The following is a 71620-nucleotide window of genomic DNA, read 5'->3' on the forward strand; positions in this document are numbered from 1 at the left end:
TATTTTACAGTATATCAAAATCAATTTCTTTTTAAAACTATACAAGGTGATAAAATATAAGTAATATCAAATTTAAAAAAAAAATTAAAAATACTAACTTGAAACAACACTCATAACTATGTAACGAACCTAATAATATCTTTTAACAGAGTAGTGGACACGCCAACCATAGATAATAAAAAGATAAAGAAAGATAATGTTTATGTTTTTTACTCAACAAGACGCGAGACATTATTATTGATTGTATGTATAACCTATGGTCTATTGCCTCTTGGGTTATATCGTTATTTTCCCATAGAAAACAAGGAATAGGTTTTTCCATATAAATGGTCAAGATAATCTCAAGCAAACATACATATAAGACTATAAAAGCATTTACAATTTTCAGCAATATCAAATGAAATGACAAATTGATTTGGCCGTTATGGGATAAAGATGCTACCCTATGAAGCTGCAAAATCTTTCATTGGACATGGTTGTAGTTGGCAATGGATCAACAATAGCTAGGGTCATGACTCAGACAGTATAGTGAAAGTACTATCGTTAAAAAAAGGTTGAAATTCTTATAAACACTTACTGACACATCCTATCTTATCCTATAGCAATACAACCACGTGCTATGCTTTGTTTTAATTTTCTAACTATTATTTATCATAATATTTCTCATCACATTTAGTTGACTCTTCTATTTTAACTAAATTCCAATGTAATTTTTGTAGGGTGTTATTAATTTAGATTCTAAAATATTAAATTCCAACAGTTTAATCATAAATAATTGATTAAACTATAATTGTGAAATATATTTTTAAAATAAATGAAAAGTCGTGTTCAAGTGTTATATTTTTCACAAATCTAAAATTTATTATTGAAGGATTGTATCTTCTTAAAAGTATTATTTTTTTCTTAAATTTAGTCATAGAATATGTGTCTATAAATAAAATAATCTGAATGATAAGAATCTACCATAATTTTTAGATTTTTTATTTTCTCTATTTCAAGTTTTTCAACACTTATTTTATGTGCAAAATAAAAGATTAGAAAATATTATTTTGTAATATTTGGTATAAATCTTTTTTGAATGAGTATTAAAAAAAAAACTATTTTTATTTTATCTTATAAGAAACTCGTCGGTAACGTATTTGTACACTTTAATTTGGATTGGTGGGTGATGAGTTAAGTTAAAAAAAAAATGTATATATAACACACCTTTATAGGTTGTGCTATTTTCTTTCCCAAATAATCTTCCTTTCGCAGGTTCTATATCTTTATCCCAAATATTCACAATCAAGTTCTCACCATGTTTAGGCTTAAAAACATCAAGGAAAAAACAGCTTCCGCAACAATTAAGGATATATATAACTTTAGAACTTTGTCAAATTGAAAAGATTTGATGATAGAAATTTTATGAGATTAACAAAAAAAAAAAAAACTTTAATTTCTTTTCACAATATAAAAAGTCGCATATGTATTTACTATACTAAAGCCTTAAAGGGAAGACCACTGGATTTAAGGATGACGAAGTAGAATAATGATAACTATATATACACCGGACATATTTTCAATGGCATGGTTGGCAGCACAAAAAAATTATGAGACAAATTGAAGGAAAAATACATGTATGGTTGAGAACGCAACATATAAATTTTTTGTTAGAATGGTTTACAATTGTTGCATAAAATTTTAGTTTGATTGAAACCAGGGACACTGACTATACATTGATCCTTTAACAAAAGGATTTGTTAGGTTATCTTAGGGAGTTTTCGAGAGATTTCGAAAAGAAATTAGGTGAGAGAATATAAGATGAGAAGATATCACATCCAATCAAAATTTTAAGATAATAAGTTACTTCTTACTCTTTCTTGCTTTTTTTAATATTCGACTAATTTCATATAATACACTCTTCACATTTGTAATATTAACAAAAGAGAGCTATTTAGATAAAAACGCTTAAAACGTTTTTTTTTAAACAAGAAATTAACAAGAAATTTGATGTTTGAAACATTAATAAGAATGTGACTAAAATTCATATATGTTAAATGATCAGCAATAATAGTAAAAAGCCAACTCATCATATCAAAGTCTTGAGTTTAATACGACCAAAAAAAAACATAATTAGAGTAACAGCAAGTACTTAAAAGATTTATCTATTCCAAGGTAAATAGTAATTCGAAAACCATAAAAAAAAAACATATGAGTTAAATGAATACAAATTAAATTTGTCTACCATTTTAATTAGAACAAGTGACCACTAATTAATGAAAGTATAAGATTTTCGGGATGATATAAAGTTGAGAAATTTTAAAAATAGTGGGCGATTGTGTGATATATGTTCAAAATGAATGAAAAGTCATATTTAAAATATTACACCTCTTTATAAGATTGTAACTTACTGAAAGATTATATCTCCTCAAAGGTTCCTTCATGAATGTACTCATGGAATATGTGCTTGTAAGTAGGATAATTAGAATGACAAACATATGCTAAGAATCCATCACAATTTTTAAATTCGAAAATGTTTGATAACCAAAGAAAATCAAACAAAAACAGTCATTACTTGTCTTATATAGCATTCATTAATTGTTGCGACAATTAATTAATGCTAAATAAGACAAGTTGTGGCTGTTTTTTTTTGTCTACCTAACATTACCCTTTCAAATTTTCTATCTTCTCATCATTTTCGATAGTTTAATTTTTAAAGATTGAGAATATTCTATAAAATATTATTGATGTAAGACGTGGTTGTATGAATACAAAACTAATAAATCAGAGTAATTTTCATTGGAAGAAGTATTGGGAGTCAATGGAGTATCTGTATAATGTATATTTTGTTTGATAAATTAGTAGTATGAGTGTATTCTGTTTAATAAATTAGTAGTATTTTATCCTAAATGTTTATTTTTAATTCATATTGGACCAAATAAACAGCCCATTATACACATTATACATTATACAGATACTCCATTGGCTATTTTTTTCATTATATCAATATATCTTATAAAAAATTTAGGGTAATCCATTTGCACACATTAAAATTAAGAAAAGTGTGTGTAGCACAAGTTTTAGAGGTTGTGTTATTCTCTTTTGTACTTTTTCTTTTGTAGGTTTTGTATCATCATTTTCATTTCTATTCCAAATATTCACAATCCAAGATCTCAAAATTAAATAATAATAATAATAATAATAATAATAATAATAATAATAATAATAAATTATAATTTATTTGACATTTAAAAAAAATAAATTAATTTTATTACCCATAATATTAATATCTTTAGAGATAATATCTAGTTTGGTCTTTAAAATTTTTAATATTCATTAAAATAGTTTTTAATTTTTTCTTCTTCTCTTTTTAAAGTTAGAGTGAAATTTAAATCTGAGACATCTAGGTAAAGATGAAAAGATTATACCATTTGAATTATAACTCATTAATAAAATAATCTCTAACTTTTGAAAATGATTAAATTAGCACTTCAATTTATAAATTGTAAATTTTTGTCGTTTCTAATTCAACTACCATTAACACAATATTAATATGAAACGTTAGCACGTATAATTTTTTTTTTAACTTCTGTATAATTAATTGTGGGTATTTTAATCCTTTAAGAAGAATGAATATGAGAGTGAATATTATTTTCTTATTGATGTCACTCATCGATCATATACTCTTAAATTATAGTCATAACGAACAACTTTTTTCATCAATATAAAAAATAAAACAATAAACAGAAAGTGTTTTAAATGTGAATTTAGGGTTACTTCTATTATAATAAACAAAGACGGTGTTGAGTTACACAGAGTGGCGTAGATGTGATCCGGTGGGTGGCTGATAGAAGTATTGATAATGTCAGGGAGTTGATTTAATTTGATTGTTGCTCTTTATGTTTCTTTTCTTTTCTACGACTGGTTCACTTTAATGTGTTGAGCTTCTTTTGTTTCAAAAAAAAATAGCAGTAGAATATAGATTTGTAAGATCGGTCTATAAAATTCTGACAAATCCTCTTAGTCTAAAATAGCATTTCAATGAAAATGAAGGGGTATCTTTAAAAAATTTCAATGTTCAAGTATAATAGTATAAGAAGTATAAGAATTAAAGATAAAAAATATAAGTTAAATATGTGTTAAGTCTTTTATTGATAGTATTTAAAAAGTAAACGTAAAAAGAATTCAAACAAATCTATGCGAGAAATATGATAAAATCTTATATGAATATAATGCAAATTATGGGACCAAGCTAGCATAGTTTTAAAACTAGTGTAGCATAAAATAATTAAAAAATTGCATATAATATGAAATTTGATGAAGGTATAGAGTATAGAGAAGAGAATGAGATGAAAGTTGTGGTAGAGCTAGGTACAAAAGATTTGATATAGCAGAAAGAAGAGTATATTGTACTAAAAGCAGAGGTGTTTGATTAATTTGTCTGAAGCTAGTATTTTGCAATTGCCACCCTTCTCAGCATATATAGGAGTAGGACCCTACATAGCCCAATCAATGGCCAAGAGGGCATAGTCCCAATCCAATTACCCACAAATAAATGAAGACATTCACGTGTCACATGGGACCAACATAAACCACAACCCCACCCAACTTGTTTCGAATATAATCCAATTCTTCTTCATTCTCTCTTCTCTTCCTCCTAGTCCTTCTCATCCAATCTCATTCTAGGATTCGCGATGTTTACCTCTTCCAAACCAATTCACTCAACTCAATTTGTACTTCACGTGAAGTTAGTTGGTTGAAAATCGTTAAATAAATTAATAGATTTAATTAAATTGTTATCTATCGATTCTTAATTATGAGCTTTTAATTGCACTTGAATTTCTACCTTAGTTGTTACGGTAAACTATTGAGACATTATTCGATCACAAATGCTTAAGTACTAAGAGAAATCAACTCAAACTAATGTAAATTACAAATCGAAATTGTAAGCAAAGAAAGGCTTAATTTTGTGATTGGAATTGAATAATGTCCTATGTATAGGGTACAGGAATGAGGAATAGTTATAAGAGTTTGTAAGAACCATGATATGCACTGTAATAAAAAGAAAGGACTGATTTCTAAATCGGGAAAAGCATATCCTTAAATGGACTAATGAACAGCAACTTGGGAACACATGTCGTTGAGATTATTATTGGAATAATATTACTATTCTATGTGGTTACTACTGTTCAACATTATTCACATCTCTCTCCTTTACTTTGCTTTTCCATATATATGAATATGATCCCTTAGCCTTAGCTTCTTAAAAAGGGTAGAAAGAAAGAAAGAATCCAGAAGCAAGTAAAAAAAAAAAACAAAAAAAGAAAAAAGAATCTCAAAACTCTTTAATTTAGTTTCCAAAGTAGACAGTCTTCATACGCATTCTCTCCAATGAGTGAATAAGAGTTGACTCAGCCACCATCACCACTTCACAAAAAACCTCTTTAAATTCACCTCCAAACCTTAACTTCAACCCTCATTCCCTCACTTTTTTTCTTCTTCTTCTTCTTCTAATCCCTTTTCCTTTGAACAACAACAACTACCAAAGTTTCTATATATTCTTTCCTTTAACTCTAACTAGTAATAAACAAACATAGAAAAGAAAATGAATATTATTGCGTTCCTTAGAAGCTTCACGATCTTGTTCCTTAGTTGTGTAACCATTATTACTAGGTTTGATTGGTGCTTTTCAAGCATCACAGCTTCTTCTTTTTCTTTGAATGCAGTTGGTGGTGGACACTTCAGTTTTGACGAAACTAGCCTCAGAAATGCAGCTAAAGACTTTGGAAACAGGTTCCAATACCAACCAATGGCAGTTATGAATCCAGAATCAGTTTCTGACATTGCCAACACCATCAAGCATGTGTGGCTCATGGGACCCACTTCTCACCTAACTGTTGCTGCAAGAGGCCATGCCCACTCTCTCCAAGGTCAGGCTCAAGCTCCCAATGGAATTGTCATCAACATGGAATCTCTTAAGCTACCTGGAATGCAGCTACATCTAGGACCAGATTCTGATTCGGATTCAGATTCCGATTCTGATTCTGATTCTCCTTATGTTGATGTTTCCGGTGGTGAGTTGTGGATAAACATCTTGCATGAGACTCTTAGGTTTGGTTTAACACCGAGATCATGGACGGACTATTTACATCTTACCGTTGGCGGCACGCTCTCCAACGCCGGCGTAAGCGGCCAGGCGTTCCGCCACGGTCCTCAGATCAGTAATGTTCAGCAGCTTGAGATTGTTACAGGTTTGTAGATTGGTTAGTTCTCGTTGCATTGTAATTAATAGTAAAGAAAAAGAAAAAAAACCGTTGAATATTGCTGCATCCGCAATACTTTTAAGTCTTGTCTTGTTAAGACAGCAGTATTGCGGCTGCAACCAAAATTCAACGGTCAAGAGAAAAGAAGAATCAAATTTTATAACCACCACAACAACTAACGTTTTTGTCTCTATAGAAACTTTCTCAGGCTTCTTTAAGATTTCTTGTTTTGCTGATTACTTGACTTTGGGGACAAGCAAGATTTTTTTATTTTAATTTTATATATTTTTTTCTGTTTTGGTGCAGGAACAGGGCAAGTGGTAAACTGCTCCAAGGATGAGAATGGTGAACTGTTTCACAGTGTGTTAGGGGGTCTTGGGCAGTTTGGCATTATAACAAGGGCAAGAATTTTACTTGAACCAGCACCTACCATGGTGAAATGGATCAGAGTGTTGTATTCAGATTTCACAGCATTCACAAGAGACCAAGAGAAACTGATATCTTCAGAGAACAATAATGCATTTGATTACATTGAAGGTTTTGTGATAATAAACAGAACTGGTCTCCTAAATAATTGGAGATCAACCTTTAATCCTCAAGATCCAATTCAAGCTAATCAGTTCAAGTCAGATGGAAGAACCCTCTTCTGCCTAGAATTAGCCAAGTATTTCAATCCACAAGATATCGATTTCGTAAACGAGGTGAGGTGACTACAAATGTAACCAAAATTTAAAACCAGTAGTTGAAATATATGAACTCACTAACACTGGTAATGTGTTTGATTTTGTTTGTTAATGTAGGAAGTTGAGAAGCATTTGTCTTATCTGCACTATATTGAATCAACACTGTTCCTAACAGAAGTAACATATGTAGAGTTCTTAGACAGAGTGCATGTATCAGAGTTGAAGCTGCGTTCAAAAGGGTTGTGGGATGTTCCACACCCATGGCTCAATCTCTTTGTACCAAGAAGCAATATACACAAGTTTGCACAAGTTGTCTTTGGGAATATCCTAACTGAAACCAGCAATGGCCCTGTCCTTATCTATCCAGTAAATAAATCAAAGTAATCAATCAATCAATCCTTCGATAATAACTTACTAGACTGCGTCTGTATTCTGCCATTCTGTAACAGAAAGGCAGAATCCAAACGCGGTCTAGTAAAAGAAAAGAATAGTAAATGAAGATATTAATAATAAAAATAATGTTGTTGTTGGTGTGTAGGTGGGACAATAGAAGCTCAGTTGTGACACCAGATGAAGAAGTGTTTTACTTAGTGGGAATTTTAGCATCTGCAGTGGGAGATTCAAGTGGAAATGATGGGATAGAGCACATAGAAGGTGAGAACAGAAGGATATTGGAGTACTGTGAAAGAAACAATCTTGGAGTGAAGCAGTACTTGCCCCACTATAACACACAGGAGGAATGGAAGGCCCACTTTGGTCCAAAGTGGGAGTCTTTTCTGCAAAGAAAATCTGTTTATGACCCTTTGGCTATTCTGGCTCCAGGCCAAAGAATATTTCAAAAAGCAATAAACTTCTCATGACCACATTATTATTATTTATCATCATAATATATATAATATAATATGAATAGGAAAAGACCTTCATCATGGCATTATGTGAACAAAATTGACTACACTGCTGCTGACTGCTGAGTGTAGCACCAAGACACCATTGTCCGGCTCAGATTTGGTCAACATATATAAGGTGTCAAATATTAATTCCAACACATCAATTGCTATAGGGCCTTCCATACAAATTACAAATATTATTTATTACTGTTATTATTATCAGAATATCAGCCACATTCAATGTACATATCAAATTTGTCAAAACTTCTTTGCTTATGACATCAATTCACCAATTTGGTCTCCAAAACTGTAACTGTCATTTACTTTAGTGTCTAAAATTACATATATTTTTAGCTCATTTCAATTAAAGCTACAAAATTTAAAGAGTTACACTCTTTACTTTTTTCAAAACATATTAGTATTTGTTAATATAATTACCGAACATGATAATAACATCTTAATATTTAATTGGCCAAAAGCTAAAAGAAGTTCTAAAATAGAATAAATTTGTGATTTTTGAAGCAAAGTAAGCCTAAAATGGAAAAAGATGTATTAAAAGCAAGGATAGCATAAAATGGAGCAATATCTTACAATTGAAGAAAAATCTATGATAATGTGTCAGAATTAGAATTAGATTAGAGAGGGACATAGGAAACTCAATAATGGGGGGCTTATAGTTGATTTCTATTACACACTAACTGAAAGACACATCAGCAAGTGAAAGCTGCATCTCAACTTCACCACTTGTGGATTTCTGAATTCTGGTTTTGACACCACCACTCACCAGACAATAACACCAAAAACACAAAGCTTTCCACGTTAGATGAGACCACAATGAATATATCATCTCATAAAGACTTCCTTCTTCTGTTGGCATCAAAGTTGAAACCACCACTCAACAAAGATGTACTCAAAATATGATCTTTTTCAGTTACAAAATAAGAAAGCAAGGAAACTACTTTCCAAGGAGCACAATGCACAAATTAAAGGACTCTTTTCATTTAATTTGATAGAGTCCCCAAAAGGTGGACCTATACCTACCCTTGATAAGAAAATAAGAAATTATGTACTTTAGGGAAAGTTGAAGATAAATGATGAATTGCATGTTGCACATGTGCCCTATGAATTGAAGATCTACCATCATCATGCATGCTAATCCTAAATCCTAATCATGGTAGTAAAAATATTTCCCATGGTAGTGATTTTCACCCATAAGCATAAAGAGAGATGGTGTCATATGGTGCATGTCTTGTTCTGTGTATTATATTGAAGAATTATGCAGATGTTAGTTTAGACATGTTAATTGTGTGAACAGAAAGATAGATACAAAAGTCCATTAAATTATGCAGATGTACTTGGAAGAGAGATTGAGATTGAGAGACACTGTTAGAGAGATTTTGTATTATATTTGGTATAAAATATACAAAATTGAGTTATATTTTAATATCATATTTAGTTTAAAATAAATATAAATATAAAATAAAAATATTTAATAAAATATCTTTAGTTATTAAAAAAATATTATTAAAATTTTAGTCTATTTTCTCATAAAATCACAATTTTTTGTGTCTTAACTTTTTAAATATACTAATTAAAGAGGCTAAAATTTTATGTCGGTATTTTAGTTTTTTAATCTCAATTTAAATCTTTTAAAACAAACACTACCTACATGTCCTCACTTAATATTTAGTAGACTCCACTTAAACTTGGTGATAATTAAATACAAATCCGTATCCGATAAAATAAAGAGTGCAATGCTCTGTAATTTATTATTAGAATAATAAATAAATTTTGTTTTTGCTTTTATAGAGAAATGCATTTTATTTTAATATTTTAATAAAATATGATTAATCTAATTGGCATGTTTTTATTCCAACTATTCATTTAAACCTACAAAAATAAAGATTTAAGATCTATTTAGTTAATAAAAAGTGTATTATTTTTTATTAGTAAAAACTCAAGTGCAGTTAGAAATTATTAATTGAGAATAGTTACATAATAATTTACTCAAACCTATCAAATTATTTAATAATTCTTAATAATCAATTTTATATAAAATTAATTATATTTGATTTTTTATTTTTTATTTTTTATTTAATAAGAATATTTAAGGATAAGAACTTTTTGTCCTGATTTTTGAACACCCGTTTTTATTTTCCCTTATTTTTGTCTAATTTTTTAGTGGGTTGCTGCTCTTTTTTTTCCGCTCGAAAGGTCTGCAGTTTCATAGTATCTATTTTTTACAAAAATATTATTTTGACTATGGGCCTGTTCTCGCCATATCGGCCCAAACAATAATCTTGTAATTAATTCAATTTTGGTTTAGTTCAACCATGGGCCGAATGTGATATTTACAAAATTATATCCATTTTCCATCAAGATTTGTTTATTTAAATTAATAAAGTATAATATTTATTAAAATGTGTAACGTGTCGATAAATTACGATTTTAAATACACATTACACATTCTGGGTATACAGACCAATAAATATTAAGTACACAATCTGAGAACTGTGTACCCGTCATATGACATAGTTAAAAAAAAAAAAATACAATTACACTTGGGATGTCTATAATATGTGTAATGTATACTTATTTAAATAATTTAAAATTTTAAAATTATAAAAGTTTTAATTTAAAATTTAGATGAATATAATTTAAATTAATTATTTAATTTAATCCAATGCAAATAAACATACTCGTATTATTATATTTATATAATGTTGTATTGGTTTGTTTTTTATTTTTTTTATTTTATCCAATTTCATTTAAATAATTTAAAATTACAAAATTTTTAAAATACGAGTATATTTATTTGTATTAGTTTAAATTAAATTATTAATTTAAATTATATCCCTCTAAATTTTAATTCAAAATTTTATAATTTTAAATTTTTTAAATAAGTATACACATATTTTAAATATACTAACTAAAATTTTTTGAATAAGTATACACATATTTTAAATATACTAACTAAAATTTTTATATGACCATATCTAAGTATTTAGCCTTCAGTTTATGTACAACTATGCAATTGAATATATCTTAGGTGCAACCGTATTTTTTAAACTGTGTCATATCTCAAAAACACAGTCTCCAGTTTTTAAAATCACCTAATTAAAAGATTGATTTTCCTTCTGTTTTGTCTTGGAGCTTCTCTCTCAATAATTTTCTAGTAATATTGTCTTCAACTCCCATAATAAACTGTCTATACGAGAGGTTCGTTAAGATAGTGTTTGTTTGCAGAGACTAGAACTGATACTGGGGGACAGGGTCTCAGTATTGTGTTTGTTGAGATAGAGACTAGCACTAAAAATTGTGTCTCTGTCTCAATAATTTGAGTATTTCAGTGCTTCAAAAATTGGGGACACTAGAGACTGGGACAGAGACAGAATTTGAACTAATTAATTTCTACCTAAAATACCCCTAACATAATTATGTAATTCCAAAATTACCCTTTCACTATATGAAATTAGGGCTTCAGTTTTTACTCAGCCCCTCGAAACACCTTCTCCTTCATGCTCGAAGGAGATCCTGGTCGGCGTCCATAGGCAGCGAAGGTTCGTCAACCGCGCCGGCGTAACCGGTTGAAGGTAAGCGCTTGGGACTTCCGACGTCCTCTCCGTAGGCCTCCGTTTCTGATGTCGTCTCCCTTGTTCACAGATCTGGCGGTCCCACGAACTTGTAGGAGAGAGCCTGCCGAGTAGGTGTGGAGTCCATCTGAAAGTTGTTGCGACCACAGTTTCTGTTATCCAGGTTAGTAATGCTCCCTTTCTGTGATCTGGGTTCCTCTGTCTTCATTTGGTGTCTGATGCAGTTCGGGTGAAGAGGTTTATGTGTAATTTATTTTGTGGAACACTAGTTGGCAATAACTTAATTGAATGATTAACTTCAAATTATTGTCATAACTGTATTTTATTTGGACATAATAGGAATGGACATATGCTGTAGTCCTCATTTGCCACATGAAACATACTTGTTGCATGCATCCCTTGCATCTGCTGAAATTGGAATCAATAGCATGAGTCACGTTATAATAATAATAATAATAATAATAATAATAATAATAATAATAATAATAATAATAATAATAAGGAATCTCAATTCAGTGTTATGTATTGCTTGCGTAGATGAGATGAACCCGATTCATGTCAATATTCAGTGTTTCGGTATTTTAGGTATTTTAGTATAGTTTTAGTTAATTGAAATAAATAACACAGTTGAAACACTAAAATAAAACATTTGAAATATTCGTGTGAAGAGGTTTGTTGTAATTTATTTGAAATATCCATCTGTCGTTGTTAAGATTGCATATGGAAGTGACATTTTGAATGAGATGCAAATCTCATGACTCACATTATCTTAAGATGTTATGTTGAATCAACAAGTTGTTATGCTTGTAGATAGTCTCTGTTGAATGTTTTCTATTTTGTCACTCTGTTTTTCGAGTGCAGTTCTAATATTTTGGTAACTGCAACTATGTGAGACCAAGTTATGTTGAATAGTTGTTTGGTTTTATTTTTCGTGGAAAATACTGTGTGTGCTTTCTAACTCAAAAGTCTTTTTCTTATAAGGCTCAAGTTCTCATTGCAACAATTGATTGAGGTTTGCAGTGACAGAGAGTGGTAGTTTACTCACATTCAAAGGGTGTAACTATAAATTCTGTTTGTTGGGTGATTAGGGCTTGCTTCTTTGCTAAGGTAAATGTTCCAAAACTATGCTAATTTATTTTATGAAATTAATCATGGAATCTTAATTTAGAGACTGACACTGCTTTGTTGTTAACGTTGGTTTTCATAAAAATTCCAAAGTCCAAACTCCATACTCCCTTTAAAGTTTTGTTTGTTTCTTTTTCTTTTAGTTAATAAAAATATATGGTAAGCATTTCCTTGGATGTAATCACGTTATTAATAAATAAATTTTAATGAAAATTTTGAAGTTGTGTAAGAGTTGTTTGGAAATTATATTTTTTTTTAATGAAACGATTTTGGTAGGAAGAAATGGAGCGGTCGGAAATTATTAAGCGATGCGTGTCTTTTTATGAAGAGATGAGATCCAACCATGAAGAAAGAATGTTGTTCTTTGTGCTTACGCTATTTGTTTACTTTAGGGATAGAACTACTGGGCAACTATCGTTAGGCGGAAGAATGAATAGTAGAATTAGACGTGAGGCGTTAGAGCGTATTGTTGGTGAGGGTGATAGGAATTGTATCTGGAAGTTGAGAATGAACACAAATGCATTTGCTAACTTGTGTGAGTTGCTCCAAGTTCAGGGAGGACTTACAGAGGATGGTCATGTAAGCCTGCCGGAGCAGGTTGCGACCTTCTTAATTATCTTAGCGCATCACAAGAAAAACCGTAGTCTACAGGTTAGATTTTGTAGGTCCGGCGAGACAGTGAGTAAGTATTTTAATAAAGTTTTGAAGTCTGTAATACGGATTCAAGGGATATTGTTCGCGAAGGCTACACCAGTTGCCGAGGACTGTGTGGACCCCACATGGAGAAGGTTTAAGGTAGATCTTATTCGATGTTCTGTATGATTCATGTTTATCTGATGGATTCTCTATCTGAATATCAAAGCTTTCTATGGATGGTAGGGTTGCTTGGGAGCATTAGACGGCACTTATATAGAGGTGACAGTCCCCGAATCTGAGAAGGCAAGGTACCGGACAAGAAAGGGTAAAATCTGCACGAATGTCTTAGGGGTGTGTAACCGGGAGATGGGTTTTGTCTACGTACTCAGCGGATGGGAGGGTTCGGCATCTGATTCACGGGTACTTCGAGATGCAATAACTCGTCGTAATAGTCTTAAGATACCCCACGGTAATTATGCCCTCTCTATAGTTAAGCTTATACAACTAGATTGAGTTCATGATAGCCGCCGTCTTACCTTATTTGCGTTACTTGAGCATAGGTAATTACTATTTAGTTGATGCTGGCTACACAAATGGTCCGGAGTTTCTTGCACCGTATAGAGGGACTCGATATCATGTAAGAGAGTGGGCCCAGGGAGCACGTGCACCGCGCAACTACCAAGAATATTTTAACCAGGTACACTCTTCTGCAAGGAATATTATTGAGCGCTGCTTTGGTTTGCTGAAGAAGAGGTGGTCCATCTTAAGAAGCCCTAGCTTTTATCCCCTAAAGACACAATTTCAGATAATTATTGCCTGTTGTTTGCTGCAAAATTTCATTAGAAAGAGTATGGAGATGGATCCGGAGGAGGAAGGTAGCATATTGGATGAATTCACGCCCGATGGAGACGAGGAACAAGATGGATTGATCGATGTGGTCGAAAACACGAACGAGTGGAGTCACTGGTGTGACAACATAGCAAATGAGATGTATGAAGAGTGGCGTGCGAGTCGTACGGAGTAGTGTTGTGTGGTTTAGGGTTGTTGTAATGGCGGAAATTTTAGTTGTATCAATAGTTGAGTGTTGAGACATTGTAACAGCACATTATTTAATTTTTGGGTACTGCGTATTTGTGATATTGTTTGGTGTTTTATTTTCATTTGTAATGGCAACGACCAGTGTTTTAATAATTGAACTACTTGTCTACTTTTTCCTTATTTCATCTCTTATGGCAAAGACCAGTTTTACTAATTTTATCTGTGGTGTAATTCTTTGCTATTCTTCATTGGTGATAAGTGATTGTAACTTACATTATTAATGCAGGGTTTTTATTATCGTAATATTGGTAGCAAGAAATGGAGAACAAGCGAATGTGGAGTGATGAAGAGACATTGGCCTTTGTTGGCTTCATGGAGGAGTTTGTCGTTGACGGTTAGCGGGCTGATTGTGGGCAGTTTAAACCGGGAACATTCGAGAAGCTGGCTTTGAAGATGTTGGAGGCTTTCCCCGGTTGTACACTGACCGCGAAGCATTGCAAGAATAAGCACAAGCGGCTGAAGGAGAAGTACTAGTACGCCGCTGATATGCTTGCTTGTAGCGGATTTGGCTGGAACAACGAGAAACAATGTGTTGAGGTTGACAGCAAAGACGTCCTTGATGCTTGGTTGAAGGTGCGTGTGTTTGAAGTATTTCATTGGGTTGTTCCCACTGTGTGCTACTTGATAAATCTGTTTGAATATCATTGGTATAAATTAATCATTCATGAATATTTGGCTGAAATTTTTCCCTGCCAGATTGCTCAGTTTAAGCACTTCGATATTTGCATTGAAATTTGACATGATAGGATCCTACTTATCATTGGATTGACAAAAAACATTTTAGTAATGCAGCAGACAATAATTCATTCAATCTTTTGTGTTACATATGTGAGATTGCTAGAGTTAATGCCCAGAATATCATGAGCTCATCACGGATTAGTAGCTCACCTACACATAAAATGTGAGCACCTAATCTATCTTAAGTTTTGGGATTGACAAATTTTCAAGACTTGGTGCAGATTATGTAGAAAAGGATTCAAACTCAAAAGATATACCCTGAAGAAAGGTGGATTTGAATATAATTAATACTAGGGTAACTGTTTGATTAAGTTTGCAGTTTCATGAGTAGAAAAAATAGTGATCTAATGATTTCTGATATAGTTATCTTGGTTATTGAGTTGTTTTTTGCTGAATTATTTTGTACTTGTCCCAATGATGCTCTGAATGGCTACTGATCAAGTTTGTTTATCTGTAATTATCATGTTTTCTGAACGTTACTAATTCCGGTGTACAAGTTTCGCAGGCACATCCGACCAAGTTCTACAGTCCTGGCAAGCTATTTCCTTTATTTCACCGGCTGGAAGGTATCTTTGGCAGGGATAGAGCCACGGGAGTGGCGCCCGTTAGTGGCTTCGATGCGGAGGAACAGGTTAACGAAGAGACAGACGACACTGCTGCTGGATTTGATCAGTCCGAGATGTCTCCACCTCCAGACCAAGACGGAGTTGCAGCAATGCAAGGACAAGCATCACATTCTGAGGTCGGTGCGAGCGCGGAAAGCACTAGGAAATGCGGGAGGAAGAGGAAACAGGTTGACGTACTCGAGAGGATGGCCAATCAGATTCAGCAATCATCGACTGACCAACGAAAGAATGCCCAACTGATAGCTGATGCCATTGTTGGTGTGAACGAGAAGTGGAAGGTTGGCGAGAAGCTCACACAGCTTGGATTCGGTGATGACGATGTGGTCAGGGCGATACTGAAGTTTGCCGAAAGTCCTAATGTGTATGCACACTTCTGGGGCTTGTCAGATTCACAAATGATTGGGCTCGTGCGTTCCATTATATGAAGTTGAATACTTGTTAAGTTTATTAGCTTTGGCTTCTGGTCTTAAGTTTGGTTTAGGGTGTTAACTTTTTGGAAGTCGGGTTTTAGGATTCCAGGACAATGTTATGTTTAGCATGGTAAAACTTTGGTACCATCTGTGTGTTGCTATGTTTCCATACCTAACTATGCAACTTCCTTTGTTTCGCTCTTATTTGGATAAATACTTTGGTGGATGATTACCAATATTAACAACTCTCTTCATTTTCCGCCTATGTTATGTAGTTTACCATATCTTTGTATTTAATTTGTATTAGGATTTAGCTTACAAATATTTCATTCTAGTAAGTCTAATAATTCTATGTTTAGTCTTCTTAGTAAAAAATAGTGTTTTCTAACAAGACAATAATGGCTCCCACAACATTTAAGTGCTAAAATAGATATGCACAAAGTCTTCTTCCTTTAACCTACTTCTGAAAATCTTATTCATAAAGAAACTTCAGATAAATTTATAAAAAAAGCTATGGCCAATCATATAAGGAAGAAGAAAAAGCCATGGCAAATCATAGCAGCAACAACCTAATCCAATTGGCAACACATATATGCTTATGCAATAACCTTGACATTCAGAACACATGGGGAAATTGGTTCAAAATTTGAATGATAAAAGGATCAAACCCTTGCAACATATTTGGAAGGACTAGCATAACACCCACTTCTGGGCCTGTTTTCTTTGATAAAGTAAAGATTTTCATTAACATGAGCAAAAGGATGATATAAAGTGGGGAATAAAGGTTTCACAAAAGCAAAAGCTAAAAAAAGGAAAAAAGATTATCCATAAAGTATAACTTTTGAATGTCTCAACATGTCCAAGATGAAAAGTGCCAAATATGTGCTACTGTTATTACAATTTCTGAAATGCCTATTTGAGTTCAAAGCCCATACTACAACTTACACAACACCACAATGATCAACACAATACAAAGACCGGAAACAACAAGCTGAACGCATGATAGAAACTTCAGATACACAACATCAGCATGAAGTTTTTCCACTCGTTCGGTCGTCTTAAAATTAAAGTTAAGCTGAGAAGATCGATCCTCTTCAACGTCAGAATGCTGGGTATTTGGACCTGCCCACCTGAACCATCCACATCTCCTTGTTGGACACGCGTAATACTTTCTACCCGGGTTGGCCACGCTATTGGAAACTTGCAACGGTGCTCTTAACCCACACTCACAAAAACGGTCTCCCGTTGTGTTCCCGCTGCCGTACGTACCACTTGTAGTTCTTCTACTTGTGGAAGCCATTGTTGACCACCCTATAAATGTAACAGTAACTCACAATAGTTTTAATGTAGTATATACTACACATAAAAGAAGAAGAGAATTCATATATGAAACAACCAATCATGATTTAACAAGTGTAAATTCAGAAATGGCAAAAAAAATTTTGGTAGGAATCAATACAATGCACCTGTTATTGTCTTTTTTTTTTTTTTTTTGCAAAAACAAAAGAAAAGTTTTAAGAAACAAACAATTTACGGATTTCAACAGACATTTTATGTTATAATTCATTTTTTGATTAGTTGACACTAACAAAGAGTACATATTCTGAAACAGATCACTCAAACCATATCTTCTACTTTTTTTTCTTTTTTTTTTCAACTATAATCACAACTGGATCTAATACATAAATTAACTAAAAAATAACAATGTGTTAGATCCCCTCCTACAAAATCAGACACCCACCACTTGCTAGTGCTAATCATAAGGTTTGATGCAATAATCCAATAAAATCACATTTAAAAAATGAGCAGTAGAGAAAGGTGCAAAGGTTCATTATTTTCCTTCAGGTAGCATGGGTGTGTACAAATTCTCGTAGCCTTTTTAGACAAGCTGCAGCCTTATTGGAAATTAATATATAAAAGGATATTGAAATTGAAATACTAATGATACTACTAGATAAAGTGCCTAACATATAAAATAAAACACGATGCTAGGTTTATATATATACTCATTTCATATCAAATTGCCATGGTTTGAATCTAATCATGTCCAATTAGTAAGTTTAATTATAAGACGTGACAGACCAACCTATCCTGAATTTGATTCCATGTAGTTAGAGTACCATGCAATGAATTGGAGCTTTATAAACAAAAAAAAGGGATATGTACAAAACAGAGAATCTTAATTATTAGTAATGTTTAACAATTATTAGGCATCAGCATTGACCAATTGTGCTAATTTATGTCCACTCTCTCAAACAAAACCCTAGATAAGATATGTATCTATCAGATGTTGATGAACTAACATGCAAAGATCATAATTTGTTTTATTTAAGAAACATTCCATGACTGATGTGTGTCACTGGGTCATTAAAAAATAGTATCATTATTCAGCATCCAACGATAACGAATCAACAAAACAACCAATGCACAACAGAGCTAATCCTATAAACCAATTCACAACAGAGCAACAGACCTAATCCAATCAAGCAGTTCACAACACAGCAACATAGCTAATCCAATCAACCAATTCACAACAGAGGTAACCCAATACGGGGAAGGAGCACCTATTAAATTTTGAAACCATACGAAACTTACCTAATCCGTGCACCCACAAACACCGGCGACCAAACACAGAAAGCCGGCACCGGGTCGACGCACAACCCCAGACGTGGATTCCGCAGCGGCGCCACAAATCACGGGGTCCGTCACGGGACGACGAACATCAACCACGGATCGCTGCCGACTCGCCTTCCTCGGTCCCACCAAAAACAGCTGACAAGCTCAGGTCCTTCCGGCGGCGGGTCGGGCTCCAGCCATCTTTGCCGGAAGAGAACAGGAGGAAGGGTTCATTGGAGGAGAAAGGGGGTGAGGGTAACTCCAACTTACGAAAATGAATTTGGCTTTGTGGGGGGTTAGGGTTGTTTGGTGATATAAGGGCATTTTAGTAACTTTACAAATTTAGTCTTCATCTTTTATTTCAAACCAAACACGATACTGAGACATAACTCACTCTTGTACACCATCACACCAAACACAATACTAATACTTATTTCTGTCTCTGTCTCTTAGTCTCTGTCTCTCTGTCTCTGTCTCTTGGTCTCTGTCTCGCAAACAAACGCTACCTAAAGCTCATGCTGCGGTAAGGTCTTAAAGAAGCTTTTGAGTTGCTTCAATGGTCGGAGAAAAAAATTCGATACTATGTAGTTTGAATTAATTACTCTAAAAGTAGCAATGGAAGTGAGGGGACGAGGGACAGAGCACCAAGACAACCAATGATTGAATTTAAGAGTAGAGTTCATTCACTTAAGGACTGATTTGAATTGATTTAACAAATTTATCTCGTCAGCAACAAGAGGGTACTACTTAGCGAGTGCCACACTGGCAGTTAACGTGCCACGTCAGCGAACGAGATGACAAAAAAACTAACATGACCAGATTCGTTATCTTTCGGAGATTAATTTATTCTTTCAGAAACAAAAATGAAGATTGAATATCTTTTAGGGACGATTTTGACTATTAACTTAATTATAAAATTTTAGAAGAATTATTACCACAAAAGCTAATTGATATAGTATTAGTTTGGTAGGAGAGCTCAAAATTTTATAAGATTTTTGTTCAAGTGTTGACCTCTCAATATAGACTCATTTTTAAAAATTAATCTTAGCTTATCCTTCAGCAAACGGATTGGAGAATTTAGCTACGATTGGTACAGGTGAATCGCGTCCCTGTGCATTGAGTAGAGGTGCGGAATGTTGGGCAGGCGGAGAAGCGGAGGAACGAAGCCATGCTCTGGTACTTTGCAACGGTGCAGTAGTGAGCACGGTGGCACGGGATACGACGGGAGATTTTGATAATGAACCGGAAGTGGAGGGGTTTGTCGGTGAAGCAAGCGGCCGGGCTAATCATGAAGATCAACACATACTGGGTCAGGAAAAGGTGAGCGCGTTGGCAGAGATAGAAGGTGAAGAAGAAGGTGCGGGTAAGGACAATGAGATTGAACGGGTTACAGAGGGTACTGGATCCGAGACAGAAATTGAAAGCGCAAAACCAGATGCTGACCTGAGGAATACGCAGGAAGGACAGTTAGTGGAGAATAAGGAAACGTGGAAGTTAGGAGTGGAGTCAGGTGCGATTTTTTATGACGATGAAGAAGATATTATGGCGATTCTACAAAGTCAAAATGAAGCTATGGCAGCAAAAAGAAAGATGGCAAAACAAAAGGAGAAAGCTAGGAGGAGCAGGCCCAAACAACATAACAAGGTGTGTAGAAATTTTTTTTTAAATGATTTATAGTTCCTGGAATATTAGAGGCCTAGGAAGGTACGGAAAGTTGAGTATGGTGAAAGAGTTGAAGAAAAAGTACAGATTAAATATGCTAGGCTTGATTGAAACTAAGAGGGAGGTGGTTACTAAGTTTGATGTAGCACGCTTGTGGGGTTGTGATACGGTGGGTTGGAAATTTGTGGAATCAATTGGTGCCTCTGGCAGTTTATTGTTAATGTGGGATAATTTATTGTTTAAACAATCGAACTGCTATAAAGGGGATGGTTGACTGTGCGTTGAAGGCTTGCTGACAAAAAATAATTTTAAATGTGCTTTCTGCTTGGTGTATGGTGCACATGTTCGGAGTGAGAAGTTGGTGATGTGGGAGGAATTAAGCTACATTTTGGGTTTATGTCAGGTTCCGTTTTGTTTCATGGGAGACTTTAACGAGATAATACGGTTGGAGGAAAGGAAAGGAGCTGTTAGTTTACCGGCATTTGCGGAGGATTTTAAGGAATGGGTGCAAGATTTATAGCTAGTTGATTTACCATTAACCGATAAGAAATTCACATGGTTTCAAGGTCGTTCTTATAGCCGCATTGACAGGATCTTGGTCAGTCTGGAGTGGCTTAAGGAGTTTCCAGATACTCGTTTGAAAGGAGGCCCTAGAGGCCTATCTGATCATTGCCCGTTGATATTAAAAAATTCTAGACTTTGGGTGGGTCCGAGCCCTTTTCTTACTTTAGACTCCTGGTTTACACATGAAGGGTTTCTGAAGTTAGTAAAGAATGAGTGGTGGAACTTGGGAGATGATATGTTCACAAACAAGCTTAAGGCTTTGACAGTACCGCTAAGGAGATGGCATAAGGATAATTTTGGGGACATGGACAGCAGAATTAAGATATTTGAGGATGAGATTAAGAAGATTGATGATATGGTTAGTGCTGGTAGTTATGACGGAACAATGGAAGCTAGACGGAAGGCTCTGGTGACTTGCTGTGCGAAGTGGTATGTCAGAAAAGAAATTCATTGGAAGCAGATGTCCCGATCCCAACATGCTAGAGATATGGATAAGAATACTATGTACTTCCATAACCTAGCGTCGGCAAGAAGGAGGAACAACAGAATTGAGTCTCTAGTGATTAATGGAAGATTGGTGCGGAATCAGGCCCGAATAAAAACTGCGATTACGGGTTTTTATAAAGAACTGTATAGGCAGGAGTATGCTCCTGTGATTGGGATCTGTGATGGGCTGGTTAAGCAGATTAATGATGAAGAAGCAGCAGTACTAGAGGAAATGCCATCAACTGAGGAAGTACGAGAGGCAGTCTGGGATTGTGAGTCCAGTAAAGCTCCAGGTAGTGATGGTTGTAATATGAACTTCATAAAGAAATGTTGGGGTGATCTTGGTCAGGAGTTTACTGCAGTTGTGTTGGGTTTTTTCCAGAATGCGAAGCTACCAACAGATGCTAATGTTACTTGGGTGGCACTAGCTCCAAAATTTGTGGAGGCCAAGGAAATCAAAGACCAAAGACCGATTAGTATAGTTGGCTGTGTTTATAAGGTAATATCCAAAGTTCTGGTAAGAAGAATGCGGTTAGTGATGCCACACCTAGTAGGGGAGACTCAGTCTGCGTTTGTAAAGGGCCGCAAAATACATGATGGTGCTCTCATTGCTTGTGAGACGGTCCAATGGTTGAAGCTGAGAAAGAAGCAGGCGGCAATTGTTAAACTAGACTTTTAGAAAGCCTACAACAGAGTGAGGTAGAGCTTTGTGGATATAGTGCTGCAGAAGATGAACTTTGGTCTTAGATGGAGGACTTGGGTGAAGGAATGTGTGACTACAGCGTCTATGTCAGTGTTGATCAATGGGTCACCATCCAAGCCGTTCAAGATGGAGAGATGACTCAGACAAGGAGACCCTCTTTCTCCTTTCCTGTTTGTTCTTGTCGTTGACGTTCTGCACAGGATGGTGGGGGAGGCGGTAAGGAATGGACGAATTTCTCCACTGCTGGTGGGAATGGACAATATAGAATTGTCGCATCTCCAATTTACAGATGACACAATCTTATTCTCTCCGCAGGAAACGGAGACGCTAGTGAATTATAAGAGGCTCCTGCGATGTTTTGAGCTAATGTCTGGCATGAGCATCAATTTTGATAAGTCGAGCCTAATTTCAGTCAACTGTGAGAAGGATTGGGTGACGAATATGTGTGGTTTGTTGGGATGTGCTGAGGCGGTATTACCTGTCAGATACTTAGGAATTTCTCTTGGCGCTAATCATCGGCTGGTGAAGACCTGGAAATCAATCATAGACAAGGTGGAAGACAAGCTGAGCCTATGAAAAGCTAGATCTCTTAACAAAGCGGGTAAGTTAGTCCTAATAAAATCCGTTCTCAATAGTCTGCCGGTTTACTACTTGAGCTTGTATAAGATGCCAAAAGCGGTTGCAGAAAAGATAATTGGACTTCAGAGAAAGTTCTTGTGGAGTAAAGAAGTTGGAAATAATGGAATACCACTGGTGAAATGGGAGGTAGTTCAAGCTCCGAAAAAGCTAGGTGGCTTGGGGTGGGGGATGCTCTAATTAGAAATGCGTCGCTTCTATTCAAGTGGTGGTGGCGCTTCTCAAAGGAGGACTGTCCGCTGTGGAAGAAGGTTGTACGCTCTTGTAATCAGTTGGACCCAACTATAATGTTGTCAAACTAACCTTTGCCATCAAGAGTGGGTTCTTGAAAAGATATTTGCCAGCTTAATATTAAGGAACAACAGGCAAGAGACATGATGATCAGTGGTTTGTCTATGGAGGTGGGAAACGGCAAGAGCACTCGTTTTTAGGAGGATGCTTGGTTACAAGGTGGCTCTTTGAAAGATAGTTTTCCGAGATTCTTCACTGTTTCAAATCAACAAGGATTCGTAATAGGGGACTGTGGGTTTTGGGATAGGCTAGAGTGGGTATGAAACTTCCAGTGGAGGAGAGAACTATTCCAATGGGAGTTAGAGTTGCTCAATCAACTTCACGGCCGGTTACGGGTTGTAAGATTATCGAGTGATAGAGAAGACTCAATTGTATGGAAATTTGATAAAAAAAATGTATTTTTTCTACTAATTCTTTTGTGCAGGTGTTGCAGAAAGGGACTCTTTCAGAGGATATCACGAGTTACAGCTTCACTAGTTCGATTTGGAGAGGCTTGGTTCCTCCAATGGTTGAACTATTTGCATTGTTTGTTTTAGTAGGCAGGGTCAACACGAAGGCGAGGCTGAGTAGACTTGGCATTATTAATCATACTGACAATATATGTGTATTGTGTAAAAAGGATATAGAATTTGTACATCATTTATTTTTTGCCTGTGAGTTTACGTGGCAGGTATGGTGTGCTTGGTTGAAGTATACTGATAGAGCATGGGCCATTTCGGGGACTGTTAAAGAGTTCTTCGAGAGTTGGACTAGAGTACCAGGCAGAAAGTCGGAGCAAAAGAAATGGCTAATAGGCTTCTTTGCAGTTATTTGGAACATTTGGTTGGCGCGGAATAGCAGAGTATTTTAGAGCACAGATGAAGGTTGTAGTAGGCTTAGAGAAGGGGGTTGATTCTATGCCTTTCTTTAAGTTACTGAAATAACCCCTTTTTAGATAAACTTGCAATTCTGATTTAGTTTGAACTCAGCAGTGAAAATTTATGAGACAATTTATTTTTGTCTCATGAATATCAGAAAATAGAACAGAGTAGAAGGGAAAAGAGCTAACACCATCATGTATTCTAGTTCGGTTGCCTTGTGCTATGCAACCTACGTCCAGTCTCCACCACAATAATGGTGGAATTTTCACTATAGTTAAAGTATTACATACACCAATTCCACATGATTGATACAATCTTTTCACACTCAAGTTCTAACCTAACTTGACATTGGCTATGCTAATACCTAACTCTTCACTCTTAGTGCTTACCCAACTAAGAAAGGGGTACCTCACTGGTACAAGATACAAGACACAGACTTACCTAAAGAAATCTGAAATAACTCTAGACTTTTCTCTCAAGTGTATCACTCAGCCTTTTTTCACTCATTGGCTTTTACTTGAGATCTCTCATTATGCCTTTTCACTCAAGAAAGTACAGAAAGATAAACATTGAAAAGTAAATTACAATCTGTAAAACATGAAGGAGATTGACTCTACAACAGCCTCTTTGCTATGTGATAAACTAGATTTGCATGTCTCTAATTCAGTTCTTCATTTTTGGCGGAATGCTTCTTTGAAAGAGAGTACTGTCCAAGTAGAAGACCTTCTTCAGATAACTTCTCCACAGAACAAAACCTCAATACACTGGGTTATGTCTCCTTACTTCTGAATGAATAGAAAATCTTCTTTTATCTCCTTGTTGGGGTTCTTCTTCCTAGGTCAAGTTCTTGAGCCTTGTGCTACACCAACCCACCAACTCACTTTTTTCCATTAATCCTCAGAATAGAAACTTTGCTTCTGACCTTCTCTTGTTGACCAAAAATCATAAAACAGCAACCACAAAAGTCTTTCAATGGTAAACCGGATCTGAGCCATTGAGAAGCTACTTGGTCCCCAAGACATACTTGTGACCGTAGATGCACAGTAGTGAAGAACAAAAATCAACTTTCCTTTGTATCTTTTTTTTGGACTGAGCAGAGAGTTGGGAAGAGGAGAAGAACATATGATGCATGCATAAGGAAATGGGTTACCTTTAACCTTTGCATTTGCTTCTGTTTTTTTTCTCGATGTGGTTTGAAATGGTTGATTAGATTTTACCCTTTCTTGCTTAACCTTCTCTTTCTTTCTTCTTCTATGAACAACTTAGAGACTAAGCTTTCTCTCTTTCTTTCTTTGAGTTCTGATTGAGACAGTAAAGGTGTACGTTGATTTTGGTTAAAGCACATGGAAAGAGTTTGAACTGAGATATGTAACCGGGTTTGGATCGAATCTTTTTCATTCCGCCCGTTGCCTTCTATTCTTTGTTTCTTTTGGGCTTCATTTGCATTTTAGTCCACCAGTCTTGTTTGTTGTTTTCCTTCCTTTTGGGCTACTGCAAAGATGAGTTTTGACCTGCAACAATAAATAATTAGCCTCATATAATCATAAGTAATCAACACTAATTATTTATTTTGCTTAATAAGATAATTTTTGTCATCATTAATTAATTTAGTTAATTTCTTAACTCAAAAACAGAGACAAGTGTTGAAGGTGTAAAGATTATGTCATTTTCGAGTTATAGGGAATGGTGTGAAATTGATCCGTTTGGTCGTTGAAATAAATTTATAAAATTATCCTTTAAATATTATATTAATAATTCTTTCAATGATTGGAAAAAAATTATTTGCTAAATGAACACCTAATTTAAAAGTAGACAAAAAACAGAATAAATATGGTTAAAAACTTAAAATTACTAATAACAGTGTTGCGGTAAGTACTAAGAAGAGATGAAGAGAAGTGTGAGGAATGTTCATCATATACTCTCTACTTTCGACAGAGACAACAACATAAACACAAACACAACTTGGTACTTGTCGCTGCTTCAATTTAGAACGAAGGCAAGCAAGGAAGGAAGACACACTCAACTCACTCTCTTCTATCTTCGTCTATGCACATTCCAACCAACCAAGAAAAGTATCAAACTTCTCTTCACTTTGGGGAATCAAACTCAACTTCACGCCGCCCACTTTCTCAGCATTCAATGCTCTTCATCTATCGGGATTGCATTGCTCATTATTAGTTCAGTAATTCACTGCTTCTCAAAATCCATTTGGTAACTCTTCATCATTTTCCTTAATTTCCCTTTTGTTCGCGATTGGTACTGGGGCATGCTTCATTGACTTTGAATTTCCATGTTTTAGAGGATTTTAGTTTCTTGGGGTTCATAATTAGCTTACAAAGCTTCAAGCTTTGATGAGATTTCCCACTAAAATTTCTGGGTATACTAGATCTTTGGTTGTCAACAATCATAGGCATTTATACTGTAAGCCCTGTGCTCTTTCTTTGTCGTTTGCAACAAATACGAATCAATCAAAGATGAATCACACTGAAAATTCAAATTCAAATGGCTCTCTTCATAATGTAAATGGTGGTGGTTTGGAATTGAAGCTTGATGAGCTTCGTCAGCTTATGGGGAAAGTGGATGGTGATCCATTGAGAATAGTTGGTGTTGGAGCTGGTGCTTGGGGTAGTGTCTTCACAGCTATGCTGCAAGAAGCTTATGGTTCCTTAAGGGAAAAAGTTCTTATAAGGATATGGAGGAGACCTGGGAGGATGGTTGATAAGGCCACTGCTCAGCACTTGTTTGAGGTTATCAATTCAAGGGAGGATGTATTGAGGAGGCTGATTAGGAGGTGTGCCTATTTGAAATATGTCGAGGCGAGGTTAGGGGATAGGTTTCTTTATGCTGATGAGATCTTGAAAGATGGGTTCTGCTTGAACATGATTGACACACCTCTTTGCCCTCTCAAGGTTGTCACCAATTTGCAGGAAGCTGTGTGGGATGCTGACATTGTGATCAATGGCTTGCCTTCGACGGAAACAAGCGAGGTTTTTGAAGAGATTAGTAAGTACTGGAAAGAGAGGATCACGGTTCCTGTCATTATTTCATTGGCAAAGGGTGTGGAGGCCGAATTAGGTAGCGAGCCGCGAATAATAACTCCGACTCTTATGATCAATCGAGCAAGTAAGACGTGGCTATATTTGTTTCTTTACCTGCATTATGTAATGGTCTAATGGGCTTGAATTATCTTCACTTTACTATGGTTCTGAGCAACCTGGACTACTTAATTTGTTTTCTTAGTTTTCAATTTAACGTTGTCAGAACATTTATACTTAATGTTTTTGTTGCTTCTCTTTATGGCTCACTTCATTGTCAACTATCATGTTTTGCAGCCAGAGTCCCCATTGAGAACATACTTTATTTGGGAGGACCTAACATTGCCTCAGAAATTTACAACAAAGAATATGCAAATGCTCGGATTTGTGGAGCAGAGAAATGGCGGAAACCATTGGCAAAGTTTCTGAGGCAGCCCCATTTTATAGTATGGGATAATGGTGACCTTGTTACTCATGAAGTTATGGGTGGATTAAAGAATGTATACGCCATTGGAGCAGGTTAGTTTAGTTTTATTTGATCTACTCTAGATGTTATTCAGGATTCGGTGCTTTCATGTCCTGTTCTTTGAATTCTTTTCTGTTAGATCACATCGAAAAGCTCTCTTAATGTTTTGAAAACTTGTAATTTGTATTGATGAGTTTAAGATTTGATAGGAATGGTAGCTGCTTTGACAAATGAAAGTGCCACCAGCAAATCAGTCTACTTTGCTCATTGCACATCGGAGATGATTTTCATCACTCATCTATTGGCAGAAGAGCCAGAGAAACTTGCAGGACCTCTCTTGGCCGATACCTATGTAACGTTGTTGAAAGGTCGTAATGCTTGGTATGGACAAAAGTTGGCCAAAGGAGAGTTGAGCCTCGAAATGGGCGACAGCATCAAGGGCAAGGGGATGATTCAGGTATTAGATTTTTGTCATTCAACACTCGATAATGCTCGTTTCAAGTTTCGACTTTGCTGCTTATCGATGATATTTTATTTTGCTTCGAATTTCATAGGGAATCTCGGCAGTTAAAGCATTTTACGAGCTACTTAGTCAGTCCAGCTTAAATGTCCTAAATCCAGAAGAAAACAAGCATGTTGCCCCAGTGGAGCTTTGTCCCATCTTGAAGATGTTATATAGAATACTGATTACAAGGTAACTAAGTTTCACTTCCCATGGTTTTCGGGATAGTGTTTCAAGAATTGAACTAACTAACCAACCAACTAACTTTTTCTATGGTTTGCTGAAATCTGATGTTCAGGGAATCTCCAGTACAAGCCATCCTTCAAGCGTTGCGAGATGAGACCATGAACGATCCACGTGACCGTATTGAGATTGCTCAAAGCCAAGTGTTTTATAGGCCGTCTCTTCTTGGTCAGAACCCTTAGCTAGAACCCTAGATGCATAATGAGTTTGACAGTTAGTTTGAAGTTTGGTCAATGTATATTTCAGTGAGAGTTTGTGGATTTTTCAGTTGAGGCAGGCTTTAGTTTAGGGAAGGTGTTTGATTATATATTTAATGAAACCTTAATATTACTTTTTGATTGATTTTTCCTTTCATATATATGAATACCTATGCCTTCAACAATTTTATGCCTTTGATCTGGCAATTAACATGATGAAAGCAGGAAATGAATCTGCTGTTGTGTCCATAATTCTGTATAGGGCTGTTGCAAGTTTGAAACACCACAATTAATTTACCTAGGATCGTGTACTGAGATAAATACTTCAACAACAATACAACGTGATCTTAATATATTTTTTTTCTCAAAAATAATGTGACAGTATACTAATACTATAAAGAGGAATAATATTACAACAATAAGAGATAATCTCTGTTCTACTAACTCTCTTAATAGGGAGAAAGTTAACTTAAGCCCATATTTACTTATGAACTTCACTTGAATAATCCAATTAAATATAATATTTATTTATAGACTTGAATATATTAATTTTTTAATTATTAAGTCATTCCTAATTTTGATAAGGAGAAATATAAGGTAAAGAGCAAAGTTTAAAGATGTGCCTAGTTGGCAAAATCTAAACCACACATCCTAAAGCCACACTTTTCATTTAAAATCGTAGCTCTTCACAAAGAAAAGCGTCACCTAATGGAAAAAAGTAAATTAGAAGATTTAAGAGAAGAAATAATTAAGTTATCAAAATTAATAGATAAAAAATTAATGATTTTAACCAATATTAACTGTAATGACACCGAATTCTTAAAATCAATACAAAATGATTTTTCTCAAAATCTTTATTTTACTATAAGTTTTATTGAAGGACTTCAAAAACCTGAAAAAACTTATTTTTCACATGGAATTTCTAAAAAATGTTACCATGGAAATGATTCACCACATCTTTATCATACCTTTAACCCACAATTAAATTCTATAGTAGACATGCTTGAAGAAATATTAGTATCTATAAAATTTCAAAAAAAATAAGGAAAAAGAGAATCCCAAAGAAGAAAAATTTCACAATATAATCAACATAACAGATTTAAAAGTAAAACCACCACTAAAATTATGAATATTGAAGAAAAATTAGAAGAAGTTACAATGCTTTTTAAACAATTAAAGATGGCTCAAGAAAATAATATTATGGAACAAGGATTTCAAATAGAAGAAGAATTAGTAAACCCTGAAAATATAGAAAATGAAGAACACATCCTAGATTATTCAAGTGACGAAGAACCAGCAATTCCAATACAAGTAAAAAATGAAGCTGGAACATCTAAGGATAATCAATCTCAATTTAAATGGGAAACAGGTTTTGACAATTATACTTTTAAAAAAGGGTTTATAAATAAAGATTCAAAATATACAAAAATACCATCAAAATACGTTCCTAAAATCCAGGAAATGGAAGGAGATAGAATGCTCGATTTAGACTGTAAAAAGAATGAAAAAGAAATTTTCGAAAATTGGTTGAATTCCTTTTTATTAGAAGCTTTTACTAATCCAAAGCTTAGTGAATTGTCTGGAAGAGATATTTGGAATTACATAGGGTTTCATACTAAAGGAACTATAAGAGATTATATGACATCAGTAGAAAATCAAATAATAGAAGATTTAGCAACAAAAACAACAGCTTATGATAAGATATTATATATAATGATGATTCTATATAAAGAATATTAAGAAGCAAAAAATCATTTAGCTAATATTCAGATATATGATCTATGTAATGTAGAATCCTATATATGTGAATATAGAATACATTATTACAAATTAAAAGAAGAAGATAAAAATCATTATCTTAGTATGTATATAACAAAACTTCCATATCCTGCTAATGAATTTATAATGGGAAGATTTATAAGAGAAATAAACAGAGGGACAATTGAAAATAATTTTGGTGGAGCAACCTCCGCAATAATAGAGGAAATAAAAGAACGTTGTATGCAAGAAGCAACTCAAAAAAGATTTGCAAATATAATTAGAATTTGCTGTCAAGATAATGAAGAGATACCTAAAAAATATGGTCTTAATAAAAATTTTCAAAGAAAAAGAAAATATCAATTTAGAAAAAGAAAATACTATCCAAATAGGAGAAAAAAGAGATATTTTAGAAAGGAAAATAATAATAAAAATAAAAGACAAAGAAATAACTATTGCCCAAATAAAAAAGAAAATTGTAAATGTTGGTATTGCCAAGAAGAAGGACACTATGCAAATGAATGTCCGAAAAAGAAGGATAAAAAGGATCTTACTAAACAAATAGAAATTGCTAAGTCTTGTTTCATGGAACCTTTAGAGGAATCTGATGATAACTTAGATTATATTTTTGAATATGTCTCGGAAACAGACTCAGAGACTGAGTGATAATGCTACATTTATTACTATAAAAATAACAGAAAAATTTATAAATGCTTTCATAGATTCTGGAGCAACACAATGCTTTGCTAGTTCAAATATAAAACTTGATTGGAAAAAATTAAAGAAACCATTAAGAGTTAGAATAGCTGACAAATCAATACATAAAATTGACCAAAAAGCAGAAATGGTTGAAATTTTTATTCAAAATTATAGGTTCATTGTTCCATCTATATATATGTTAGATTCTGGAATGGATTTTATCATAGGAAATAATTTTTTAAAACTATATCATCCATTCATTCAAGAATTAACATATATAGTTTTAAAAGCTCCACACGATTCTTCAATAAATCAAAAATCAAAACGTATAAAAATACCAACTACTACTATAGATAAGATCTTAAAATTCAAAATATTTTCTATATTAGAGACATGTTATTTAAATTTATACTTTCAGATAAATATCCCAAAAAATAATCTTGAAATAAAGATAGAACAACTCTTGGATGAAATTTGTGCTGAAAATCCTTTAGATATTAAAAATACAAATACCGAATTAGTAAGTATTAAATTAAAAGATCCTATAAAAGAAATAAATGTTCCAAATAAAATTCCTTATTTCGCAAGAGATAGAGAAGAGTTTTCACTAGAATGTAGAGATCTTTTGGAAAAAGGAATTATAAGATTAAGTAAAAGTCCTCATGCGGCTCCAGCTTTCTATGTCGAAAACAATAATGAAATTAAAAGGGGAAAACGAAGAATGGTTATTAACTATAAGAAGATGAATGAAGCAACTATTGGTGATGCTCATAAACTTCCAAGAAAAGATTCTATTTTAGAAAAAAATCAAAGGAGCAACTTGGTTTTCATCTCTTGATGCAAAATCAGGATATTGGCAACTTCATTTAGACGAAGAAACAAAGAAATTAACTGCTTTTACTTGCCCAACAAAAGAATCAACAAGTGTGTTGCTCTATGAATGGAATGTATTACCATTCGGATTAAAACAAGCCCCAGGTATTTATCAAAGATTTATGGAAGAAAATCTAAAAGATTTAAATGAATTTGTTTTAGTCTACATTGATGATATACTAATTTTTACAAAACAGGACATAGAAGATCATCTTCAAAAACTATTAATAGTTTTAGAAAGATGTAAAGAAAAAGGATTAGTTCTTAGCAAAAAGAAAGCAAGAATAGCAAAACAAGAAATAGAGTTTCTTGGATTAATTCTATCCACTCAAGGAAAGCTAAAACTTCAGCCAAATGTCCTAGAAAAGGTAAATTTATTTCCTAATAAAATAGAAGATAGAAAACAATTACAAAGATTTTTAGGGTGTATAAATTATATTTCTGATCAAGGATTTTTAAAGAATATAACAGAATACACTAAAAGCTTATTTCCAAAAATAAGTACTAAAAAAGAATGGAAATGGGATGAAAAAGATAGTATGTAAATTCAAAAGATTAAAGAAATATGTGAAAAACTTCCAGAACTTTATATTCCAAAAGAAAATGACTACTTAATAGTAGAAACAGATGCTTCAGACAGAACCTGGTCAGGATATCTAAAAGCTAAGAAAGCTATAAAAAGTTTGGAACAAGAAAAAGAATCACTAGATTCTAAAGATTCCCCAAAGGAATTACTTTGCAGGTATATTTCAGGGACTTTTACTCCAACAGAACAGAGATATACCACTCATGAAAAGGAAACTCTAGCAGCAATTAAATCTCTTAAGAAATGGAAAATTGATTTACTACCCAGAGAATTTACTTTAAGGACAGATTCAAGTTACCTAACAGGTTTCATACGATATAATTATAATCATGGACGATTGGTAAGATGGCAATTATTTTTGTTACAATATCCAATAAAAATTGAATATATTAAGGGTGACAAAAATGTTATTGCAGATACATTAACAAGAGAATGGAGTTCATCTACAACGCATTAGATCAAGAAATTCAAAAATATGAGCAAGAGCTCAAAAAATGCAAGCATTGTCAGCAAATAAGGACACAGATCCAATCTCTCAAGAAGGCTATTGAAGCAATGAAATCAACACAACAAGCAAAACCATCAGAGTTTAGCAAGCTAAGCATGGTGGACAAATCAGGTGAAGAAAAAATTTCAGAAGACAAATCAGGTGAAGAAAAAATTTCAGAAAATAAAACAATTGCTGAAATCATTAAAAAATCCACCCAAGATAAAAAATATTACGTAATTTATAACGGCCCCATGAAAGGAGTATATGATGCCTGGGAAAAAGCAGCACCATTTACGCATCAATTAAGGATAATTCATAAAGGAGGGTTTCTAACACTAGAAGAGGCAAAGGAATCCTTCAGGGAATATGAAGCTCTCCATCCAGAGCAAACTCTAAAAAGAGCAGATAAAGCTCCAATTCAAACCCAGAGAACAGGGATAATAAGAAACATTCCTACAAGGGCTGAAATCAAGGAAAAGAAAAGGGTCTGTAGATCAAATCTCAGAGAAACCCTTAACATAGTCCTGAATTGGACTGAAGAAAAAAGGGCAATATTAGGATATTATCCTATTGCCAAAGAACAGCTAACAAAGCTGGTTATATTTTCAGATGCTTCCCCATCTGACACCTATCAGTTTTTCCAATATGGATTAATTGATACAATTTTAATTTTTAATGATCTAAAAATTATTAGTGAGTTTCCTGCAGGATTCGTTGATGCAGTAAAGAGATTTAAAAATATGATTGACAATGTAAATCCAAGGGATATATCCCTAAAATTTACAAACAGTCAACCTATTTTTAATGAAGAAGAAGAATGCTTGGTTCCAGCACACCAAGTAATATTCATGTCCGTCTTCCCAGGAAATTTTCAACCAATTGATCAGATTCAAGACTTAACAATTTACAGTCATGAAGGAAGGTTAGCTAGCACATTAGCAAGGGTCTTTGAAAGAACTCAAAAAATAACGAAGGAATCCCACACAAGGATTAATTATAAAAGTAGAAATACTCTGCTTGTGTCCAGTAAAAGAAATGAAATTGAAGAAAGAGAGATGAGACTCTTGGTAGAATTTGAATCAGCATTCTACAACTTATCTGGACTTTTAGAAAAGCTCCCTGAAGGGATAAAGAGGAATCTTTGCTATTTGATAAAAGACAGAGAAGACCACAAGTGCCAACTATGTGCCTCAGAGATATCTGAAGAAAGCAATAATGAAACGGAATCAACTCACATGATGAAGGAAGGAGACAATGCATCAGAGGGTCACATGATAAAAGAAGAGGACAGTGCATCTGAAGCATCTCTCAACATTATTGCATAGTGACGTAAGCACTTAGGTCATAGAGCACCAACAATGTAGCTGGTGCAAAAGAACAAACAATGACGTAAGCAATGACGTCATAAGAAGGGTAAGAATGGGAATTGTCCATCAAACCCAACTATTATAAATAGGTTGCTCAGGCAATTGTAAAGATCATCAGAAAATAGAAAGCAGGAGGCAAAGAATACCCACATGTTAGGAGAGCAAGGAGGAAGCTGCCGAGGCGATTCTATGATCTGAGGAAGAATTCCTTTAGGAAAAATAGTTCTAAACTCCCCTCTGGAGTTAGTATTTACAATCTCCCCTCTGGAGATAAAAACACCCTATGTAAAATATACTAAATAAAGGAAGTTTTTCTCCAGAAAGGTACATCTTCATCCTAGTCTTTCATTTATGAATTATTTAGAAAGTTTAGAATTAACAGAAGAATCTGATTATTATAGATTAACTGCTTTATTAGATAATGAAAAACAGGCTGTTCTAAAAACAGAATTAAATCTCAAATCAAATGAAAATTTTAATAAACAGAACCTTTTAAAAGAAGTTTTTAATAGAAAAAATATAATATACTATGGAAAAATTCAACTTGAAGCCCCTATAAAGATAAAATTCGCCAATGGAGAACTTGAAATAGCTTTGATAAATGATAAAGAATTAAGTAAACAGATTGAGAAAATTAAGGATCAACAAAAAAGATCTAAAATTGGATGGATTCATATTAGTACTATACAAGTCTTAATCAAATCTACATATATGAAAGGAATTAATTCACCAATAAGCTTAGCAATCTGTGACAAAAGAATTACTGATGACCCAATAGACCAAATAATTGGAATTGTTCATGGAAACTTGGCAAACGTAAATGTTAAATTCAATGCCCATCTTGGATATGCTATACCTTTATCAACTGAAAATCTTGGAAGATCTATAAGTTTGACTTATAAATTTCACAGAAAGAATCTAATGGAACAAGATGATGAACCATTTTCAATTACATATGCAATAAATTATGCTTTAACAAATAGCCATCACAGTATAATATTTAAAAATAGAGAAAGAATTTATGTCGATGAATTATTTCAGAAAATTGTAAAAACAGAAATACTAAAATATAAAGCTATTGAAAACCCAGTTCTATTATTAAAAGAACCATCAGGAAAATTATTTTCATCGAATTTTCAAATAAGAGAATCTAAAGTTAATAGCCCTTTAAGTTTATCTAAGTTAAAAATTAAAGAAGAAAATTCTAAAATAAAAGAATTAACAAAAAAGGTCGAAAAATTAAATGAAACCCTAAACACTAAATTATGACAATAAATAAAGAAGAAATATATGTAACTTATCAAGACAAGAAACAAGAGCTCTTTGAAAGAGAAAATCGTTTGAATTATTTACAGTTTTCTGAAATAAATCAAAGAGCATTTGAAGCTCTAAAAATAATCTATGACAAGTTAAGAAGAGAAGTTGAAGAGCTAGAAAATTTAATAGAATCTCTAGAAAATAGTGATGAATCGATGATAAAGTTTGCAGAAATTTTAAATGAAGCATAAAAAGATTGAAAAACCAGAAAATAAAATAAAAAGAAAAAGGGCGGAAAAATTAAAAAGTAAAATAAAAGAGTATAAAAGGGAATTAAATAAACTTCAGATCGAAATTGATGACCTTATAATAAAAAGGATAGAAATAAGAATAAATATAAACAAGTTAGAATTAAATTTAAAAAATTTATAAATGCCTGGAAAACCATATTATGACTTAAAAGAATTAAAACTGTTGAAAGAAAAAATGGAGAATGAAGTCGAAAAATTAAGAAGGTATTTAGAAACAACAGAAAGTGTAGAAATAAAAGAAGTTTTTGAGGATTTGAGAAATTATATTAAAGAAAAAGACAAACAGATAAAAGATTTTATATACAATAATCCATGCAAAAAAGAATATTATAAACTAAAATAAGATTGAAAACTATAAAAATGAAATCACAATATACATCAAGGACTAGTAAAAAATTGGATAGAAATGATAAAAATTGGTATCAGAACCAAGTTAACGATTAATGGTAACACTTTCTCTTTAAGCAACACTTTTTAATGACACGCTTTTTTGCCACAAAAAAATAAAAATCTGTAAAGATGCATCTTTACAGTAGATGGCACCTTTATATGATGACATAATTGTGATAAACTCTAGCCACAAATTTTGACTTTAAACATTGAGTCATACTTGATAAGTTTCGTGCAATTTTTACTCTCTTTAACTATCAACTTATTTAGTAGAGACCATTCTCATTTATGTTGGTAACTTGTAGCATCATCTTTGAATATCTTAAATACTTTTAGACTTGTTAATAAAATAATAAGCTTAGTTTAATAGTAAATAGCTATTAAAATGGGTTAATTTTGTCGGATTAGTCCATTTAACAATCTTAAATGAACAAGTTTTTAACTCTAAAAATAGAAATTTAAAAATGATATATTTAACAAGTTTAACTAAGGATTTTAGTTGAATGGTTAAATATATTGTCTGTTAATATATTGTATCTGCGTTAAATATGTGCGAGTGTGTGGTGTGTGTGATGTCTAAAATTGGGGACTGTATAATCAATTTGACCAAAAGAAAAAAAAAAAAAAACAAGTTCGTCCAAATTAATTTGTGTATTAAACAGGTTCACCTGCGAAATAAACAATTATTCCAATTAATTCATTTATTTTCTCATTTTTTTTAGTTTTCTGATGTTTTTAACAATTATTTTAATAATTCAATTCAAATATCTCAAATTTAATCCAATAACCTATAAAAAAAATTAAAAAAAGGAGTCAAAATTAATATTTTAGATGGGTTGGATCTCTAATTTAAAAGCCCATATATATTTTATATATTGATTCGATGGGTTTTTTTTTTTTGAATGGATCCAAATCGAGTTTGGCATCTCTAATTTTCCGTAGCGCATAATACATTTTCATGTGGCTTACCACATTTATGTTAGGTAGTAGGGTTGCGAATATAGAATACAATAACTTTTCTTTTTCAAGGAACTTATATCTTTTACAAGGAACATCATAATGAGGTCCACAGAGCAACATAGCAAGGGAACTGGAAGGGTTAAATACCATCTTTTTTCACGGCTCATTTTTTTATAATATGAAAATATTATTGGTGTTTTTAATGAAAATAGGTGTATTTGGTGTATTCGCAAATCAATGGCCGTATCAGTTGGGCAGTTTCAACACGTCCGGGCCATGCTGACTCAACATGTGGGAGGCGTACTGCCACACAGGGAGGACGTGCTGACTAAGCACGTGGGGAGGTGTGATGTCTACGTGTTACACTCTGATTTGTTGGCGATGCAACATGTGGTCTGCGTGTTGAGTGTTCTCCCTATATAAGGCAAAGCTTGGTACCATTTTATTGCAAGAGGAGAATTATTTGAGTGTGTTTCTAGTGTGATAGAGAGTACTGTAAATTTGGTAGTGTATCACAATGATGAGATTACACAGAATACTCATGAGGGAGTCAGTTTTGCATGTGAGAATCCATTTTCGTTTATAGTTCCCTGTACTATGACGTTCATAGAGCTTCAGAATGGTCTTTATCAAAGCATGGAGAATGATATATTGAGGGGAGTGAGTAATATTCTGTACTGAAATTCTATTATAGTTTTTGATGGTATAATACAGTTTGATATTATACTGATCGTTGACGAAGTAAGTATGCAGAATATGTTCAATATTCACTGGCAAACTCAGGTGCGACAGCCAAAGATTGAGCTGTATGTTGAGTTTGAAAATGTAGAGGCAGATGAGATTCAAAATGATCAGACGATGATAGACCTGAAGTGTACGAAGGAATGAACAGTGATAGCGAAGAGGACTTTGAAGCTACTTATGAAACCAGCGACGAAAATGAAGATGGTGATGTGGGAGGTGAGGCAGCAGTGGAGAATGTAGTGGTTCCTCCCACAGTTAGTCAACCGATGGACGTTTCACCTTTTATGCGTAACTTGGATCTTGACGCTATGCATGCATCGGAATTCCCCAAATATGCAAACATAGGTATGTGATGAGGGTTACAATACGTTTTTTCTTAATTTATATTTTGGATGGATCAATGAATAATGATTTCTATTTTGTGTAGGTGTTGTTGATCCTGAGGAAGGGGAGTTCATGATCGGAATGGAATATAGTTCTAGAAAGTCAGCTGTCGCAGTAATTAGAAGTTACACTATCTCTAGAGGAGTCGATTACAATGTTTATGAGACTAACCCACAAACATTCTATGCAAAATGCAAGACGTATTGGGTGTGGGTGCAACTGGCTTATCTGAGCCAGCTTGATACAAAAAAAGATTGTTGGGAGATATACAAATACAACGGTAGGCCCACGTATGCCATAGGAACGATTTTACAGGATCATTTCAAGTTGGACTTGGGCACAGTTGCTGAGGCTATAAAGCTATTGGTTGAGACCGACCCGTTCATCAAGGTGAAAGCTATAATTGCGGAAGTTCAGTCAAGGTTCAACTACACCATCGGTTACGGAAAGGCTTGGTTGGCAAAGTAGAAGTCCATAGCCAAAGTTTTCGGTGGTTGAAAAGATTCTTACCAACCTTTGCCATGGTGGTTCTCGATCGTAGTTCATAAGATGTCTGGCTCAATTATCCAAATAGAAACGTGACCCCTGTACAACGGGAGTGAGGAGGCGGATGGTGTCAGGATACTTCACCGCGTATTTCAGAATTTCAATTCATGCATTAGAGTGTTCAAGCATTGCAAGTCTCTGGTTCAAGTTGATGGTACACATTTTTACAAAAAATATAAAGGTATACTTTTGATTGCTGTTGCACAAGATGAGAACTAAAACATTGTGCCTATTACTTTTGCCCTCGTGGAGGGAGAGACCGCTGATGCGTGACACTTTTTCTCAGTAATTTATGAAGGCATGTTGTTAAAAGAGATAGTATGGATATAATCTCAGACCAACGTGAGTCAATCCGGCCAGTAGTAAATTGTTCTGAAGGTGATTGACAACCTCCAAAAGCATGGTAGATGTTTTGTATTAGGCATATTGGTAGCGACTTCTTAAGGGCATTCAAAGTCCCGCACTTGCAAAAACTTATTGTCAACATAGAGTATTCAAAGACGGTGGAGGAGTACAACATCAACTATAAGCAGTTGCAAGAGTGAGGCGAGGCATATGCCTGGTGGTGCGATGCCATTAAACTTATAAACTGGGTATTGGCATTTGACGAGGGACATTGATGGGGCCACATGACGACGAACCTTGTCGAGTATATTAATTCAGTGTTGAAGGGTGCCCGAAACCTCCCTGTGTTAGCGCTCGTCCGAGCAACATATTATCGGTTAAACGAGCTATTTACGCAGAAGAGTGCCGAGAGTCACGATCGCAAGCGTGCTTGATTTACTTAATCTGTATTTTCACAATAGTGGATTAAGCAAATATGCAACGTGTTGGACATATAGTTGTGTATCGGTTTGATAGACGAAACAAGGTATTTGAGGTGCGTGAAATGCCTAATGAAAAGGTGTTGGCAGTTGATCTTGCGTGACGGACGTGTGACTGTGGGCACTTTCAGGTGGAACGACTACCATGTCACCATGTTATTGCTTGTTGTGCTAACCAGCATCTCCATTGGTAGCTGTATGTGAATGATGTGTACAAGATAACAGAGGTTCGTAAGGTCTACAGATTTCACTTCGTACCATTAAGCGATCTAGAGAAATGGCCTGCTTATTTGGGACCGACATTGGTCGCTAATCCCGCCTTGCGGCGAACGTTAAAAGGTCGTCCCAAATTGACCCGATACCTGAATGAAATGGATTAATGAGAAATGCGTGGTCCTTGGATATGCCGTATCTGTAATAGATAGGATCATAGTCGGAGTCGATGTCCTCAGCGTGCTAGCCCGATTGGAGTTGGTGATAATGGTGGTCTCTGATCTTTGTTGGTCATTATGTTTATATGTTTAGGTTGATTTTATCCATTAATATTTTTTAGGTTCGTCGTGTTTGTATTTTTAAGTTAATTTTATCAGTTAATGTCTGTGTGAGTCGTTGTATTTGTATTATTAAGTTAGAGATTAACTTGTGTGAGTTATTATAGTGGACCGTTTGTGAGATGATAATTCAAATTTGATAAAATAACCTTACAAAAAATTAACTAAAAAATACATTAACTTAATTCTGAAATCATAATTTAAAGTTTGATAGGGTAAACTTAAAAAATATATTAATTAAAAGTTACATTAACTTAATTTTGAATCCATGGTCTAAAATTCAATAAATTAAACTTACAAAAGAGTAATTAAAAATTAAACTTAATTACTAAACCCCTGCTTACTTCTTTCCAAGCATCTAATTAAGTCCCTTGCCCATTATATCCTGACCAAACTGCGACGGAGTAAGCTTATCAGGTAGGGGTGTCCGCGGATCGGATATGGCCAAAATTTCAATCCGATCCGCACTAAAATCATCGGATCGGATCGGATCCAATATCCGCAGTTTTTAAGGTTAGATCCGATCCGATCCGATCCGCACATTTGCGGATCGGATCGGATCGGATATCGGATATATCCGCAAAATAAAAAATATTTTTAAAAGCTTATTTTTATTAAAAAAATATCAATAAATTTTATTTTTTCTATTCTTTTAAATATGTTTACTCTTAAAATAATATTAAACATACTTTTCTTGAATAATAAATTAAATAATTTAACATATATGATAATTATTAGTTAAAATAAAACATAAAAAGAATATTTTACTTATTTATTTCTTTATTTTTGCGGATATGCGGATATGCGGATACCAACACAAAATCCGCAATCCGATCCGATTAGTGTGTGGATCCGATCCGATCCGATCCGATCCGAAAGCCTTGCGGATCGGATCCATATCCGCAATTTTCGGATCGGATTCGGATAAACACCGCGGATATGCGGATCGGATCCGATCCATGGACACCCCTATTATCAGGTGGATTTCTTTTCATCTGTAGGTTACATGGATGACCCCAAACTAAATTACTGACATCTGCGGTGGCCGATCCACCTGCCTTTGCCGAAGCAGATGCATCGGGATTGTACTCCTCAACAACCTCATGCTCATTCATGTTTAACTCAAAAGTGCTTGGCCTAGTAGGTGGTAGATTGAGACGAGCAGTATCAAATACCATATGCGGAGTGATGAAACCGCTCTATCGAGAATCACACGATGCCTGCCCTGAAGTGTGATCAGAAACAGACCCTCGTCGACCAGACTCTGGTGGTGAAAGGATAGTGCTTAAATTTGGAACAGGACCTACACCAGTGTCAACCCAATGCTATATATGATCATCTCATCCCCATCAACAGAATCTGCGATGGAATCGATGAAAAGTCAACCCATTACTGTCCGGGCTAATTGTGCTATGTGGGAGAAATCTGCTAGCTAGACTGACTCTGCAGACTATACTGACTGTGACGGCTGTGCTGACTGTGTCCACTGAGCTAACTGTGCTAACTGTGACGGCTGCGATGGTTGGGCTCACCGTGGTTGCTGGACTGGCCGTGTTGACTGTGTTAATTGCGACGGCTGGGCTCGCCGTGGTTGCTGGATTAGTCATGGTGGCTGTGCTGACTGTGGTCTAGTTTCTGTGGGAGATAATAAGAAAACGGTTCAAACACTTCATACTGAGGTGGTTCTTGAGGTGGATGCTGAGGAACTTGCTTCGACAATCTCAGCAGATGCCCGAAGAAACCCACGTACCAATCACGATACTTAGTCGATGGTCTAAAGTCCTAAGTCGGAAGGGGGTGCAGATCCCGCCGTCGAGTGTTACGACGGTTGCCCTATTCCTCTATCCATCCCGTATGTAAAACCAGGGGCGCAGGTACATATAAGTAAAGGGGGCAACTCCCCCCCCCCCCATTTTAGTTTTTATTTAAAAAAAAAAATAGTCTGGTCCCCCTTTCTTTATTTCCCAGCTCCCCCTCTCTTTTTGTTCCATAACTTTCCCAACCCCCCCCCTTTTAATTCCTACAAAAAACCCAGCCCAATAGCCCATTCCCTATCCTTTTTTTATTTCTCAGCCCCTATCCCTTTTTTATTTCTCAGCGTACAATCAGTTTTCCCATCCCCTTTTTTTATTTCCCAGCGTACAACCAGTCTCTCCCTCTCCCCCTTCCCGCCTTGTCTTTCCAAAATTTCAGGTAACAACTTTTCCTATTCTTCTTCTTCTTTATATCTTTAATCTTCTTATCTTTTACGGTTTTACCTCTTTGACTCTTTTTTTTTTTGCAGATTAAAAAAAATAGTAGTTCAACAAGTGATTATTCACTCCTCTTTCTCAAAAAAGGTTCTATTTTTATTTTTTTATATATTTAGTTATTTACTTAATTAGTTAATTTATTATTATTTGTTAATTAAGTTTATGTTTTTATATGTTAGTTTGTATATTTAGTTTTTTTTTTATTAGTTAACTATTTAATTATAATTTTATATTATTTATACTAGGATGTTACTATTATTGTTCTGAATTTTAATATTTTATTTTAAATTGAAATATAATTTTTATATTTTATAAAGATTTAGACTGTAATTTATACTTTTTGCTAAATATATTTTTAATTATAGGAACTTATTTGGCCATTTGAATTATGAGTAAGTTCAAAACTATTGATACATTTTTTAAAAGAAAAGATTAAGAGAATGAAGATGCTTCTACTATTACTACTCCAATACTTGAGGGGTCATCAAATTTCATTACTTCAAGTTCTCCATTGAATAGCTCAAAGCGTCCACAACTTCTTCTAAATCAACTGGATGTTTTTCGTTTGGAAAGAGATCCTGGAATGCGACCAATGATTTGGAAGTTTCCTCCAAATAAAAGAGATGAAATTCGTCGGGCTTATATTAAAGTTGAGCCAAATCAACCAATTCTTGATCATTATCCATTTTCTGGTGATAAAAGTCATTGTCGCTTTCAAGCTTCATGGTTTAAATTGTTCCCATCTTGGTTAGAATATTCTATAGAAGATGATGCTATATATTGTTTTCCGTGCTTTCTTTTTGCTAAGGAACCTTCAATCAATACGGGTTCAAATACTTTTATTGAGAATGGTTTCAGGAATTGAAAAAAAGTAAATAGTGAAAAAGAATGTGCTCTTTTGAATCACATTGGCAAAGGTCCTAACTCATTCCATCATAAGGCGCTGAAATCATGTGATGATTTGATGAAATAATCACAACATATTGACAGACTTCTTCATAAACAAACATCAGAAGAGATTGAAAAGAATCGAATTCGACTAGGAGCATCTATAGATTGCATTAGATGGTTGACATTTCAAGGTTGTGCATACAAAGGACATGATGAAAGCCAAAGTTCAAGCAATAGAGGTAACTTTTTGGAAATGTTACAAAAGAAAATATCATTGACGTTTTATAAAATTTTATAAAATTTTATAATTCAAAAGACACAAATCTAAAAAATTTTATAAATTTATCATTGACGTTTTATAAAATTTTTTAGATTTGTGTCTTTTGAAAAGTAAAAAAAAAAATATAGTAGAGTAAAACTTACCTGAAACCAAATAACATAGTGTAACACACATCTTTGATTAATATTAAAAAAATTAGCCTAATTATGTACATAAAATCCTAAAAAATACAGTTCTATCTTTTTTAATTAATTTAGCTTTAAAATACCAATAATATTTTTTCATGTGCTGCTTTTAATCTAAAATCCTAGAAAAAAATTGATTTAAAATGTTATAATGTTATTATATTGGCACAACACTTTATTTTTGTATGATAAATACAAGTACATTTTTATACAAAGTATTTAAAGTATATAAAAATGTACTCCTATTATAAAAAAATATTTAAAAAGTCATTAAATTTTTATATGTTATTAAAATTTAATAAATACAAGTACATTTTTATATGTTATTTTTAATTCAATGTACTAATAGGAGTTAAAATTAATTTATATTTAATAATTTTATACTAAAATTAATTTACTATAATCTTGTTTTATACTTCTTTTAGTATATATTTTTTATATTATATAGTATTTTTTCTAGTATCTTATTGTACAATGTGTAATTAGCCATTTGATTCGAAATGTGAGTAATTCGAATCAATTTGATTCGAACTTCCTCCTACTCACGTGTTCCTACTAATTCGAATTGAGACAATTCGAATTATGCTTTTATAATTCGTCCAAGTTGATTCGAATTACTTGTTGCCAATTTTTTCGAGTAATTCGAGTTATATCAATTCGAATTACGTTGAAAACTAATTCGAATTGTATTGATTCGAATTACATATATTTGCTCTTTGGTGGATTGATGTATCAAAATTTCGTTTGGCTGATTTGGATAATTTTAAACCCCCTTAACACATATAGATTTTTTTACCCTATAATACTATAGATTCGTATAGTTCGCTCAGTGTTTTTTGGCCTCGAGATAAAATTTTTAAGAATGTGAAAGACATATATAATTATTGAAATTAAATAATAAATTATGTTATCATGTTATATTAATATTTAGAATAAAATTCTCGAAAATATCTTAATTTGAAAAAGTTTATAAAACATTCTAGACAGACAGTTTATTATATTAACAAATATCTATAAAGTATGGACACTTTTTTAATTTATCGTATTTGTATGTTGAACATTCGAATATATTTTGGATACGATATTTATTGATACTCGTCCAATGCATATATTTTATGTGTCCAACCGTGTCTTAATAAAAAAAATTATTTCTTAGACACATTTAAACACATCTAAATACTATCACGTATCAGTATGTCTAATTTTATTTTTAATATGTATTTTTAAAATAAATTTAAAAATAATATATTATTAATTATTAAAATAAAAATATTTTAAATATTATATGTAAACCCCGATTAAATTAGTAGATAATTAGTCAATAAATTAGTTTTTAATAAGGAGGATTAGAAATGTGAATATTATATTAAATTAGGGTAGAGCTCATCGAAACGAGAATTTTGACACTAATTTCGAAGAAAACGGTCTAAAATTGGACCGAAAAGACCGAACCGATTGAACCGGACCCGAACCGGGCTATCAGTCCAACCGGACCAGCCCTTTTAAGTGAACCCAAGCCCTTCGTCCCCATCATTCCAACAGAAACGAAGCTTTCAGCTTCCAGGGGAGGGAAGGACGAGAAATATTCCCGTAACCCTCACGTAAATTTCCGATTCCCGTAACTTCTCCGTCCGAACTCCAATCGCCGCACCGTTTGCGGCCACGCGTCCACCGCGTCGAGCTCTACATTTCTACCGGAACAATTTCACTGGTAACTTGTTTAATCACTCTCAGCCCTCTTTTCCCCCAATTTTCGAATTTTAAGTGGGAATGTTGAATTTCTTTGATTTCTGATGTTTTAGGATCCAATTAGCTTGAGAAAAACGTTCACTCTTGCTTATGTGAAGTTTGGGTAAGGTGAGGATACGATAATTTTATTTTAATTTCATTAAATTTGAGCTTTGAGTATTAAATTGGGTATATATGTGTTATGAATGTGTATTAGGTTGAAAATAAATAATTGGAGCTTGAAATTGTGAATACTGGAACTTGGAGGAAGCGGATTAGTTGAGGTTTTGAGGGCTGTGTTCTTTTAGGAAAATTTTCTTGGAATAATACTTGGGAATCGGCTAAGGTATGGTTTAGGTTTCTTGCATTTAATATATAATGTTCTGTGAAAACTTAGGCTAGATGACCATAGGATAAGTTGGAATGCAGGTGTATATTTAATATTTAGTAATTTGTCGATGAATATAATTGGTTGAAGTTTATTGGATAATTAGTTATTAATTTTGGATGGTGAATGTTGTTATGTTAATTTGGAGAGAATTATAGTTGAATGTTATTGTTGATGAACATGGTTGGTTTGGTGCTTGTTGATTAATTAACGATTCGATGAATTATTGATTTGAGGTATTTTGTGTTAAAAGCCTAGGATTTGTGAACTATGACTCTTAGTTGAATTTTGGTTGTTGGATTTGAATATTGTATGAGTTTAATTGTTGATCTGAGGTAGATTTTTTGTGGATATTGTTATGATAATGAGGAAGGAAATGTTGAATTGAAAAGAATACAGGTTTGGACCCGAACAGGGTGGCAAAGTCCGAGTTTTAGAGGAGATACTGCCGAAATTTTATAAAAATTAGAGATTAGAGATTTTGTTTATATGATTATTTAAAAAGATTTAGATTCAAAGGTTATATGGTTTGATTTAGAGTTATTAAGAAAACGAGCATGTTTTAAGTTTGATTCATTTAGAAAAGAATGAATTATGTTTTGAATTGGAACTATTGATGGACGAAATGGGAGGTGTGATAATGAAGGATAAGGATTGAATATGATTGATGTATGATGATGAATCAAATGCGATTGAGAATGATGTTGATGTTGATGAATTATAATTGAATTATTTATATGGCTTATGAATTTGAATAATCTGAGATACGAGATTCCCTGGATTAAGTGCCGTGGCTTGCCACCACGTGTACCAGGTTGAAAACTCGATACTCTATTGACCCTACGATGTAAGTGTGTGACCAGGCACTATATAAATTCCCGGGAATGTTACCCCCATTGAGTATTATTGATTATTTGAGAAAAAACTATGCATAGACTCTTGGGGATGCACGTCGAGGGACAGTCTAAGTACAATTCAGACTTGTCGGGTTGGCTGGATAACCGACAGATGAGCCTCATCAGCCATAGGACAGGCATGCATCATATGCATATTACTTGAATTACTTGCTTGTGCTCTAATTGGGTGTGCCTATCTATATTTGCCATGCTAAATGTGTATTTGTTACCTGCAGTAGTTGTAACCTTCTTGTGTTTGCCTTTATCTGTCTATCTGTCTGTGAAATGCATGATGGAGTTGGAGGTATGGAGGAATGGAAAAATGGGATTTAGATTTAAGGTTAAGTTAAGTTAGGTCTAAATATCCTTAGTAAACCACCTTTTATGGCTTCTGTTTAATACTTTAAGCTCTATAATATGAGTGTCGGCGTTCTAGGATTGCCTCTGGCATTCCCAGGACCTTATATATTATGTGTGTGGCACCTTTACCATACTGAGAACCGGAGGTTCTCATTCCATACTATGTTGTTATTTTTCAGATGCAGATCGAGAGGCATCTCGTTAGGCATCTAGACTCTTGAAGCGGAGTGGTTACTGGGATATTTTGTTATGCTATGATGTATATATATGTACTTAGCTTTCTCTCCGCATGACTTATTCTTTTTGATCCTCTTAGAGGTTTATGGAGAGGCAGGATTGTGTATATGTACTTTTGGGTTTTTGATATGTATGTATATATGTGTAAATATTCTCCGGCCAGTCTTGACTTCGCAGGCTGAGTCAGGAGCTTGTTATTTTGTATCTTTGGCACTCTATTCCTACTTTTGTTATCTTATGTTTGATAGTTATGGTTTTCTTAGCACGCAAGTTAACTCGTTCCTTGAGCGTTGCGCTTTTATCTCGCGATTTTTATTTCCCCTATTCTTCAAGGCTCCTAGCATATTATAATTCTTCTGCTATTATATGTACTCATTCTATTTTAGAGGTCGTAATACCACACTACCTCTGTTTTACGGCTTAAGCGTAAAGCTTAGTGTGATAGGGTGTTACATTATGGTATTAGAGCAGTTCGTTCCTATAGAGCCTGAAAGACGGACTGATTGTACTTTTGTGCATTCTCTGTATATGTGTGTATGTGCTATTAGGATATCTGATTGATATATATGGCATAAACGTTTGTGAGCATGCATTTGGAACTTAAAGCATTAGACCTGCGATATTGAGACTGATCAACTTAATATCACTTGTTTGGTGTGTATAGGGACCAGATGTCGACTCGCGGACGCAGTTGCGGGCGAGGTAGAGGTAGGACAGGCACCGTTACTCCTGCTCCCATAGGGACTGATCCAGTAGACTCTATGGCTGCCTTGGGGAATATGGCTGCAGCTATGCAGGCAACAGCCGAGGCACTGGGTAATCAGATAAATCAGGGTAATCATGGGAATAATAATGATGAGGATGGTCCTATGACACTTGCCACATTTCTGAAAGTTCGCCCTCCGACTTTTAGGGGAACCTCAAATCCCACTGATGCAGATAACTGGATTCAGGCTATGGAAAGGGCGTTGCAGGCCCAACAGGTTCCCGAAGAGCAATGGGTTGAATTTGGAAGTTATCAGCTGCAAGGTGAAGCTCAGTATTGGTGGCAGGGAACACGACGTATCCTGCAGCCTGATGGTGCTGCGATTCCTTGGGAGATTTTCCGGACAGATTTCTATAAGAAGTACTTTCCTAATTCAGCTAGAAATGCCAAGGAACTTGAATTAATGCAGTTAAAGCAGGGACAGATGACTGTTGCTGAGTATACCAGTAAATTTGAGGAGTTATGTCGCTTTTCTCGTATCTGTCAAGGTGCGCCTGAAGATTTTATTGAATGGAAGTGTATTAAATATGAGGGAGGTCTTCGAAGCGATATTCTGAGCTTCGTTGCCCCAATGGAGATCAGGGTATTTTCTGAATTGGTGAATAAGAGTAGGGTGGCTGAGGATTGTGTGAGGAAGGCGGCAGCAGAGAAAGGGAGTTTGAGGGTGCCTTTTCAGAGGCCTTCAGGGAGGAACTTTGCTCCGAGAGGTAGGAATTTCAAGCGTGGAGGTTTTGTTTCGCAGCAGACTTAGGGTCAAGGTAATTACAGAAGGCCGAATACCAATGCTAGTCAAGGAAAAATGTTTGGGAAGCAGCCACAGCAAGATCTGAATTGTCAGAAGTGCGGAAGGTATCACCCTGGAGTTCCGTGCAGATTCGGACTTGGAGTATGCTATTCTTGTGGACAGCCCGGGCATATGGCCACCAATTTCCCGGAGAAGAAGAAGTATGAGACTGGTAGAGTGCAACAGCCGGGGAGAGTATACACCACTTCTACCATTGGTGCTGAGGGATCTGAGACACTGATTAGAGGTAATTGTGAAATGGCTGGTAAAATCTTAAATGCTTTATTTGATTCAGGAGCGTCTCATCCATTTATTTCATTTGAAAAGGCCCATGAATTAGGATTGAGAATGGTGGTTTTAGGTTATGATTTGAAAGTATATAATGCTACTCATGAAGCTATGGTGACTAGGATAGAATGTCCACAAGTTCCTTTTCGAGTGCAACAGCGTGAATTTGTGCATGATTTGATTTGTTTGCCTATGACTGGTCTTGATCTCATTTTGGGATTGGATTGGTTATCCAAGAATCATGTTTTGCTTGATTGTTCTGAGAAGTCAGTACAGTTTATGCCAGAAGGGTCAGAAGCACCGGTTGTGGTGAATAGTTACTATTTAAATTCTATGATAGTAAACTGTTATGGAACCGAATGTCAGGGTATTATGTTATTAACTACGGGAGTATCAGGTGATGATCAGAGTTTAGAGCAGATTCCCATGGTATGTGAATTTTCAGATGTGTTTCCGGATGATATTAATGAATTTTCACCTAATCGGGAAGTTGAATTCGAAATTGAGTTGGTGCCTGGAGCCGGTCCGATTTCAATTACTCCTTATAGGATGTCACCTTTAGAAATGGCTGAACTAAAAGCTCAGCTGGAAGATCTGTTGGGTAAGCATTTTATCCGACCAAGTGTTTCTCCGTGGGGAGCGCCAGTGTTACTGGTAAAAAAGAAGGATGGGAGTATGCGGCTGTGTGTCAATTATCGGCAATTGAATAAGATCACTGTGAAGAATAAATATACATTGCCTAGAATCGATGATCTAATGGATCAGTTACAGGGTGCTGGTGTGTTTTCTAAGATTGACCTGCGATCCGGATATCATCAGATAAGGGTTAGAGACGAGGATATTCCGAAAACTGCTTTCAGAACCCGTTATGGTCATTATGAGTATACAGTGATGTCTTTCGGGTTAACTAATGCCCCGGTAGTATTTATGGATTATATGAACAGGATTTTCCGACCGTATCTGGACAAGTTTGTTATTGTCTTCATTGATGACATTCTTGTTTATTCTAAGACTGAAAAGGAGCATGCTGATCATTTGCGAACTGTGCTGCAAATTCTGAGAGATAGGAAGTTATATGCTAAGTTATCTAAATGTGAGTTCTGGAAGAGTGAAGTGAAGTTTCTCGGCCACGTGGTGAGTAAGCAGGGGATAGCTGTGGATCCTGCTAAGGTGGAAGCAGTGATGAATTGGGAGCGACTAACTTCAGTGACAGAGATCAGGAGTTTTTTAGGTTTGGCAGGGGTATTATCGCAGATTCATTAAAGGATTTTCACAGCTCGCCTTACCTTTAACTAAGTTGACTAGGAAGGACATGCCTTTTATCTGGACTCCGGAATGTGAAGAGAGTTTCCAGGCATGGAAGCACAAGTTGACTACTGCACCTGTATTGGTATTACCTGAACCAAGTGAACCGTTTGAAGTGTATTGTGATGCATCTCTGAAAGGTTTGGGGTGCGTTCTGATGCAGCACCAGAATGTTATAGCATACGCCTCACGGCAATTAAGGCCGCATGAAATGAACTATCCGACACATGATTTGGAACTTGCTGCTGTTGTGTTTGCTTTAAAGATTTGGAGGCACTATCTCTATGGTGTTAAGTTTCATGTTTTCTCAGACCATAAGAGTTTGAAGTATCTTTTTGAGCAAAAAGAATTAAATATGCGTCAGAGGAGATGGATGGAGCTTCTGAAAGATTATGATTTTGAATTGAATTATCATCCAGGAAAAGCGAACGTTGTGGCGGACGCCTTGAGTCGAAAATCTTTATATGCAGCTTGGATGATGCTACGGGAAGAAGAATTACTAAAGGCATTTCAAGGTTTGAATTTGGGAATTAGAGAAGAATCTGGAATCCTGTGTTTGAGTCAGTTGCAGATTTCAAGTGATTTTAAATCAGAACTTCTGAAGGCTCATCGAGATAGTGAAGTGTTACATAAGGTATTACCAGCAGTTGAACAGGAAAAACAGTGGAGAGTGTCAGAAGGTCAAGATGGTTTATGGAGGTTCAAGAACCGGATTATTGTGCCTGATGTTGGAGACCTGCGACAAAGTATCTTGAAGGAAGCTCATAAGAGCGGGTTTTCAATTCACCCAGGGAGCACTAAAATGTATCAGGATCTGAAAGCGATGTTCTGGTGGCCAGGTATGAAGAATGATGTGGCATTACATGTATCTAAATGTTTAACGTGTCAGAAGGTTAAGATTGAGCATCAGAGACCATCAGGGACCCTTTAGCCTTTGGAGATTCCACAATGGAAATGGGAGAGTATCGCGATGGATTTTGTGATAGGTTTGCCTAGAACCCGATCTGGTTGTGACGCTATTTGGGTGGTTGTGGATCGACTAACAAAATCAGCTCACTTTCTTCCTATCCGAATAAGTTGCACAATGGAGGAATTGGCTCGAATGTATATTAAAGAGATTGTCAGGTTGCATGGCGTGCCTTCTACCATTATATCTGATAGGGATCCTCGCTTCACATCAAGATTCTGGGGAGCTTTTCAGCGTGCATTTGGGACTCAGTTAAGCTTGAGTACTGCGTATCACCCTCAGACAGATGGTCAATCAGAGAGAACTATTCAGACCTTGGAGGATATGCTAAGGGCTTGTGTTTTAGACCAGCCGACGAGTTGGGATCGGTATATGCCATTAGTAGAGTTTGCTTATAATAATAGCTATCATGCGAGCATCGGAATGGCTCCATATGAGGCTCTGTATGGCAGGAAATGTCAGTCTCCGTTGTGTTGGTATGAAACTGGAGAAAGGAGTTTATTAGGGCCTGAGATGATAGCTGAAACTACTGAACAGATAAAGAAGATTCGTAGTCGAATGCTTATAGCCCAAAGCCGCCAAAAGAGCTATGCTGACCAGAGGCGAAAGCCCTTGGAATTTGAAGAAGGAGAACATGTCTTTTTGAAAGTTACACCAACCACTGGAGTGGGAAGAGCTATTAAGACCAAGAAATTGAATCCCCGTTATATTGGACCGTTTGAGATTTTGAAGAGAATTGGACCAGTAGCTTATAGAATTGCCTTACCGCCGTATCTTTCGAATTTTCACGATGTATTTCATGTATCACAGCTTCGAAAGTATACTCCTGACGCAAGTCATGTTCTAGAACCAGAACCAATCCAAGTAAGAGAAGATCTAACACTTCCAGTAATTCCGGTAAGAATTGATGACACCAGCGTTAAACGATTACGAGGAAGGGAATTATCATTGGTAAAAGTAGCTTGGAGTCGAGCTGGTATCGAGGAACATACCTGGGAGCTCGAATCAGATATACGAAAGGACTATCCACATCTCTTTTCAGGTAACTAGATTTGAATTTTGAGGGCAAAATTCTTTGTTAGGCGGGTAGAATGTAAACCCCGATTAAATTAGTAGATAATTAGTCAATAAATTAGTTTTTAATAAGGAGGATTAGAAATGTGAATATTATATTAAATTAGGGTAGATCTCATCGAAACGAGAATTTTGACACTAATTTCGAAGAAAACGGTCCAAAATTGGACCGAAAGGACCGAACCGGTTGAACCGGACCCGAACCGGGCTATCGGTCCAACCGGACCAGCCCTTTTAAGTGAACCCAAGCCCTTCGTCCCATCATTCCAACAGAAACGAAGCTTTCAGCTTCCAGGGGAGGGAAGGACGAGAAATATTCCCGTAACCCTCACGTAAATTTCCGATCCCCGTAACTTCTCCGTCCGAGCTCCAATCGCCGCACTGTTTGCGGCCACGCGTCCACCGCGTCGAGCTCTACATTTCTACCGGAACAATTTCACTGGTAACTTGTTTAATCACTCTCAGCCCTCTTTTCCCCTAATTTTCGAATTTTAAGTGGGAATGTTGAATTTCTTTGATTTCTGATGTTTTAGGATCCAATTAGCTTGAGAAAAACGTTCACTCTTGCTTATATGAAGCTTGGGTAAGGTGAGAATACAATAATTTTATTTTAATTTCATTAAATTTGAGCTTTGAGTATTAAATTGGGTATATATGTGTTATGAATGTGTATTAGGTTGAAAATAAATAATTGGAGCTTGAAATTGTGAATGCTGGAACTTGGAGGAAGCGGATTAGTTGAGGTTTTGAGGGCTGTGTTCTTTTAGGAAAATTTTCTTGGAATAATACTTGGGAATCGGCTAAGGTATGGTTTAGGTTTCTTGCATTTAATATATAATGTTCTGTGAAAACTTAGGCTAGATGACCATGGGATAAGTTGGAATGCAGGTGTATATTTAATATTTAGTAATTTGTCGATGAATATAATTGGTTGAAGTTTATTGGATAATTAGTTATTAATTTTGGATGGTGAATGTTGTTATGTTAATTTGGAGAGAATTATAGTTGAATGTTATTGTTGATGAACATGGTTGGTTTGGTGCTTGTTGATTAATTAAAGATTCGATGAATTATTGATTTGAGGTATTTTGTGTTAAAAGCCTAGGATTTGTGAACTATGACTCCTAGTTGAATTTTGGTTGTTGGATTTGAATATTGTATGAGTTTAATTGTTGATCTGAGGTAGATTTTTTGTGGATATTGTTATGATAATGAGGAAGGAAATGTTGAATTGAAAAGAATACAGGTTTGGACCCGAACAGAGTGGCAAAGTCCGAGTTTTAGAGGAGATGTTGCCGAAATTTTATAAAAATTAGAGATTAGAGATTTTGTTTATATGATTATTTAAAAAGATTTAGATTAAAAGGTTATATGGTTTGATTTAGAGTTATTAAGAAAATGAGCATGTTTTAAGTTTGATTCATTTAGAAAAGAATGAATTATGTTTTGAATTGGAACTATTGATGGACGAAATGGGAGGTGTGATAATGAAGGATAAGGATTGAATATGATTGATGTATGATGATGAATGAAATGCGATTGAAAATGATGTTGATGTTGATGAATTATAATTGAATTATTTATATGGCTTATGAATTTGAATAATCTGAGATACGAGATTCCCTGGATTAAGTGTCGTGGCTTGCCACCACGTGTACCAGGTTGAAAACTCGATACTCTGTTGACCCTACGATGTAAGTGTGTGACCAGGCACTATATAAATTCCCGGGAATGTTACCCCCATTGAGTATTATTGATTATTTGAGAAAAAAACTATGCATAGACTCTTGGGGATGCACGTCGGGGGACAGTCTAAGTACAATTCAGACTTGTCGGGTTGGCTGGATAACCGACAGATGAGCCTCATCAGCCATAGGACAGGCATGCATCATATGCATATTACTTGAATTACTTGCTTGTGCTCTAATTGGGTGTGCCTATCTATATTTGCCATGCTAAATGTGTATTTGTTACCTGCAGTAGTTGTAACCTTCTTGTGTTTGCCTTTATCTGTCTATCTGTCTGTGAAATGCATGATGGAGTTGGAGGTATGGAGGAATGGCAAAATGGGATTTAGATTTAAGGTTAAGTTAAGTTAGGTCTAAATATCCTTAGTAAACCACCTTTTATGGCTTCTATTTAATACTTTAAGCTCTATAATATGAGTGTCGGCGTTCTAGGATTGCCTCTGGCATTCCCAGGACCTTATATATTATGTGTGTGGCACCTTTACCATACTGAGAACCGGAGGTTCTCATTCCATACTATGTTGTTGTTTTTCAGATGCAGGTCGAGAGGCATCTCGTTAGGCATCTAGACTCTTGAAGCGGAGTGGTTACTGAGATATTTTATTATGCTATGATGTATATATATGTACTTAGCTTTCTCTCCGCATGACTTATTCTTTTTTATCCTCTTAGAGGTTTATGGAGAGGCAGGATTGTGTATATGTACTTTTGGGTTTTGGATATGTATGTATATATGTGTAAATATTCTCCGGCCAGTCTTGACTTCGCAGGCTGAGTCAGGAGCTTGTTATTTTGTATCTTTGGCACTCTATTCCTACTTTTGTTATCTTATGTTTGATAGTTATGATTTTCTTAGCACGCAAGTTAACTCGTTCTTTGAGCGTTGCGTTTTTATCTCGCGATTTTTATTTCCCCTATTCTTCAAGAATCCTAACATATTATAATTCTTCTGCTATTATATGTACTCATTCTATTTTAGAAGTCGTAATACCACACCACCTCTATTTTACGGCTTAAGCGTAAAGCTTAGTGTGATAGGGTGTTACATTATATATAATTAAAAATAATTTATATTTTAATATAAAAAATATTAAATATTATATATATATATATATATATATATATATCGTATTTTCGTATCTTATAAAAATTTTAAATACATAAGTATGCATATTCTATGTCGTATCGCATGCAGAATACGTAGCAGACTACCAGGGTCCTTGCATCTTACGTCCATAAGCATGTATCTAGACTCCGTTGGAATTATCATTCAGCCATTCTTCTACGGTAAGTGTTGGGGAACTTTCTAGGGCACTATATATAAAGAGGAGGATTGGAGGATCATACCCAATAAGTCAACTTAGAAAATACCTAATAAGTTCTCCAACCATACACCAAGTTTTTTTTCGTTGTACTTTTAAGTTTCCGTGTGGAAATGATGTTTGGAAAAAAAAGGAGGAGGAAAAAACGCTTCGCGTTTGTGTCAGAACTTACAAGTTAATACTCAATAGTTATGCAAACATAAATATATTTGTTTATAGATTCAAAATATTAAAATAAAAATACAAAAACATAAAATTATATTTAATAGATAAAATATAAATAAAAATATTATATATAAAATATTAAATTAATATATTTTATATTTATTTTAATAAAAAATACAAAAATATTAATAAAAATATATTTTTTTATTATTATATTTTTTTCTTTAAATTTTTATAATTTATTTTAACTTATTATCAAATAAAATATAAAATTATTCATTTTTATATTTTTATTCTTTAGATTTTATTTTTAATATTTTGTATTATTCTATTTTTAGAATCAAACGTAATCAAAATTCATCTATATGTTTGTTAATAAAAATGTAGAGTAATATCCTGAATGGAATTCTTAAAAGAATTTATTCATACACTTTAAGTAGTATCAAATTTTGTTTGCTGAATTATTTATTGACTTTTTATTTCATTAGCTAAATTCTTTTATAATATTAATATACAAGTATTGGTGGGAGGATGGTAAAATTTGTATTTTTATCCGTAATAACATTATGAAAATATAAGTTTTTTTAAAATTATGGTCCACTTTATTTTAATAGTATAGATTATGTATGGCACGAAAGATTTATAAAATCAAATTACTTTTATAAAAAAATTCATAGGTTAACAAAAATTTCTGACTAAGAAGACTAAGGTATTTGTAGATAAAAAATCAAATAATAAAATTTTTAGTTATTATTTTTATATGGAAAAAAGTCTAATTTTTTTATTAATAATTAATTTTAACATTCCTTATCTAAAATTTAAAATAATTTAACGTGTATACTTTTACATTTAATTAGGTGTTAAGTTTGTTGAACAAATAGAAATAATTAATTTTTATACTTGCTATTTAAAAATAATATTTTTTCTCTCTCTATATATAAAAATATAATTAGATATTAGCATAAAAAAATATACTGATAGTTATAAAATTAACTCATCTATAATTTTTTTTAAAACAATTGAATCTTGATTTTAACTTTTAATTGTAACATTAATATTCTCTCCAAATTATATGTAATAAATACTTAAAAAATAAAAAATAAAAATATAGATTAAAAAGATAAGCGGTAAAAATTTAAAATTAAATAAAAAACTAAAAAAATATGTATATAATAATAATAATAATTTTAATATGAATTATATTATTTTGTTAATTTTACTTTATGTAGAACAAAAAGATAGAAAAAATAGAGAATGAGAGAAAAGAGAGAGAAAAATAAAGATGAAGAATGAGAGTGAGAATTTGTTAATTTTAGAAGAAAAAAATTTATTTTAATTATAAAAAAATACTGGATGACATATTTTGAATTATTAAATATTAATATAAAATATAAATTATATATAGAGTAAAAATAGTAGAGAAAAATAGAAAAATAGAGAGAAGTAGATGAGAGAATTTAGGAAGGAAGTTTATTAATTTTGAAAAAAAAATTTCTCTCAATTTTAATAAGAGAGTGTCATGTGACACATTTGATTATTAAATTAGATAGTAATAAATAATACATAATATAGGTATATTTCAATTTCAATTTTAATATTTTAATTTTAATTTTAATACAATTAAAGAATATCATGTTATACATTTTGATTGGAAATTAGTAATTAGTCATTGATATTGATATTAATAATGATATATAAAATACATAGAGTGGTTGAAGGAAAGAGAGAAATAGAGAAAGGAAGAGAGAGGATAAGAGAACTCTTTAATTATGGAGGGAAAGACTTGATTTTAATTGCAATGAAAGAGTGACATGTGGCACATTTTTGTTGTAAAATTAATAAGGATGGGGAAAGAATTATTTAATTTCAATTACAATGAGAGAGTACGTGTGACATATTTTGGTTGTAAAATTAGTAAAGAGAATTCTTTAATTTTGGAGGAAAAGATGCAATTCTAATTACAATGAGAAAGTGACATGTGGCATATTTTGGTTGTAAAATTATATATATATATATATATATATATATATATATATATATATATATATATATATATATATATATTGGTTGTAAAATTAGTAAAGAGAATTCTTTAATTTTGGAAGAAAAGATGCAATTCTAATTACAATGAGAAAGTGACATGTGGCATATTTTGGTTGTAAAATTATATATATATATAAAATAGATTTTTATGTGGTTTTCAAATGATGATAAAATTGACAAACTTATTGGTTTATTTCTAACATGAGAATTTGACATAAAGACCTATGTTATTTAATAAACTAGAAGTTAGTAATTTAATAATTAACATACACATTAAAAATACAGTAGTATACACATTGTATTTATTATTTTTATTTATAAGATTTATTTAGGTGAATTTAAAAAAAAATAAAAATAATTTTATGTTTGAATTTCTCATAAAAAAATATTTTTATTTATCAATTTTATTTGTATATAATAATATAAAAAATACTTTGTTGTTTATTTATTACGTAAATTTTTAACGTTAGTTAAGTAACAGGTTCTCTAATCGACTAACAGGCAATAATACCTAAAAATATTTTTAAAAAGGAGTAAATTATAGTTTTTCAAAAAATATATTTTTTAAATTTTTTTAGTATTTTTATTTTTACTACTAAAAATTTGATAAATATAATAAAAAATAAAAAAAATAAAAAAGATATTTTTTTCATTAAAAAAAGGATAATTTTCTATCAAGGCACCAAAGAAGCACATAGTCTTTCAAAAGAAGACAACTTCATAATAGAACCTTTGAAAAATCACGCTAAAATTTAAAACAAAGGTACATTCAGAAAAATTGAAAGGAAAATGCATGAGATGGAAGAAACTTCCTTCCTTAATATTTGAATTTTGATAATTCAAATCGTCTTTTCATCCTCGTTTAAAAGTTTTAGTTTCGAGTTTTACTCTTAATTTAAAAAAATATAATATATATTTGAATTTCCATGTTTACCCTTATTTGTGATTGCCATTTGCCAGTGCAATCTAGTTCCCGCTATCTTCGGCGATGTTTGAAAGTTTCCTCATCTTTCTTTTGTGTTTGAATGTTATAACAAAACAAAATAATTTGCATGGTTTGATCAGTGATCAGTAACATGGAGAGGTACCTCAGAGACAACTTTTACGTTCAGCCCAAGCGCCCTACCTCCGACGCCCTCCGCCGATGGAGGTCCGCCGTCGCCGTCGTCAAGAACCCCCGCCGCCGATTCCGTATGGTCGCCAATCTCGCCGAACGCGCCGACGCCGAACAGAAGCGCAAGAAGAGTCAGGTTCCTCAATTACTTCCCTGCATTATTATTATTATTATTCTTCTCTTCTTCATTCTTTCGTTCCTTCGTTTTTATTTTTTCCTCTCATCACTTCTCGATCCAATTTTAACACTCTTTGCCAGCTCAGAAAAATAAAAATCAAATGGCGCGCGCCACAAAGAAAACCTAACTGCGATTTTTTTACTTTGTAATTTTGTTTTCATTCCGAGTTTGATTTTCCTAGCGTGCAAATGAAGCTAGCTATTTAGTTCTTCTCTCTCGACTTAAACCATTTCTAGTTTAACAATTTCTACTTAGTATTTCAGCTTCCAGTTTCTGATCTGTTTTTTCTACTATAATTAATTATAGACAAATTTCAAATAATGAACTAGTTCAACGAATTGTTTCAACCTTAGTTACTATCTGATTGACATTTTAGCGTAACATATAAAATTATGGTAGCTAGACTCTACATAAAATGTTACTATATTAATTAGTGATGGCATGAGCTAGCATAATTTATTTAAGTGTTCTATAAATACCAAACCATTTTTTTTCATGCAAACGTAATTATGAATGGATTTAAAAATAAAAAATTATTTGAATGGTTATTTTTGCTTAGATTATTTACAATGATTTTTTGAAACATTTTTCATGTTAAAATATATGTTTCTACCAACTAATTTAGATTGGTTCATTGGTCAGCTACAAATAGTGTTAGTAGTTTAAATCTTATTTTGTATATGCAGTAATTCATGCTAACGACATATTCTTAACTAGAGCTGCTTACAACAGATTAGTTATTGGCTTATCGGATTAGGAGGATATGTGGGAAATTCTACCTTAAATGTACTGTTATATCTATGATTATCCTTGATTAATAAGTTTTCTCCTTAAACTTGGCTATGATTGTGCCTGTATTTTATGTTATCCATGGGCCCGTGACCATGGACCACACTTAACCCGTTATATGCTGTAATTATGTCAGAATAGATACGAGGTACAGCACTACCTTTGAGTCGTTTTCTTCTTTTCCGCAATACTTTCGTTCTTTATTCCTTTTCCCAGTTGATCTGTTTCACAGAACTACTTCTGCAAGTAACACTTTCTTATGTCAGAGATAAAATTTATTGGAAACCACAATAGTACAGTTATAGTAACTAAATCTCAGTTATTGTTATACTTTCAATGTCAAAGTAGTGTCCATAAACCTTGTATACAAAGGTTTCCTCTTGTGTATGCTAATCAGCGAATGATTCTGTCATAGTAAAGCAGGCTTAACAGAATAATTATAGTTGTATTGCTATAGACATGGAAAAACAAGAAGGTAGAGATCATTTACATCCTATAGGAGTAGCCATGGATTTTCATATACCCACCGGTCAACCAAAGCAATATAATTTTGCTATTCCATCTTTGTTTATTTGTTAAGAGTCACGTCAATAGTTTGTCCTGAACCTAGATCACATGGTGCTGAAGAGTGAAGATCACGATCAAACTTTGCATGCTATATAGTTAGAAAATTTTTTTCTTAAAAAAAGTCCAATTTTCAGTAAAAATACAGAATGAAACTTTTATTAGTTTAATAACATGCTATCATGATCTTTGTCCGAGCAATTCACAAATGATATCAAACATTTACTTTGCCATGATGATAGCGAAAATGCTCCTATATGCTCTGCCTGTGACACTTCTATTTTGGAAAATTTCATATGAACAGAATTGGTTCACCTATGTTTCCCTTTTTTCCCCCTTTAATTTCCAATAATGGTATCATACATATATCTACACTTTTGGTTGTTTCATTAATGGTGTAATAATATTAATTTGTCTGTCATCACTGTGCTTATTCTTGAACAAGAAAATACTATATTATGATCTTGGTGGCGTAAGCAGAATGTTTGTAGCTAGAAATAGTATTCATTTCCACGTGCTTCCTAACTCTTTCTGATTAACGTTGCATGAAATGCATTTATTATCCGTCTCTCTTATCACACCATGCTTATGCCTCAACTATATTTGACCACAGGAAAAGGTCAGGGTGGCTCTCTATGTGCAAAAAGCAGCATTGCAATTCATTAGCGGTATTTGCATTTTTTGAATCCCATTATTCACTCGTCTTTTTCTCATGTCACCAACACAAATTCCCCCTTCTTCTGTTACTTACTATTTTGTTTTTCCAAATTCTCACACAGCTGGAAACCGTAGTTCTGAGTACATGCTCTCCAAAGAGGTACAAGAAGCGGGTTTTGGAATTGAGCCAGATGAATTAGCGGAAATTGTTCATTCTCATGACACCAAATCTTTGGAGCGCAATGAAGGAGTTGAAGGTTTAGCTAAGCGTGTTTGTGTGTCTCTTCAAGATGGTATTCATTCACAGGATATTTCACACAGACAGAAGATCTTCGGTTGTAATCAGTACACAGAGAAGCCGCAAAGAAGCTTCTGGATGTTTGTTTGGGATGCAATGCAAGATTTGACACTCATGATCCTCATTGTCTGTGCTGTGATTTCAGTAGGTGTTGGAATATCAACGGAAGGTTTTCCAAAAGGTATGTATGATGGAGTTGGAATTATACTTTGCATTCTGTTAGTGGTGTTTGTCACTTCAATCAGTGACTACAGACAGAGTTTGCAATTCAAAGATTTGGATAAAGAAAAGAAGAATGTCAGAATCCAAGTCACAAGAGAGGGTAAAAGACAGAAGGTTTCGATTTATGAACTTGTGGTGGGAGACATAGTTCATCTTTCAATAGGAGATGTAATCCCTGCAGATGGAATTTTCATATCAGGTTTCAGCTTGTTGATTGATGAATCAAGCTTATCCGGTGAGAGTGAAGCAGTGCATGTTGATCATGAGAAGCCTTTTCTTCTATCAGGGACATCCGTTCAAGATGGTTCTGCAAAGATGCTAGTGACTTCTGTTGGTATGAGAACTGAATGGGGAAAATTGATGGATACTTTGAATGAAGGAGGTGATGACGAGACACCACTTCAGGTCAAGCTCAATGGTGTTGCCACAATTATAGGAAAGATAGGACTTGGTTTTGCAGTCCTAACATTCCTGGTTTTGACTGGAAGGTACTTGTTGGATAAAGTAAAACATCATGAGATTGCTCATTGGTCCATGGATGATGCATCAAAGCTTCTCAATTTCTTTGCCACTGCTGTGATCATAATTGTTGTGGCAGTTCCTGAGGGACTTCCTTTGGCAGTCACACTAAGCCTTGCGTTTGCAATGAAGAAACTTATGAATGATAAGGCACTTGTAAGGCACCTTTCGGCATGCGAAACGATGGGCTCGGCCGGCTGTATCTGCACGGATAAGACAGGAACCTTGACAACAAATCACATGGTTGTTGACAAGATATGGATATGTGAACAAACCAAGGCAATAAAAAAGGGTGATGGTGAGAGTGTCTTGAAGAATTTTGTTCCTGAAGAGATATTTGATCTCTTTCTGCAGTCTATATTTCAGAACACAGGCTCTGAGATTGTCAAAGGGGAAGATGGTAAGAACAAGGTCATGGGAACTCCCACGGAAACGGCATTGTTGGAATGCGGATTGATGTTGGGAGGTGATTCTAAATCTTACAATGACAAGTACAAGATAATGAAGGTTGAGCCTTTCAATTCTGAGAGAAAAAAGATGTCTGTGCTTGTGGCCCTTCCTGATGGCACCATCAACAAGTCTAGAGCATTTTGTAAAGGAGCATCAGAAATAGTTCTCAAGAATTGTAACAAGGTTATTAATGCAGATGGGAAAGTGGTGGACTTGAATGAAGAACAGAGAAAGAGCATCATAGAAGTAATAGATGGTTTTGCTTGTGAGGCTCTGAGAACACTCGGCATTGCCTTCAAGGATATGGAAGGATCTTCTTCTGAAAGTAATGGCATCCCTGAGGATAACTACACATTCGTAGCAATTATTGGAATCAAGGATCCAGTGAGACCTGGAGTTAAAGAAGCTGTGAAGACTTGTTTAGAAGCTGGAATCAATGTTAGAATGGTAACTGGTGATAACATAAATACTGCTAAAGCCATTGCTAAAGAATGTGGCATCTTGACAGATGGAATTGCTATTGAGGGACCAGAATTCAGGAATAAAAGCCAGCAGGAGTTGGAGGAGATCATACCAAAACTACAGGTTCATTCCAATTCCACATCTTGATTCTCTTATTTATATGTTCCATAGCTACTTTTTTAATGTTTAGCAAACATGGTAACCCTAAAAAATTTGTTTGGTTTATTTGTATAGGTGATGGCTAGGTCCCTGCCTCTTGACAAGCACAAATTAGTAACCCATTTGAGGAATGATTTTAATGAAGTTGTGGCAGTGACAGGTGATGGGACCAATGATGCTCCAGCATTACATGAGGCTGATATTGGACTCGCCATGGGTATTGCAGGGACAGAGGTTTGTCATGCACACAATCTATATATCATGGATTACTTCCATTGTACTTCCTCAGTTCCTTTTTACCTAACTTTTTGGTATATCATTGGATTAATGAATCTGAATATAATTGTATCTGGGTACTTCATTAAAAAATTTACCAACAGATAGTATATTTCATCATTAATTATTCCATGCTAGATAAATGTGTGAATTCATTACATGCTCCATTGCATGCTATTGTGCTAAGCATTGTAAACCTCCATGTTCTGTAGGTTGCAAAAGAGAATGCGGATGTGATTGTAATGGACGACAACTTTGCCACCATAGTGAATGTTGCCAAATGGGGTCGTTCTGTTTATATAAACATACAAAAGTTTGTTCAGTTCCAATTAACAGTCAACGTTGTAGCTCTCATGCTAAATTTTGTTTCAGCATGTGTCTCAGGTATTACACATAATATTATTTTCAATTTTCAATCACTTTCAAGGTCATAGTCATGCTTCCTAATCTCAATACAAAATCTATCAGGCTCTGCTCCTCTTACCGCTGTTCAAATGCTTTGGGTGAACATGATCATGGACACACTTGGCGCATTGGCATTGGCTACTGAACCTCCCCATGGTGGACTCATGAAGAGGCCACCTATTGGAAAGGACACCAAATTCATAACCCCTGTCATGTGGAGGAACATAATTGGTCAGAGTATTTATCAAACTATTGTCCTGTTGCTACTCAAATTTCGCGGCAAACAGATTCTCAAGCTCAGTGATTCTGATTCTACCCTACTCAATACTGTCATATTCAACGCCTTTGTGTTTTGCCAGGTACCATATCAGTCAACTTACTTTTGCATTCAAATTTCTTTCCCTAAGCTTATGTGTAGTAAATGTGTCTACAATTGTCTTAAGCTTTTATCAAAACTATTTTTATGGTAAAAATGTTGTTACTTTTTTTGGCCAAGTTTCAAAAGTCTCTTAAAATTAGGTTACATTAAAGATGACACCCCTTGATTTGTGATACCTACATTCATCCACATAAAGAGAATGTTAATGACATGTTTATAAGACATGTTAGTATCACCATTTTACAAAATATAAAATTGTCGAATCTCATATAGGTGGTTTACTTCCGAAAGAACATTTTTATCTGAAGATGATATTATAAACAGTTAGATAATTTGATATGTTTGACCGAGCCATCTAACATCTCGCAATATAATAGAACTAACCACCTCTCATGTAATCTTAATCTTGCAAAAGTTACTTAGTATAATACACTTTTAACAGATAAAGAGTTGACATATTACATTGTTTTGCTTGCTTTCATTAAATGATGTGTTTGAATACACCCATATTATTACATAAATAACGAATTTGGATCCTCTAAAGTTTGAATTTCACTTTAGAGAGTAAAGTGTGATCTCTCACCATTGATTTCATAGGTGGGACCAATAATAAATATGAAAGAGAAACTATTCAAGGATAGAAGATCACACTTTACTCTCTAAAATGAAATTCAAACTTTAGAGGATCCAAATCCATAAATAACATATATATATTTGAAATGAATAGGTGTTCAACGAGATAAATAGCCGTGACATGGAAAAGATAAATGTTGTAAGAGGCATGTTGAGCAGCTGGGTATTCCTTGTGGTGATAGCATCAACAGTAACATTTCAAGTGGTAATAGTTGAGTTTTTAGGAACATTTGCACAAACAGTGCCACTGAGTAAGGACTTGTGGTTATTCAGCGTGTTGATTGGTGCGGTTAGTTTAGTGATAGCTGTTGTCCTAAAATGCATTCCTGTTGGTACCACTGACTCTCATTATCAACCTGCTTCTCATGATGGCTACGAGCAGCTACCAAGTGGACCTGACATGGCATGAACCATCACACTATGATCTTCATTATAAGCTTTCATAATGAAGATATATCATAAATTCCTCTTACGCATTTCTCTCCATCCCAATTCCAATTTTTTTGGGTGCACTCTCATTCTTTTTTATTAGGGTAGCCATTACTTTCGGAAGTTTATAAGAAATGAAAGAAAAAAAAAATCCATGGAGCTGTAATTTTGTAGTAAACTTTGTATTGGACTGAAATTCTTAGGGGTTTAAGTTTGGAAGGTTACATATTGTGCCATGTTCAGTATAATTGTTTAAAGTTAATAGGCTCTTTTTTTGTCCATAAAATATTTATAGTTTTTTAGTTCCTTTTTTGAATGAAGGAGTGAAAGCCCTTGGATATTTTTGCATAGTTATTCGGCCGAATTTGAAATTGAATTTTTTTTTTTGAAGTAAAAGAGCTCAACTTGAATACTTATTACTCTATCTTTTTTTCAATTGTTATTTTTGTCTTCTCTGCCATTATTTTTTTTTCTCGTGCTTGATGTCTTCAACTGAGTTAATAAACTCATTACTCGTTAGTTAAGAATAATCATTAATTAGTTTAACATTGTTAGAGATTACTATTGTATTTTATTATTTTTGTATTGTAGTGTAACAACTATAACTACAAAAGTTTAGAATTTTACATAACTTTTAGCTTTTAGCATGATTTCCAAGGCGACTTATTACTATTTAACAACATGCACTATTTTTTTAAAAGGATAAAATATATTTTTTACTTTTACAATTTAATAAAAGCTTTAAAAAATACTTTTAAATTTTATTTTGTTTTAATTTTATTCAAAAAGTTTACGATTTGTATCAAATATATTTTTTACAGTTTATTTTTAAAAAAATGTATGACTAGTCAGTAATAATTTCACAATAACAACTTTCAAATAAATAAAGTAGACATAGTTGTCATGTATTATTGTTGGATTGATCGTAATCTTTTTGAAAATTTAGCTGTTAGGAGTATATTTGATGCAAATAAAAAAAATTAGTAACAACATTGAAACATAATAAAATTTAAAAGTTTTTTTAAAATTTTTGACATATTTCAAAGATAAAAAATATATTTACTTTAAAAAAAAAACATGCATGCCTGATGACTCATTTGGTTACTTGAGTTGTATGTAAATGAATTTATTTATTTTAATCTTTTTGCAAGGATTTAGACATATTTGGAAACACGTGGTTCGTTGTGTGAAGAATATTTATAAGTTATGGCGATTCCTCGTGAGACAAAAAAGAAATTTCATCTTTAAAGAAAAGCTCCATGTTTCAAAGCATACATACCTTCCTATTGTATTGTCCTAAATTAATTATTTGACGTATATATCAAGTATAGTTTCATTAATTGATTTGAAGAAATGTAAGACTCAGAGTAATTACTATTTTTTGTGTGAGAACTCCGACAACTTCAGCCTTCAGCTAATATTCTTATTTTTGTTTAATAATAATAATAATAATAATAAGATTTGTATTTTTCTCCAAAAATTTGTCTTCATCAATCTCAACTTCCAACCGACCATCCTGCATAGTTCATATAGAGATACTTCTAACAAAATAATTTAGCAGATTCTTCTACTTTTTCAGCATGAATAATAATAACTGAGCTTTTTTTTTTTTTTCAACAAGTTATATAGTTTTTTTTTGGGGGGTTGTTTGTGTGAAACTTTTAAGTGTTGTCAACGACATTTATATTTTCAACACGAGGTTGTCTTTTAGTGCAAACAAAGCAATTGAGCTGTTAAATATTGGTAGAATTGATATAAGAGTTTTGCTAACGGATATACATATTATTTATAAAGATTATGAAGTAAATTGTTATAAAATTTTGCATCATAAGTAACTCAAAACCTTGATAGAACTGAATAATCCTTTTGACCAACAGTTGTTGGGTTTTGATTCTAAAAGAAGAAGTATGATGTGTGTTATGTGGTGTTAGCATGGCACATTCTTTCTTCTTTATCCTCAACATACACTTTGGAATAGTGGTTGTATATAAGTGCTGACATGTTTACGTGTGTCCATGTGCAATTTAAATTTGTCTATCTATTTATAACATGCACACCCCAATATTCTTGCAAAACTATATGCCAACATTATCATGTTCATGTTATTATGTTATGCACATTCCATATAATATCTTTGACGCCTTCATTCTATTTATTAGTGATTTCATTAAATAATTTTCATGCATCTTATTAATAAGACAATAACAACTTATGGAATGTAGATCCTATATAGACACCTTTTATTTCTCAATTTAATATTTTATAATTAATAATTATTACTATGAGATGGTGATGTAACTACTTTATTGCAAATTGCAATTGTTTTTGTTTAGTTATCAATTCCCTTTTCAGGTTTATTCATGCCATTCTTCCCTTTCCGAGATTTCAATCTACCAAAGATTTTTCTTTTTGTTCGGTACACATAAAGTCTAATGCCATAGACACAGAAAATATGGGCTATTAATGACTTTTTCAAGAAAAAGAAAAGGAGAAAAAAAAAAAGATCAGTGGTCACTATCTTCAAAATTAAATATTAAATATTATTACTACATGACAAAAAAGAAGCCACGATATATATAAGCTGTATCCCCTATCCCCAAAATCATGTATATATATAACAAAAAATGTCAATAAAACATTAAAACTGTTTCTTTTGACTTCAAGATTTAACTCAGCTTTTTAAATTTATCACTCACAAAATATATAAAAAAATCTCTTTCCTTTTTATCAAACGTGATGTAGATGGCAAGCCATTAACATGCATCAATTATATGAAAATGGACAAACTTTTTTTTAACCTAGTTATGTCGTGCTACTTTATTTTGCAAGACAAGATTAGAGTTACAAATCTTAAAAACTAGGTGAAGAGAACCAACATTTTGTCTATTTCTATGATGATTACTTAGTTACTGAGCACAATTATTGATAGAGTCCTATATGAGTTATAAAATGAACATCACCCATAATATTTAGTTTTAGAATTCACCAAAAATCGAACTCTTGACTTTTCGGATCTAAAACTCTAATACCATGTCATGATACCACTCATCCCAAAAGCTTAAACTGATGAAAAAATGTAACACTAATGGTTATATCGCTAATACTCTCTAAACTTTCATTGTACGCATTGTACAAATATTTTATTGGTTCTCCATATTTTTCCTTATTTATTGATAATATTATGTGTATATAAAAATTAATTAATATATATATATATTTATACACAGATATATAATGACTGAATTTTTAGTCCAAAAATACCATTTTTGCATGATTATTAGTCAAAAAAAATTTCAAAAACATTTGAGTATAAGAAAAAAAAAAAAAAACACTGTCCCATGTTTTCTAGAGTTCTAAGCCATTAGAATTTAGAACTAACAAATGTAACACATGCCACATAACAAGGCCATGACATGTGAAAACATGTCTTCGTCAAAATCGGGAACAAGATTAATATCTTTTATTTATGCACACACAACTTAGTCCCCAAAACCACAATTCATCAGTTCGTTAACTCCCAGGAAAACTCGAACCTGGGATTCACCAAAGTCACTGCTTCTAGTCACATGTTACCAATCACCACCATTGAGGGTAAAATAGTCTTGCATGGTTATGACATGATCCTCAATATAATTGAATCAATTTAGTTATCAGCTGAGTTTCTGCTTCGTTATGAAAATTTGATCTTGTTTGGTTTGTAACTTTGTATTTTAATAGTCTAACCTAAGTTTCCCTCTATTATTATTATATAGCCCAAGGTCAAATTGGGAAACCAAATGTTGATACTTAAAGTGATAAACGATGTAATTCTTAGAGCCTAATAATCTCTTTTGAACTTAAAGTGTAAATTTTACATACGTCTTTTTTTTTTTTAAATCTTTCTTTTAAATTGTTAAAGCAGATATCATGTAATAAAATTACTTAACATATAAATGTTATATTGCTAATATAAATTATCTTATACCGACAAATTATAGTTCAAATGACATAGAAGTCACGGATTTGAATCTCATTTTTAATTTTAAAAAAAAAAACATAAATTATCTTGTGTTTAGTGATTATATTTCGAAAAATAATTACTTTGTTTCACATAAACAAAAACCGTTCTCAAACTCAAAAAACATTCAAACCAAACTCAACATAATTCAACAAGTTAAAGTAATTTTTACAAAAAGTGATTGTTCTAAAAAAAATGAAGCGAAACACACACCAACTTGTGAAGACAAACCAACTAACATGACGGCTTGTGCTTATCCACTAGGTGGTGCCACTCCTCTTTTCAAAACCCCTTAACCCTACACAATACATCACCTAGAACTCTTAAATATAAAGATTTTTAAACATGGTAAATGAAATAAGAGAGAGAGAGAGAGAAAAGGGCACAGTAAGTAAGTAAGAAAAACAAGTGTTTGTACTATTACTATGACTATGTGATAATTTTGATGTTATGAGAGAGTCACAAGACCACAGAGCCCAAAAGATTCCCCAGTAAAACTGGCCACTTTTGTCATACGTGTGGGCATCTACCCCTACTTTTAGATCTGTGTATGTATGTCCTTTCCTGTCAAGGAGAGAGATTAACTAATGCTGTATCTATAGATTTTTATATAGATATAGTGAGAGAAAGTGGCATCACTCACATGGGTAGGTGCTGGTGGGTAGGACCCATTCACAACCTGGCAATATATAAATGTTAAATGGCCCACTTGCAGTGTCAGCAACACCCCCATGTGATCTTGTGCCCTTCTTCTGGGCCCCACACCCTTCTTTCCCCCCCTCCAATAATGGCAAAAATTTCTGATTACACCACCATTGTTTTTTTGTTCAAATTCAAACCCCTTATTTTTAAATCATTAGTTATCATGGTAGTTTTGTATTTATTGTGTAACAAACTCAAAATTACACCTTTTAAGTACAAAGTGAGTAAGCAATAAAAATAAGGTGGTTAATAGTTAAATACTCCTCTAGTGATAATATTCGTTAGATAATTTCATATATTTGTAATGCCAAAATCTCTTTATAAGAATATCTCCCAAATGAGCTATACACATGTTGAGCTTGAATAATTGGAGGAACAAAGAGACAAATTCTCATCTTTAAGAAATCAAAATGATTAAAGACAGAGAGAGAAAGAGAGAATAACTAGAAAGAGGCAAAAACAAAAATAAGAAAACAAATTAAGCTCTAAAAATTAAAGAAACTCACTTTTGATTCATTCTTCCTTTTTTTTTTTCTAAAATCTTTCTCTTTTCTTTGTCTTCTGGTAATCTAAGGAGGGGTTTCATAACTCTGTGTAACAACTAAGTAGAGCAGTGATACAAGTACAAACATAAAATCTGCAACAGAAATATTGGAACTTTAAAAAACAAAAAAAAAAACACCCTTCCCAGCTACTAATATAATAAGATTAACAAATTATACATGTTCCTTTTTTTTCTCACTCACTCACTCCTGGCCTTGAAACTCAAATTTCCCATCATGGGGTAGGTGGGATTTGAATCAATCAGCCTTGTAGTTATACAAACTCCAACTTTAATTTGCATGCATGCTCTCTTTTCTTTCTTACTGAGTTATGCTTCAGCTGTACATTAATATAAGGACTTAGAATTTAGAAATTTTACCTGTGATGGCAACATAGGACACTAAAGAGGATATCTTCTAATAACTACTACATCATCCTCCAATGATAAAGGGAGGGGAATAAAAGATAAAAGAAGAAAATTACACTGCCAGGAGTTACACTACTACACATTGGAGACTCTTGATTCCTTTTTTTTTTAACTGTGTTATTTTTTTTAGACCTGTGGTTCAGCTTACTACAGAAATGAAAAAGAAGAAAAGAAAAGAAAATGGTACAATAATGCTACCAAAAGAAAAGAAGGAACACATGCCCCACTTTCCTTTACTGAAACTGCTTTTTACGTATGCATTTTGTATGGTAGTAAGTAGTATAGTATTGATGATTGATGGTGATGGCCACGGTGCTGGTGATTCTCTACAAGATTTGTTTTTGTGTTTCTTCTCTTCCTGCAAAATCATATTTGGAACCATATAAAAGATTACTTAAATTCAACAAGGTAATCTCCAAATCAAGAACTTGGTCTTAAATAAAATGATCCCAAGTTATTACCCGAAAATACTCGGGGAACGGGGAACTAAATGCCGATGGCGCCGCCGGTCCCGGCTAACATCCCAATAGTTCCATGGCCAGAAGAGAACCTAAAGTTTCAAAACATATTCCAAAGTTCAAAACTTTATTAATGGTTACTGAAATTCGTGGCTTAAATAAATGTAACATCAGTAGTTGAGTACCTAGGTATTTGGCAGTTAAAGGATTTGAATGAACCCATGTCAAGAGCAGATGCTGA

At 33.8% G+C, this 71620-nt stretch overlaps 5 protein-coding genes and 1 long non-coding RNA gene across 29 annotated transcripts in view; 4 read left to right on the top strand and 2 right to left on the bottom strand.

The window, feature by feature from the left end:
* Positions 1-5244: 5244 nt before the first annotated feature.
* On the top strand, positions 5245-8119 carry LOC112737300 (cytokinin dehydrogenase 6). 2 transcript variants are annotated; one of them, XM_025787136.3, is made up of 4 exons: positions 5245-6230; positions 6549-6943; positions 7043-7305; positions 7464-8119. In XM_025787136.3, exons 1-4 carry the CDS (start codon positions 5585-5587, stop codon positions 7783-7785), a joined length of 1626 nt encoding a protein of 541 aa, XP_025642921.1. In that variant the 5' UTR covers positions 5245-5584; the 3' UTR covers positions 7786-8119. The 2 variants fall into 2 exon arrangements, with proteins under 2 accessions (XP_025642921.1, XP_025642922.1); XM_025787137.3 differs by having other exon boundaries at positions 5411-6230; positions 6555-6943.
* A 2764-nt stretch (positions 8120-10883) lies between these two features.
* LOC112737301 (uncharacterized) lies at positions 10884-16303 on the top strand. Of its 20 annotated transcripts, none has more exons than XM_072211260.1 (8): positions 10884-11405; positions 11476-11568; positions 12387-12512; positions 12807-13325; positions 13410-13635; positions 13727-13863; positions 14491-14837; positions 15508-16303. In XM_072211260.1, exons 7-8 carry the CDS (start codon positions 14751-14753, stop codon positions 16051-16053), a joined length of 633 nt encoding a protein of 210 aa, XP_072067361.1. In that variant the 5' UTR covers positions 10884-11405; positions 11476-11568; positions 12387-12512; positions 12807-13325; positions 13410-13635; positions 13727-13863; positions 14491-14750; the 3' UTR covers positions 16054-16303. The 20 variants fall into 16 exon arrangements, 11 of the variants coding, with proteins under 11 accessions (XP_072067361.1, XP_072067362.1, XP_072067363.1 ...); XR_011869369.1 differs by having other exon boundaries at positions 12811-13325; XR_003168932.3 differs by having other exon boundaries at positions 15500-16303.
* A 538-nt stretch (positions 16304-16841) lies between these two features.
* On the bottom strand, positions 16842-19022 carry LOC112737302 (uncharacterized). Its single transcript, XR_003168933.2, has 2 exons — positions 18634-19022; positions 16842-17349 (listed from the first exon to the last, which is right to left on the bottom strand). It is a non-coding gene; the product is annotated as an uncharacterized lncRNA (long non-coding RNA).
* A 6699-nt stretch (positions 19023-25721) lies between these two features.
* LOC112737303 (probable glycerol-3-phosphate dehydrogenase [NAD(+)] 1, cytosolic) lies at positions 25722-28484 on the top strand. Its single transcript, XM_025787144.3, has 5 exons — positions 25722-26979; positions 27189-27410; positions 27567-27814; positions 27912-28051; positions 28158-28484. Exons 1-5 carry the CDS (start codon positions 26208-26210, stop codon positions 28282-28284), a joined length of 1509 nt encoding a protein of 502 aa, XP_025642929.1. The 5' UTR covers positions 25722-26207; the 3' UTR covers positions 28285-28484.
* Positions 28485-58610: 30126 nt separating this feature from the next.
* On the top strand, positions 58611-65546 carry LOC112737304 (putative calcium-transporting ATPase 11, plasma membrane-type). 2 transcript variants are annotated; one of them, XM_025787145.3, is made up of 7 exons: positions 58611-58968; positions 60977-61031; positions 61143-63094; positions 63206-63364; positions 63619-63790; positions 63875-64170; positions 64918-65546. In XM_025787145.3, exons 1-7 carry the CDS (start codon positions 58795-58797, stop codon positions 65230-65232), a joined length of 3123 nt encoding a protein of 1040 aa, XP_025642930.1. In that variant the 5' UTR covers positions 58611-58794; the 3' UTR covers positions 65233-65546. The 2 variants fall into 2 exon arrangements, with proteins under 2 accessions (XP_025642930.1, XP_072067368.1); XM_072211267.1 differs by lacking the exon at positions 58611-58968 and adding an exon at positions 60028-60274.
* Positions 65547-70443: 4897 nt separating this feature from the next.
* The window catches only part of LOC112737306 (zinc finger CCCH domain-containing protein 53), a 5138-nt gene continuing 3961 nt past the window's right edge, over positions 70444-71620 (bottom strand). For 2 of the 3 annotated variants that reach the window (XM_025787146.3, XM_025787147.3), the window contains exons 7-9: positions 71565-71620; positions 71383-71471; positions 70444-71279 (exon numbers count right to left, since the gene is read on the bottom strand). The exon at positions 71565-71620 is cut by the window's right edge and continues 160 nt beyond it. In XM_025787146.3, coding sequence (XP_025642931.1) covers positions 71408-71471; positions 71565-71620 — 120 coding nt within the window. In that variant the 3' untranslated portion in view covers positions 70444-71279; positions 71383-71407. Of the gene's footprint in view, positions 71280-71381; positions 71472-71564 lie in introns of those variants that run through there. The other variant, XM_072211268.1, reaches the window with a different exon arrangement.

The sequence above is a fragment of the Arachis hypogaea genome, chromosome 13 (assembly GCF_003086295.3).
Source record: "Arachis hypogaea cultivar Tifrunner chromosome 13, arahy.Tifrunner.gnm2.J5K5, whole genome shotgun sequence".
Lineage (NCBI taxonomy): Eukaryota > Viridiplantae > Streptophyta > Magnoliopsida > Fabales > Fabaceae > Arachis > Arachis hypogaea.

What these genes read in the sequence shown, in the direction of transcription:
- LOC112737300 (XM_025787136.3), top strand. Translation starts at nt 5,585, where the DNA reads ATGAATATTATTGCGTTCCTTAGAAGCTTCACGATCTTGTTCCTTAGT. An exon ending in GCAGCTTGAGATTGTTACAG is followed by an intron (nt 6,231 to 6,548) that starts GTTTGTAGATTG and finishes GTTTTGGTGCAG; the next exon opens with GAACAGGGCAAGTGGTAAAC. An exon ending in ATATCGATTTCGTAAACGAG is followed by an intron (nt 6,944 to 7,042) that starts GTGAGGTGACTA and finishes TTGTTAATGTAG; the next exon opens with GAAGTTGAGAAGCATTTGTC.
- LOC112737301 (XM_025787139.3), top strand. Translation starts at nt 12,813, where the DNA reads ATGGAGCGGTCGGAAATTATTAAGCGATGCGTGTCTTTTTATGAAGAG. An exon ending in CCACATGGAGAAGGTTTAAG is followed by an intron (nt 13,326 to 13,409) that starts GTAGATCTTATT and finishes TATGGATGGTAG; the next exon opens with GGTTGCTTGGGAGCATTAGA. An exon ending in TAGTCTTAAGATACCCCACG is followed by an intron (nt 13,636 to 13,726) that starts GTAATTATGCCC and finishes ACTTGAGCATAG; the next exon opens with GTAATTACTATTTAGTTGAT.
- LOC112737303 (XM_025787144.3), top strand. Translation starts at nt 26,208, where the DNA reads ATGAGATTTCCCACTAAAATTTCTGGGTATACTAGATCTTTGGTTGTC. An exon ending in TGTATACGCCATTGGAGCAG is followed by an intron (nt 27,411 to 27,566) that starts GTTAGTTTAGTT and finishes AAGATTTGATAG; the next exon opens with GAATGGTAGCTGCTTTGACA. An exon ending in AGGGCAAGGGGATGATTCAG is followed by an intron (nt 27,815 to 27,911) that starts GTATTAGATTTT and finishes CGAATTTCATAG; the next exon opens with GGAATCTCGGCAGTTAAAGC.
- LOC112737304 (XM_025787145.3), top strand. Translation starts at nt 58,795, where the DNA reads ATGGAGAGGTACCTCAGAGACAACTTTTACGTTCAGCCCAAGCGCCCT. An exon ending in TGGGTATTGCAGGGACAGAG is followed by an intron (nt 63,365 to 63,618) that starts GTTTGTCATGCA and finishes CATGTTCTGTAG; the next exon opens with GTTGCAAAAGAGAATGCGGA. An exon ending in TGTTTCAGCATGTGTCTCAG is followed by an intron (nt 63,791 to 63,874) that starts GTATTACACATA and finishes AAAATCTATCAG; the next exon opens with GCTCTGCTCCTCTTACCGCT.